Consider the following 71,732-nt stretch of genomic DNA (forward strand, 5'->3'; position numbering starts at 1 on the left):
GTGACTTGACATCATGGGGGTGCCGCCTGCCAAAGTCTTGGAACATATGGTGATCGTAGAGACTATTCTGGAAATAGTCAATCACATCTTGTTCCGAGATGTCTACAATGGTGGCCTTCTTATCGAAGAAACGATGCAGGTAGCTTCGCAGGGTCTCATCTCGCTGTTGCTTGATTTGTGCCAAGTCAATTCTGTTGTCTGGACGCTGCATTGCTCCCTCATAGTTGTTGCTAAATTCCCTCTTGAGGTCTAGCCATGAGTCAATCGAATTTGACTTCAATGACTCGATCCAATTGAGCGGCGCTGATTCCATGCATATGGGGAAATAGATGACTTTTGTGTCATCGGTCCCTCCTGCAGCTTGAACTGATAATGAGTAGCATCGGAGCCATTGAACTGGGTCCTGTTTGCCATCGTATTTGGAGATGCCTAGAGGTTTGAATTTCTCAAGTAAAATAGTCTTCCTGACTCGACTTGTAAAAGCTGGACAGCTATCGCTGTCGTCGCACCTGTAGTCAACTTCAAGTTCACGCTCACGATGTCGTCCTTCGATGATGTTACGAGCATCGCGGTTGTTGTTTATCACCTCTCGAAGATCTCCCATAGGACACGCGGGCTTAGGATCGGCTCTGTGGTTGCAGCGGCATCCCACAGAAGGTGTCCGACTACCCTCGAGCACATCCCTATTTTGTATGGCACCTTCGAGTTGTCGAGCTAAAGGAGCTGCAGAACCTTTGTAGCTACTATTATGTTGACTTCGCTAGGACGGAGTATGTGATACCAAGGCTATCGGATTGCCTGTCGTGTTGTTGTTTCGCTAGAGCTGCCAACTGTCTAGTGTATCTAGTTTGCGGCATGGCGCGAGTGATGAGATCAATGGAAGCAATGGTGGCGAGAGGCGTACAGTGTTACTGCATTTAGACTACTTCGAAGGTGTTGTCTAGATTCATGATCGGAAGCCTCTCTACCAGCCGGCGGCGATGATCCGCTCTTGCTGCGTTCCTTGCTCGTCGCCAGGTTCTCTGAGCTTCGGTCTCCTCCCTGACGACGTTGGCAGTGAGTTCATCCAGCAAAACATCATCTGGGTGACGCTCGTGTCGAGGATTCTTCTCCAGTTGCTCAGCATCCTCCGTATCTAGCCCTGTGATAAGGGCAAAGAGTTCTTTGTCTGGAGAGTGGCTTCTGGAACTTGAGGTGATGACTTCTGTAGAGCTGTTGCCTTCACGGATAGGAGACAAGGGTGCTCCCTCCTGGTATGGGAGAATGTCGAGGTAGGCGATGAAGTGTGACTTGTTGTCCTATGTGAGAGCCGGTGGCCTGATGCCAGGCCAGTAGATAAATCTACCTTGAAAAGTCGAAGTGATCACCAGGCCCTACTGCGGACCTGATAATGGCGTCTCCTCTTTGGACTCCGAGTAGTGATCTTAGTCGTGGTCCTCAATCGCACCCGAGTTGGATTGCAATCTGGACAAGGTTGCTTGATGGGTGACATCCATGTTACGGAGTCCAAACGGGAATTGGCTTAAAGTTTGACTGGATTTGCACGATGGCTGGAAAGCCGACTCGTGAGAAACAATCCGAGTAGATGTAGAGCCCGAGTAGATTGAAAAATTCGTTGAATCTCTCGACGAAATCCTCCAAAGGTTGGATATGAAGGTTGATGTTGTAGAGCTTCTCCTCCGGGGTCTCTACGATTTGGCGGTGGAAACCTCCAGCGCCGTGTGCAACATAGACCCAGGAGCCGAAAACGAACATCTCGCCTACTTCAAACGCGACTGCGGGCTTGATTATGACTCGGCCCATCGAACTTGCAAGGGGATTTTTAGCGACTTCCCCTACCTGGCGCACCAGCTGTCGGTGTTTAAACCCGGCAACCTACCAAGGAGAGTACCCAAGGTAGAGTTTTGGTTGGTAGGTTTCGCCGAAATCAAAAACTTGATGGTGTATGTAGGCACGCAATTTAGACAGGTTCGGACCGTTGGATCGTGTAATACCCTACGTCCTGTGTGTTATTTGCTTATATTCAATTGAACTTGTTTGGAGGGGGTCCTTACCCGTCCTTATACATTGGAGGAGCAGGATTACAGGCTGGTTGTTTTACCAGATTACTAGTCGGATTCGACTAGAGAGTCCTACTCTAACTGCTACGAGTAGTCTCCGAGTCCTCGACTAGTTCCTGCCCTCCATGTAGACTACGCCGTCCTACACCGTAGTCCCCATGTGTGACACGTCTCAGTGTACAACCCTACATATGGATCTATCCAAGCCTTCTGATAGGCGCATAGGTGTATGTATGACATGGTGGGGCTCCACATGTTTCGGAGATGGAAAGAGGAGAGGGAATCTGTTGCGTGACTTCTCCTAATATCCTAAAATTGTGAAAGATGATTTCCTATAGCTAAGGGAAAAAAATGGGAACTACTGGAGTTGCTTTAAAGTCTAAAAGCACCCTTCCCTCTTCTTGTTGTCACTTGTTGAGCCATCATCATTGCTTGAATTCTTCTCCTCATTTATTAGGGTCCCATCTCTTTGTGACGGGGAAGCTAGGAAGGTGGAAGAGGATGAGGTGAGGTAAGTGATTCCACTTCTACGTGTAAATGACGTCACTTAAGAAACATCTTTGCAATTTATGAGGGGACTAAATTCCACAGCATTGATAACTTAGGGGCTGAAGTTTTTCGGTTTTGCAACTTCAGAACCAGACTTGGAATTCAGAAATAGTTGGAGGAAAAAATAAAACTTTCGTAAATGTATTTCTTGGGAGAAATAAATGTTATTATATTAAGAACTTGCATATTCCAAAAACCATACAGGCCCAGAGATCTCAGGTGTCAATGTATAACTGGAGGAGGAAAAATAGCGTGTATTTGAAAGAGTAGAAGGCAGCAGCATACGTTGAGAGTTGTGGCAGGCTATCAGAGTGATCCGACAGGATTTTAAAATAAACAAGCTTACTTCATTACATAGTTCCAGCAGTGACTAAATCTGGTAACGACTAGCAAGCGAACACATCCGTGGATGGAATGATTAGTTTGATTTAAAAAGTAATAAATCAGGGTTAAAAAAGGAGTCTCCGAAATCTAGCATGAGAATCTTCCAAGCAACAAAGTGTTCGATTCGAGATCATTTCCTTTTACTAGGTATCCGGTCAACACAGGTCACCCCTACGCTGCAACGCGGCGACCGAGCTTCCTTCCGCGCGCTTCATCCGTGACATCGTCTTCCTCGTGGTTGTCGGTGGTGGCTCTCGCCGCTACTAGTAGAGAACTGATCTTCCATCCAACCTTTTTTAATCTCGGTTAATATTGGACCCGTGACTAAATTAGCTTTAGTCCTAGGTCAAAAATATGCCACCGAAGGCCGGGAAGAGTTTGAGTACCGGTTGTAAATACCAACCGGGACTAAAGTCCCCCTTTAGTCCCGGTTGTAACGGCTCCAAAAAAATCCCACCGACGCTCGCCTCTTCTGTCCCAATTAGAATTTCCAACCGGGACAAAACAACGCTCATCCCGTAGGTGCCTCCCACCTTATCCTCTCCCGCCTCTCTCCTCTCCACCCGAAGCAGAGCTGCCACCTTATCCTCTCCACTCTCCTCTCCTCTCCACCACCCGAAGCTTCTTCCTCTCCTCCTCTCTCCTCTCCATCCGAAGTAGAGCTGCCCCCCCCCCTTCTGCTGCCCCTTCCCTTCCCCCTTTGCTCACCCCTCACTGGCAGTGAGGAGCGGCAGCGGGGCGAGGGTAGGGCGAGCGGTGGGCGCGAGCAGGGCGAGTGGCGACGGGTGGAGGCGGGTGGCGGGCGGCCAGGCGTGGGCGGAGCGGAGGCGGGTGGCAGCGAGCGGACGAGCGGCGTGCGGGCGGAGGCGGAGTGGCGGCGGGTGGTGGCGGGCGGAGCCGAAGCGGTAGTGGCGAACGGCGGGCGGTGGCCGGCTGGCCGGCGCGCCCAGTGCATGGCCTAATTTTTTTATTTGTTTAACCTTTTTAGTCCCAGTTGGTTTTACCAACCGGGTCTAAAGGGGGTCTTTAGTCCCGGATGATTCACCCGGGACTAAAGAACCCCCCTTTCGTCTCGAAAATTTTATCCAGGATGGATTTCGGTAGATTTGAGCCCTACCAATCTGGACTAATGCCCCGTTTTCCACCAGTGCGCCCTGACCACGGCAGGACATCTCGCGCCGACGGCGCCACTGGTACCCTGCTTCTTCACGGCACATCCCTGTTGACGCAAAAACCCAGTGCTTCAGGTTTCAGCGTCGTGCAACACACGAGGACCTGGCAGATCTACTTCACTCTAGTGTAGGCTCCAAATCAGCTGCGTGCCAGTCAATTTGACCTTAAAATTGGTAAGGTAAACATTAAATTCCTGAGACGATCGGCTGTAAAGCCTTTCGAACTCATGGGTAGACGTTCTTGGAATAAACACCACAACAAATAGATAATGAATGTAAAATATGCAGTGTAAGAAAATAAAACAATCATGGCATGTGAGTGAAAGAGGAATGTGAGTCATGAAGCTCATCGGCAAAAGAAATTTATTCGCGTAGAACATTATGGCCACATAGGGTCGGGACAATTTGTATAAGAAAAACTATAATGCACATCTGAGCAAATTGAAGCAAGATGTGAAAATGTTAGGGCATGTTATGCAAATTTAAAATCTTGAGCAGAGATATGCGATACGTGTAAGAGGCTACTCTATGTAAACCTGACATATGAGCAAAAACATGCAAAGAGAAACCATGAGAAAGCATGTCGTGCTATGCGACAAAACACTATGATTAAAATATATTTCTAAAAATATGTTTATTTTCAAAATTCTAAAGCGTGGTGTGAGATTGAGAATATGTAATTTTTTGTTTTATTTTATCTAATTATGTCTACACAAGTTATGATTTTATAGTGTAATTATATCATCTGATATTAATCTCCACGGCTCCACCCGTAGTAATGCACGAGCATGTTTGCTAGTTAATATATAATAAGATAAAGCAAAACCAAACATACTCCTGGATTACGTATGGCATCATTTTTTACCCCCTGTTCCTGTGGTTGGTAGGGTCTTTGTTTCAATGTGTAAAATAAAGTCGATCCGTGATTCACTTGAGTCTCTCTCTGTACAACATGTGTTAGTAAATTCATTAATATCAGCTCATACGGATATCTTGTTGACCTCAGCCCCAGAAGCAATAATTGGGCCGGGGGTAGGCCTAACTCTGGCATTGTGGCACTGCCAAATACTTATAGTCAAGTATTAGCAGAGTCAGAGATGCAGGCCGCTTAAAAAAATATCAAATACTCCAACAATCCCAAATTAGTATTGGTTTTGGGTTGTTTAGATATATATAACTTTTACTATATATCTACATATAATATATATCTAAGTATCTTTTTACATAATATATATCTAGGTGCATATAAAGGGAGAGCTCAATGTCACTTTTTGCAAACAAATGGTAACATGAGAGAGAGAGACTGATAACAACACCAGCGGTAATAGTGGCGGATACTGCTCAAGGAGAATTTTCTTTCAGAAGAGAGATATTCTCTGCTTTTCGGAAGCATGAAAAGAGTTTTCACTAGTAGAGAACTGACTTTCGATCCGCCCCCTTTTATCCCGGTTTAAAAGTGCCCGGGACAAAAGGGGGTGCGCCGGGGTGTGGAAATTTGGAGGGGAGCATTAGTCCCGGTTGGTAATTGCAACCGGGACTAAAGGCCCCCCTTTAGTCCCGGTTGCAACGGCTAGCTGGGGGGCGTCGGTGGCGGGACCCTTTTATCCCGGTTGGTGCCTCCAACCGGGATAAAAGGGACACCCTTTTATCCCGGTTGGATCCTCCAACCGGGATAAACTTCCAACCGGGACAAAAGGTGTTTCCTTTTGTCTCGGTTGGAGTTTTTAACCGGGATAAAAACTCATCCCCCACTATATCCCGAGACAGAGACTTTCTTCTTCCTCCAGCCCGAGCAGTCCAGCACATTGATAGAGAGCTGAGCTTCACCTACTCTCCGGTGGTGCCCAAGCAAGGGAGGTGCTGCCCGAAGTTTTTTCCCTCATTTTCGTGGGAATTTGACTCAGCCAACAAGTGCTGCGAAGGTTTGCTACTTCATCCTTGTGTTATGCTTTGATTTATGCTTTGGAGATGGAAAGATTATTTGCTACAATGTGATGATGAAGTAGAAAAATGGAGAGGTATTTTGAGCTAGAATGTGAGGGAGATTGATGTGTCATATATAGTATGCATTATTTCAGTGGTTTAAAAATGATGCTACCTTGTCTAGACGGTTTATCTTATCAAATTCAATATGGTTTTTTAAATCCATATACTTGTTGAACTTGCATACCGTGTTCATTTCTGCGACGATGTTCTCCGCCGAGTAGCAACGTATGTCAAGAAGGAGGTTCGATTCTACGAGAAAGAGTGGATACGGACATCGTGACCGTGTCCCCTTTTCCGTAGCATCTAACCTCTTTCATGACGAAGTGCGGTGCCGCCCAGCTGAGGACATCCTCGCGAAATGAACACGGTCTTCAAGTTCAACAACTTCTGTAGTGGTAAGGAAAGAATTTTTGTACATAGATGACTTCTGCTACTTGTTGAACTTGCATACCGTGTTCATCTCTCCGAGGATTTTTTCCGCCGAGCAGCAACGTATGTCAAAAAGGAGGTTCGATTCTACGAGAAAGAGTGAATACGGACATCGTGACCGTGTCCCCTTTTCCGTAGCATCTAACCTATTTCATGACGAATACTGGTGCCGCCCAGTTGAGGACATCCTCGCGAGATGATCACGATCTTCAGGTTGAACAACTTATGCAGTGTTTGGGACTTTAATTTAAATATGTGTATTTGGATCTTCATGTTGTTGTATTGTACCATGTTGTTTGGATCTTTAATTGATTTTCACGCGTAATCCATTGTCAAGTGTAATCCATTTTCATGCGTAATACGATGCAGATGGACCGGCAATGGATGTATAATGCAGACAGGCGGAGCAAGGTGTTTATTGATGGCTTGCATTATTTTCTCGAAGTGGCAAAAGCGAACAAGCCAGAGAATGGGTTCGTATGTTGTCCATGCTTCCAATGCAATAACAGGAAGGAGTATTCAAAGGATTCCTGGGGGACTATTCACAGCCACTTGTTTAAATACGGTTTCATGCCTAACTATTTGGTTTGGACCAAGCACGGTGAACTAGGGGTTGTAATGGAAGATGGCGAGGAGGAGGAGGAAGATGACACCATTCCGGACTGGGTTGCAGGCCAAGCTTTTGCAGGTACTACAATGGGCGAGGCTGATGAAGATGAGTTTGCAGAAAATGACCCTACTGATGACCTTGGTCAGGTGATACGAGATGCATACAGAGATTGCGAAACTGAGAAGGAAGCAGCAAAGTTGCAGCGCATGATAGATGATCACCAAAAATTGTTGTACCCAGGGTGCCAGCAGGGCCATAAAAAACTAGGTACGACACTAGAATTTGTGCAATGGAAGGCAAAAAATGGTGTGTTCGATAAGTCATTTCAGGGGATGTTGAACATTGTCAAGAAGATTCTCCCCGAGAATAATGAATTACCGTCCACAACATATGAAGCTAAACAGATTATTTGCCCTCTCGGATTGGATGTTCAGAAGATACACGCATGCCCTAATGACTGTATCCTCTATCGTGGTGATGAATACGAGAAATTGGATGCTTGTCCCGTCTGCGAAGCCCTGCGGTATAAGATCAGGCGAGATGATCCTGGTGATGTCGAGGGGCAGTCTCCCAAGAAGAGAGTTCCCGCGAAGGTGATGTGGTATTTCCCTATAATACCACGCTTGAAGCGCTTGTTCAGGAACAAGGCGAATGCTAAGTTGATGCGATGGCACAAAGAAGACCGTAAGGAAGATGAGATGCTGAGACACCCCGCAGATGGGGCACAGTGGAGATCAATTGATAGAACATTCCCAGACTTTGAAAGTGAAGCAAGGAACATAAGGTTTGGTTTAAGCACTGATGGATTCAATCCATTCGGTGAATTGAGTAGTGGTCATAGTACTTGGCCTGTGACCCTTTGTATGTTCAACCTTCCTCCTTGGCTGTGCATGAAGCGGAAGTTCATTATGATGCCGGCGCTTATCCAAGGCCCAAAACAACCCGGCAACGACATTGACGTGTACCTAAGGCCGTTGGTTGATGACCTTTTACAGCTCTGGAAGGAAGAAGGTGTACGTGTGTGGGATGAGGATAGACAAGAGATCTTTAATCTACGAGCACTGTTGTTCGTAACCATCAACGATTGGCCTGCATTGAGTAACCTTTCAGGACAGACAAATAAGGGATATCGGGCATGCACCCACTATTTAGACGACACAGACAGCATGTACTTGAAGCACTGTAAGAAGGTCGTCTATATGGGTCATCGTCGATTTCTCCCTGCTCACCACCAGCTGAGAAAGAGCGGGATGCATTTCAAAGGGACGCCAGACCATCGTAAAAAACCTGCACACCGTAATGGAAAGCGTGTGTTCGAGATGATGAAGGATGTATATGTAGTCTTCGGAAAGGGACTTGGTAGCCAACCTGTTCCGAACGACGATAACGGACATGCACCCATGTGGAAGAAAAAGTCAATATTTTGGGAGCTACCTTATTGGGAAATCCTAGAGGTTCGCAACGCAATAGACGTTATGCACCTGACGAAGAATCTTTGCGTGAACGTGCTAGGCTTCATGGGTGTTTATGGAACCTCAAAAGATACATTGGAAGCACGACAGGACCTGAAAGCCATGGGGCAACGAGATGACCTACATCCGGAAAAGAGAGATAATGGACAGCACTACTTACGTCCTGCCAGTTACACTCTCAGCAAGGAGGAGAAGGATAGCATGTTTGAATGCTTGAATAGTATGAAGGTCCCGTCTGGGTACTCCTCGAATATAAAGGGAATAATAAATATGAAACAAAAGAAGTTTACAAATCTCAAGGCTCATGACTGCCACATGTTGATGACCCAGTTGCTTCCGGTTGCACTGAGGGGTATTCTACCAGAAAATGTCCGGTTGCCGCTCGTAAAGCTATGCGCGTTTCTCAATGCGATTTCGCAGAAGGCAATCGATCCATCCAAGCTATCAAAGCTATAGAACGATGTGGTGCAATGTCTTGTCAGTTTTGAGTTGTTATTTCCACCATCCTTCTTCAATATTATGACGCACTTACTGGTTCACCTAGTAAAAGAGATTGGTATTCTCGGACCTGTATACTTGCACAATATGTGGCCTTTCGAGAGGTTCATGGCAGTCCTAAAAAACTATGTTCGTAATCGTGCCCGTCCAGAAGGAAGCATCGCCAGGGGATATGGAACAGAGGAGGTGATCGAGTTTTGTGTTGATTTTATTGATTCAATTGACTCGATTGGGGTTCCAACTTCACGCCACTAGGGGAGGCTCCGAGGAATGGGCACCCTTGGAAGGAAATCAAGTTTGAGCAATGATATTGATTTGTTCGACAAGGCACACTACACTGTTCTACAACAGTCATCCTTTGTGTCTCCGTATATCGAGCAGCACAGGCAGATGGTAGCTTCCAAAAACCCGACCAAATCCGATGCTTGGCTTACCCGTCATCACATGGAAACTTTTCCCTCCTGTTTGCGCCAACAACTTATGGGTAACTCTGAGATTCACCCACAGCTTGCCTGGTTAGCCAGGGGACCTGCTACCACAATCGTCAAATTCCAAGGCTATGAGATAAATGGTTACACATTTTACACGAGAGCCCAGGACCAGAAAAGCACGAACCAGAATAGTGGTGTCCGCATAGATGCCATGGACAGAAATAATAGCAATGAGTCGTATTATGGTTTCATACAGGAGATATGGGAACTCGAATACGGACCGCTGTACATCCCTCTATTTCTTTGCAATTGGGTGAAGCTAACTGCCGTCACCAAAGATCAGTACGGAATGACAATAGTAGATCTGAGCAAGACTGGATACAGTGATGACCCATTCGTACTTGCCAATGATGTGCATCAGGTGTTCTATGTGAAGGACATGTGCAGCAAACCCAAGAGGAATCCAGAAGAGACATGGGAGCCAAAGTGCCACATAGTTCTTCCAGGTAAAAGAAAAATTGTGGGAGTCGAGGATAAAACAGACCAATCAGATGATTATGATCAGTTTGATGGCATGCCTCCATTCGCCGTTGAAGTTGATCCAAGCATCCTGCTATCCAAAGAAGAGGCTCCGTACTTACGCCGCGATCATGATCAAGGAACTTTCGTGAAGAAGAAATTTTACAACGTTGTATTGTAATGCGTTAAATGTACATGACCTTTGTGTATTAATTGATACAATTTGTAATTTACCCTATGTATGATTTCATGTGTTATTAAATTTGTTAGGTGAAGATTTTTTAGATATACATGAACATTGTTAACCACATACTAACATGGATTTTTCTGCGCATTCAAATAATTTAATTGAATAATTTCTTGATCACAGCAATGCAGTAAAATAAATATTTTACAGGCTAAATGAGTTGGTATAGAATTAATGATTACTTCATACTTATTGTCAATTTACTCGTTAATTAAATATATTTTTGCATGTACAAAATCTGTGAAGGTTTTGTTTTTCATCCTGAAATGCAGTGAAAAGGTAAAATAAAATCCATTTCCAAAAAATAGGCGGGAGAAGAAAAATAGGAAAAAAGACCTTTTGTCTCGGGTGCTAACAGCAACCGGGACAAAAGGCCCCCCTTTTATCCCGGTTGCAATGTACGTTTCGTCTCCCACCCGAACGTACCCTTTTATCTCGGTTGCAGTTGGCAACCGGGATAAAAGGCCCCCCCCCTTTTATCCCGGTCGGTGACGGGACCCGGGATAAAAGGCTCTTTTGTCCCAGGTCCCGTCACCAACCGGGATAAAGGGGGGGTTAAAAGGCACTGTACTCCCTTCTACCCCCCGCCAGTTCCACACTTAGCGAAAATTTCGCAAGTCCCGCGCTCTCCGCCGTCGCCGCCCGTCCGCCTCCCTCGCCGGCCGCCGTCGTCGTCGTCCCCCATTGCGCTGTCGACGTCCCGCATTGCGCCATCGTCGTCCCCCGGCCGGCCCTCCTCGATCCCCTCCTCGTCCGTCGACAGGCCCAGCCCCCGGCCACCTCGTCGCCGGCTGCATCCTCGTCGCCCCTCGTCACCGGCTCCATCCTCGTCGCCCCTCGTCGCCGACCCTTGTAGTCGCCGTCGTCGTCTTCGCCTCGGCCGCCGTCGTCCCGCCGTCGTCGTCTTCATCCTCGTCGCCGCCCCGGCCGCCGCTATCCCGCGCGCCGCCCGGCCGCCGCCGTCCCGCCGCCCCGGCCGCCGCCGTCCCGCCGCCCCGGCCGCCGCCCCGCGCGCGAGAGGTCTGTCGCGCCGGCCGGCAGCGCCGGGAGAGGGTTTTCTTTTAATTTTATTTTATTTTTAGATAGAATTGTAATTTTGTTAAGTTAGATTTTTAGATTTCTAAATTTGATAAGTTAGATTTTTAGATTTCTAGTTAGTTTGTTAAGTTAGATTTCTAGTTAGCTTGTTAAGTTAGAGTTGATACACAGATCGCCGAGTAGCCGTCGTGATCGCCGCCGTTCCGCCGAGTAGCCACCGTGATCGTCGCCTTGTTGCCGCCGTGATCGCCGCCGAGTAGCCGCCGTGATCGCCGTCGTCCCGCCGCCCATCACAACCTAGTAGGCAACCTAGTAGGCACCGCTCGTGGTTCCGGTGAACCGCCTCCGCCGTACCGTCGCCCTGACCGCCGCCGTCCCGCCTCCGCCGCCCTTATCGTCGCCGTAGAAATTCGTCGAAATTCGTCAAAATTCGTAGAAATTCGTAGAAATTTGTAGAAATTCATAGAAATTCGTAAAAATTTGTAGAAATTCATAGAAAATTCGTAGAAATTTGTCAAAATTCGTAGAAATTCGTCAAAATTCATAGAAATTTGTAGAAATTCGTAGAAATTCGTAGAAATTCATAGAAATTTGTAGAAATTTGTCAAAATTCATAGAAAATTGTATAAATTGTATAAATTCATAAAAATTCATAGAAATTCATAGAAATTCATAGAAATTCGTAGAAATTCATAGAAATTTGTAGAAATTTGTCAAAATTCATAGAAAATTGTATAAATTCATAGAAATTCATAGAAATTCATAGAAATTCATAGAAATTCATAGAAATTCATAGAAATTCATAGAAATTTGTAGAAATTCATAGAAATTTGTAGAAATTTGTCAAAATTCATAGAAATTTGTAGAAATTCGTCAAAATTCATAGAAATTTGTATAAATATTCCGGACTTTGTACGATTCATGTTATTTTATGATTTCATTATATACATGTATGATTCCGAACTTTGTAGGACTTTGTACAAATTTGTATTAAGACGATTCCTATGACTGTCATGTATGATTCCATGTATGTTTCCATCAATAGTTGAAATGGCAGACGATGAGACCGCAAGGTATATCATGGAGCAGATAATCGCTGGTGATGGTAGTGGTGACAACGTTCCACTATCATACACGGATGAAGAGGGCACCCAGGCGGACATGTTCCTCAACATGTCCGCCGATGGGAATGAAGAGCAACAGCCGCAGCAACAACTTGCCGTGGCGGAAGGTTCCGGCGAGGTATATACAACCATTCTTGTATTGTTTCACGCCACCGCTACTACTACGTACTAATTAACGAATCTTGAACTGTTAGCCCTCCGGATCGACACAAGGGCAGAAGACCCGAGGTCGTACAAAGGTGATGGAAGGGAGGCTTGTCATCACCGAAGTTACAGAAGAGGGCAGGCCGGTTGCTCCCGAGAAAGTAGCAAAGAAGTACGTTAGTCAAATCAGGGCAATCGTCCGGGACAACGTGCCTATCAGCATCAGAGAATGGAAGGGCAGAAGCGATAATCCGTACGCCCTTCCAGAGACAGAAAAGAATATGCTGTGGGAAGACATGAAGAGACATTTCACATTCCCCGAAGGATATAGCGAGAAGGATGTCAAAGCGTGGACGCTTAAGAAGATGGCTACTCAATTCCAGACATTCAAGAAGATGCTGGACACCCACTACATCAAGAAGGGCAAAACTCCAGACTTCAATGCGTGGCCAAAGTTGAGGGACCACTGGGATGCATTTGTTGAATACAAGAGGAGTGAAGAAGGTGTGAAAAAGATCACGACCAACGTTGGAAATGCTAGTCAGAAGGGCTACCACCATCATTTGGGGCGAGGTGGGTATGGCTCAGCAATTCCCAAGTGGAGGAAGATGGAACAAGATCTGATTGAACGGGGAATCATACCTGCAACTATTGAATGGCCCGAACGATCAAAGAACTGTTACTACGCTCATGGAGACTCCCTAAGCCAAGAGGATGGGACGCTGATTTTCAATGACACAATACGTGAGAAGGCCGAACATCTCATGAAGAACATTGAAGATTCCAAGGCTGGGAGGTTGAGGGTGGACCGAGAAAATGATGAGCTCACATTGGCCCTCGGTAATCCAGAGCACCCAGGACGTTGCCGGGGGTTCGGGGTGGTTCCGTGGAAGTTCGCTTTCCGAGATGCCAGCGCCTCTTACAGAAGCCGGAAGCGAAGAAAGGAACAGATGGAGGAGAGCTGGCGGCAGATGCTAGAACAAAGAATGATGGATGAAATCAATCGGCGGGTGGCCGACGTAGTTGCGGAGTTGGCGCAATCTGGAGCAATGCCGAATCCTCACACCGCCAGCCCTTCTCAACACCTCGGGAGCAGTTGTGCTTCTACAGGGGTCCCCGATGCGCAGACGCCCAGGTTACCCGTGGAGGAGCAACGGTTCCCCGTGGATGCCATCACGCAACGGACCTCATGTGAGCTGCATGCACCGGTCGGCAACCTCACTATTAAGGTATACTTATACATAATATTTATGCAATCTTGTCAATTGATCCAGGCCTCGAGATCGGAGTTCAACTTGTTTACTTCTGCTATATGTACAGGTAGCGTACAGGAGTGCGTTACCAACGCTGGCAGGGCAGAGCAGTCATGGCATGGACATTCCAACAGGCTACGCCAGCGTCTGCGTCGAGCAAATAGTAGATGCCCAGTATGAAGCCCTAGAGCTCGACTTCCCGGGAGGCGACGGGGAAAAGACATTGGCAGATGCGCTTCATGGGATCATTCTATGGAAGAAACGCTACATCATTTTTCCCCGCACGGAGCCATCTCCTCAGACCTCAAGACCGCTCCCCATAGATCCCGAGCAGCGACCTTCTCCTCATACCTCGAGACCGGCATCTCCTGCTCCAGGACCGTCTCTTCCATCTATATCAAGGTCTCCATCTCCACCACATCCTGGTGCTGGGAGTGACGACGACAATAACAACACCCCTCCCCGATCACCGTCGCCGGCACCAAGAGCGGCCCCCTCGAAGGAACCTGTAGCGCCACTCAAGAAGTCACGAGCACCGCCTCCCAAGCAAAGACAGCAGAGAAAGAAGAAAACAAAGGTCGACCCTGAAGTGGCTTGCAAGGAACGCTTTGAGGCAATGTCTCATGCGGAACAGTGGGCAGAAATCCAACGAGAGGCCAGTGAGTGGTTTAAGAAACAAGCCGAATTAAAAAAGGCAAGGGAGATGGAGCCACCGCCAGTAAGTCGGCGAGATTTAAACTTTTTTATCAGGATGGAGGAAGGAGCCAAGAAAAGGATACCACTCTTGTCAAACTATGAACGGGCTCTAGTAAAGGCTGATGAAAAGGATAAAAGAAAAGGAAAATCATCCTCCAGCGGTCCAGTCCCCGACCTCAGCCATTTATCAAAAAAAGATGTTCAACGGGTAAAAGCAATGCCCTTGGATCAACAAGCAAATATATTGAAGTTCATGGAAGAAACATGTCTGGGACTTGATGAATGCATAGGGCAAGTCGAGACGCCAACTGCACCGCCCCCTGAGCCGAGATGGCCTTATGAGCTAGGCAAACCTCTAGTAAAGCCTTCAATGGTACGGAAGCTATCAACAAAGATGTACGAATTCCATCAATGGTACATGATGGCATCCGCCGACTCGAGGGAGATGATCGGCATGAAGGTAAAACCGATAGATTTTCACGGTGAAGGGGAGAAAGTGCTGTGGCTAGACTTCAAGGATATATACGAAGTATACCATCATGATGCCCTGGACGTCTCTCTGATCAGCGCTTGGATTCTGTAAGTGTCCGTTTATTATCTCTACATGTAAATTTTGGCGTGCGTCACCGTACTAACTTCATTTTCCATTTCATGTAGGATGCTAATTCAGACATGCCACCGAGAGGCGTACCTACATGTAGGCTTCATGGATCCATCTGTAGTTAACCAACAACAGATACAATTAGCGCCGGAAAAAACCTTTGCGGAAATATACAATTTCCTACACAAACAAACATTCAAGGATTTCATACTACTTCCATACAACTTCAAGTAAGTGTGTGTATACCGTCTACTTTCGATGTCTTTTTCCTTATCTCTACATGTTAGTTAGCTCTAATATGCATGAACATTTTACGCACGCAGCTTCCACTGGATCCTTATTATAATTGAGCCTGAAAGAAGCCACGTCACTGTCTTTGATTCGTTAAGGAAAGATCCGGTGGACTACCAAGAATTGCAAGACATGCTAGGCTTGTAATAATTCTGAACCTTTATCTCTATGCAAAAATTTATTTCCTAAATTTTATCCCTGTTACACTATGTCATTCATTATTCTAATCCGCAGCGCATGGAAACAATTCATAAGGACACACAAAGGTCCATTCAAAGAAAATCTTACATGGAACACAGACTTCCCGGTACGTATGAAGTCTGCACATTTATTACATTGTATAACACGAATAGTTCATAACTTATTTTTTTCCGCACTGAAGTGCTTAAGACAGGAACCCGGGAATAATCTATGTGGCTACTACATCTGTGAGCACATGCACAGTTTTTTGGGACCCAAGGGACCGAAGATGACGCCGCACAACTTTAAAGTACGTAAAATAAATATATTACTAGTTAATTATTTTCTAGCTCCTTATATGTATTTGTTCATGTAACATTCACAAATTTCCAAATTATAGATGTTAAATATTCAACAAGGACTCTTGAAGGAAGAAAGAGTAGCGGCAATATGTGAAGGTCTCATTGGATTCATAATGGACGAGGTGGTAAATCCAAGAGGAGAATTTTATTACGATGGACGACAATTAGACACTCCGATCAGCAACACCACGACGGGAAGATCGTAGGAAGATACTTTGATTTATTTGTATATATAATACGCGCTAATTATGATCGATTTGTACTAAGCTAGTTGAATTGTGTATAAGGATTATGTATATATATAGTAATTGTATAATTACAAATCCCATTCGTTTAAATACTAGTTGATTTCGTTCTAAAAAAATCTCAACTACAAGGTTAACAAATTAAAAGGGCCGCGGTACTACTATACGTATACGTGATGCATGCATGAAAAATTCAGGCGTCACGGCAGTGCCATGCAAGCGCCATTTAGTCCCGGTTGGAATTGAGCCGGGACTAAAGGGCCCTTTAGTCCCGGTTGGGAAATCCAACCGGGAGACCCCCCTTTTGTCCCGGTTGGTTTATCCCGGATGGATATCCGAGAGATATGCACCCTACTAACCGGGACTAGAGGTCAATTCTCTACCAGTGTTTCTCGAGGAGGAGACTATGAACTTTCCTCCTTTTGTTTTCACCGCTTTTTCTCCTCCTCACTGAATGTGAGTGAAAGAGGACGAATTTGATTGCTGTGTCAAGTAATAATAACCGCCCTCAAAATCACGCGGCCGACGCAACGGTGTGTGCGTCATCCTGCCGGTCCCTATGGTCGCCGCGCAGCGGGTCGGTGATGGCCTGATGGGCACAGCAAGGAAGCGACGGTCACCCCTCCAATAAATTACCAGCGGCGGTATTCTTGCGCTTACGTCAGGCGACGGCGACGTCGCGCGGACGGGGACGAGACGACGAAACGGAGCAGTAGAGAACAACCTCCGCGCGTACGCAGTTGCTGCGATGGCGTCAGCGCGGTGGCGTCACGGCGCACGCGCGCGGCGGACCGGTGGCCACGCGTCCACGGGTCACCCGCCGTGCGCCCGGCCGCGGGTCGCCGTCGTCGTTGAGCCACAGGCAGCCGGCGGACCAAGTGGCCGTACGGCGGCGTCCTCCCCGGCGTGGCACGCCCGTGAGGCGACAAGGTGACCGGTGGCCGGTGGCTGGTGGTCCGCGCCGGAGCGGCCCGTTGCAGCTTTCTCTCGCGTAGCACGCTGCACTCGTGGTGTCCTGTGCATGTGTCACGGTCGCACGGGCGATACCAGGGACGGTGCGACGCGGCAAAACACTGGTGGTCCATGACTCCACGGCACCAATCCATATATGGGCCGCCATGGGGCTGGGATTCGGCTCGGTTTCCCTCCGTTTCGGCCGGTGACCTATTATTTGGCCATGTTGTGCTCAAGTCTCTCTGATGAAAATCGACCGATCGGGGTCCCCTCTTGATGGAAACGTATGTGTGAACGCGCCGGACCAAGAGCAGCAATGGTCTTTTTTCACTACCAAGAGCAGCAAAAGAATCAGGGCTAGAGCAAAGTTATGTGTGATGTAAGTTCACGTTCAATTGTCGATTCCCGCATTCCGTGAGTTCTGACGCGCTAGAACGAAGGTAATATTCAGGGGGCGGAGCTGGGATTGGTGATTGGGTTGTAGCACTGGTCCTGCCTGCTTACAATGTCCCCAGTGCTCCCGTCAAGTAACACTTCATAATCAATGGCTCAGCAAAGGACTGACACACACCATTTCCCAATATATTTTCCTTCTGCTAGGGACTTAAGGAGTAGTGTTGGTAGGAATTTTAAAACTAAAAAGATGCCATCTTTTATTACAAGTTTCTTTTCCACTAGTAGACTGGCCTGTGTATCTGGTGAAAAATGGCAAAAGCGACTTAAAAAACATCAACCCAAATTAAATTAAAGCCCATAAGTGCTTATCCGTTGGCATCGCTCCCATATGTGATATGTGTTTATCCTTTGGCATCGCTGGTTTCTGTCTCCAACCAGTTGGGCGGACCATCGACACGCTGTATCGAAGCTTGACGTAAAAAAAAACGGAACCCCCATAACAGAAGTACTGGAGCCACTAATAACCCATGGAAAGCAGAAAAGTAAGCATCCTGAACCCCAAAACCAAAAGCTCAAATGGCCGGCGGTCAACTGTTATCGGGCCAACACCCATTAACTCATGAGGCAAGTCCAAAAAAATGATGCAACTATATATTAGTCCCCGACTATGAAAAGTTGAACAAAACATATACCATGTGAGGACAGTGAGGTGTGTCATATAATCCATTAAAGGAAACCATGGTATCACAAAATTGGCTAGAGGACACAAAAGGGTCTTAGGATCATCTCCTAATGGCATCATGTAAAATAAATTCAAAAAACATGCTACCTAAGATGTCACCAAAATTATACTTTCAATTACCATGTTACTAGCTAGTAGATTTTGAAGGACATTTCCCTTCCTCCTCGCCGCCGGAGGTTGCAAAAGGAAAACGAGACACATGTAAGGTGGTAATGGATCATAGCCCTTATACCTACTTTATAATCCACCGCAAGCCTAATATTAAATAATATTAGTTCAAAAGTAAATAGTATTTTAGCACGATTTTTATTAAACCCAATCCTTAAAATTGTTAGACTAAATTATTAGCCCCTTATACCACCCCTAGACATATGAAAGGTTGTGCGGTGGAGATCATGGGATTGGCAGACGAGTTAGGTATATTTGCAATTATCATAAAAATAGTATTGCGAGTGAGCTGGCTTCAAAATCCCATGTTTTTTCTTTTGAAAATGACGACCATGTTTGCTGTTGGGGAAATACTCCTTTTCCATCTTTCTTTTTTTTATTGCGATGTTTATAATGTTTTTCTTGAGTGATGCACGAAAGAACAACGGCAGCCGCACTTACTTACTGCAGATAAACAGGACAAGGCTGCTAATGTGTCCGTACGTGACACTAAAATCTTATATATAATTATACATGGCAGAGTTTAATGACAACACATGATACATGTTCCCTAAAACACAATTAACATCATCATCATAAACACGAAATCCGTGCAGTCGGACCCCGCAGCTGGACTATCTACTGCCTGGACCGTCAACTACCAACACACCCGCGCGGCGCGCCTTGTGCTGCGGCCGGCGGCGACCTTTTGCCTCCACGACCTCGCCGTTCTCCTGCTCCTCGGCGCCGCCGTCCGTCGTCTCCCTCCGCACCGCCGGCGGCCACCCCGCACAGCAGCTGCTCTCCCTCTTCGCCACCTTCAGGTCGCAGCACGGGGCGTCGGACTGGACCTCCTCGAGCTCGAAGTCCTCCATCCTGAACGCCGGCCGCCACGGCGGCTCGGCCTCCCGCGCCCGCTTCCTCCCCGACGCCGTGGCCGTGGCGCCGGTGCCGAGCATGCCCCTCATGGCCCGGATGTTGTCCAGGAGCGCGTAGAACCTCTCCACCTGCGCGTCGTCGTCGTCGCCACCGCGGACGCCGGCGCTCGTCTTCACGGTGGCCGCCGCGTCGCTGGGCAAGGACGGTTCCACCGCCTGCTGCGCGGCCGACGGGAGCGCGTCGGCGTCGGCGGCCGGCGGGACCTTCTTGCTGCTGAGTGGCGTTGCATCCATCGCGCTTAGATATTTGGGTCGATAATTGATGCGTAAGAGAGACCGAGGGGGAGGGAAGTGGAAGGAAAGGCAGTGGAGAAGGACGCCGTAGGCAGGGTGCTCTTAAATAGAGGGCCATTCCGAGGTTGAAGTTTTTTCGTTACTAAAAGCTGATTAATTAAACGTGTCTCATACTCACAAGTCACAACTTGACCATTCAGACTTTTTTGTAGTCTTTTGTTTTTGTTGCAGATTTAAAATTGCCTACGAGTACGTTTTGAATTATTTTTATATGAAGTGTGGATATATCGGACTCTCCCACACCTGCGTCACGCTCAGAAGTCTGAAAAGACTTGGTCCAATCAAATAAGGCATATATAGTACTTTTGGTAAGATAAGCTCTTTAAAAGTATATTTCAATTCAATTATTAATTTCTGTTACAGGTATTGTTAATCTACAAATTCTTTAAAGAAATTTGAATATGCTAAACATGTATGCTAAACATGACAACAATATGACCAATGGTTGATAAAGATATAAAGCTTGAATTATCCTTAAAAAAATAGAAAGCACCTTACACTAAAAGCAAGGAGCACATTTTAGCAAAAAACTAAACAAGACGATCGAGCGAGCTATCTAAACTAAACTATGTATGCATAATATTCGTACTTTGAAGTGTAATTGTGCTTTTGAAGGCAAAATCAAAAAGTTGAGAAATGAGGGCAAAATCACTATTACACTTCAAAGCAGGAGTATAAACACAAATACTCCTATTCGTAACTAGGATGTAATACCGACAAAATATGAGCACACGCATGACATACAGCCTAGGAATTTGAATTCCAAGGGCATATGATTTTGATCCTTGGCAACCTCGCGAACCACGATCCAATGTAAATCGGTGAGTAGAAACGAGGTCAGGTTGGTCCTAATAATGTACTTCTTCACAGTACGGTTTTTAAAATCTTCTTAAGTTGACATGGGCTTAGTCAAAATATACACATTGAGCCATTGAGCGTCTACTTTAAACCAAGACTGGCACACCGGTCTTCCAAGAACAGCAGTACGCCGGCAGAGAAATGCGTTTACTTTCTCCCGTTGAGTAGGACGCCAGGGGTCGGTCGCCTTTGTTTACCAAATATCCGAGGCTGCCTGCCTGCCTGCACTGTGCGGTCTCTGCTGTCAGGTACTGAGGTCTTACCCTTTTTTAACCGGGCCTGACGAAACTGCCCTTCCGCCAGCACTGCCCACGCGACGGTCGCTCCACGGGTCGGGGGTAGAGTGGGCAGAGCACCACGAGAATCCGTCCAAGTCCCGACGTGCGCACTGGTTGCTGGCCTCCCGGGCCTCGACGGGTGGGAAAGGCGCCGGTCCTCGTCGCGGGTGACGTCGCAGCCGTGACGCCAGCCGGGGTGGTGTCACGGGGCTCACGGCACCCGGAACCGGAAGGCACACGGGTCGCCTTGCTCCTGGCCGCCGAATATTCGGGTCATTGGAGGACCGGGCGGTCGCCGTGACACGGTTATAATAGCTCGCCGTGGCACGGCGGCGCATGCGGTGCAGCTTGGCGCCGATCAGTCGGTGGGCGGACATTGTCGGTCACACGGGGCCACGGAGGCACTGGGGCAGGGCCATCTGCCCATGTCATGTCCACCCGTCGGCTTGGTCGTGCAGCCAGGCAGATCGCTCGCTCGCCCGTGCTACAATATGGCGCGTAAATGTTGGAACGAGATGAGATCACATTCGTGCGCTCACATCGGTATAGTTTTTCCGATGTTACTGGCGCTCGGACATCGGATAATTCCGTTGGTCCATCGTAATATCAAAAATAATAAATATTTGTAACATAGAAAATCACTATTTGCAACATCAAAAAACATGTTGAAAAAATTTTATTAGCTGTCTGTTGATGATGAGGAAAAAAATTCGCTGCAACATGGAACATTCAAATCTCTCGTTGAAAATGTAACATCCAAATAAAACATTACAATATGTGTGTGACATATGCAACATCGCAACATCTAAGGCCTGGTTTGGTTCCATTTGCTTATTTTTAAGCAAGTGTCATATCAATGTTTAGATACTAATTAGAAGTATTAAACGTAGACTATTTACAAAATCCATTACATAAGTGGAGGCTAAACGGCGAGACGAATCTATTAAACCTAATTAGTCCATGATTTGACAATGTGTTGCTACAGTAAACATTTGCTAATGATGAATTAATTAGGCTTAATAGATTTATCTCGCCGTTTAGCCTCCATCTGTGTAATGGGTTTTGTAAACAGTCTACGTTTAATACTCCTAACTAATATCTAAATATTGATGTGACACTTGCTTAAAAATAAGCAAAGGGAACCAAACGCCCCCTAAATCTACTTTACAACATCCACATGAAACACTAGGGGTGTTTGGTTCCCTTTGCTTATTTTTAGCACGTGTCATATTGAATGTTTAGATATTAGTTAGGAGTATTAAACGTAGACTGTTTACAAAACCCATTACACAGATGGAGGCTAAACGGCGAGATAAATCTATTAAGCCTAATTAATTCATCATTAGCAAATGTTTACTGTAGCAACACATTGTTAAATCATGGACTAATTAGGCTTAAAAGATTCGTCTCACCGTTTAGCCTCCACTTATGTAATGGATTTTTATAAATAGTCTACGTTTAATACTCCTAATTAGTATCTAAATATTTAATGTGACGGGTGTTAAAAATAAGACAGAGTAATCAAACCAGGCCTAACATTTTTCTCAAACATGAAACACTTCAAACGTACGCTACCTTCCGTCCGATCCCGCGCACTATCCTCGCTCGCCCGTCCCTCCGCCTCGCGCAACCTGCGCCGCCTCCTTCCGCGCTCCGCTCCGTCCGATTGCCTACGAACCGTCCCCTCGCGCGCCCTGCTCCTCTCCCTGCGCCGCCGCCCTGGTCGTCTCCCTGCGCCGCCGCCACCACCCGCTCTCCTCGCTCGCCCGGCGCCGCCGCCGCTCTCCTCCTCTCCTCGCACGCCCGGCGCCGCCGCCCTCCGAGCCGTCCCTCCGCCTCGCGCGCCCTGCTCCTCTCCCTGCGAAGGGGCAATGGCGGGTCGGGGAACCTCAATCCCCGGGCGAAGGGGCCATGCCCGACGCCTACGAGTAGTGGAGGGTGGAGCTTGGGAGATGAGGAAGGCGTGGATGGCAGCGATTTGAAGGGGACGGTCGGAGGTGCTTGGATTTGACCGGCGAAGTTGTCTGGGTCGAGCTCGTTTCGGTCTGTGTTCACAGGAAGAAGATGCAGGAAGAAAGAAAAGAAAGGGAGACAAAGGGAGACTGAGGCCCGGCCAGCTCTTGGCTTGGGGAGGGGCGACGCGAGGCCAGGCGTGTGGAGGCTGTAGAAGTTGCTTGGGGGTACTGGGTAATTATGCTGTGCTTATTGGCTTATTGTTACCTCTTAAGCTCTATTTCAAGTTCTCGATTAGCAAGATTGTTACCCCCGGTCGCGCAGGAGCTCGGGCGGCGTCCGTTGAGCTCGGCGGCAGGGGATGCGGCGGCCGAGCTGAGGGGCGCGCGGGAGGACGTCAAGCAGCTGCTCAAGACCACTTCCTGCCATCCCATTCTGGTACGGTATTTCTCCTCCTGCAAATTCCTAGGCTCCATATGGGTTGAGCAGACAAGAATTCCTAGGCTCCACGGTAGGGGGCATCTCCCCCTCCGGTCGCGGTTTTTTTTTGGGTTGAGCAGACAAGTGATTGTGTTCGGCTTGATGGAAATCTGCATCTGTACAAAAGTTAAGTTTTTTTTTTCTCACGTTTCGTGCAATTGATGAACCAATACTGCGTCCTTTTGTTTTGGGTAAGGAACGGACTCGTGCGATTTAGTTGGCAGATGTACTGGTCTGTTTATGCTAGATCAATTTTGATCTTTGTGCTTTGTGTGCACTATTTTTTGCATCTTCTCGATTCAGCATTAGATGATTCAGCCTTTGAGTTGCCTAGATACGAGTATGGCTTTTGTGATGTTTTATCGTTTGGTTCAGGTTCGATTGGGTTGGCATGATGCTGGTACCTATGACAAGAACATTGCTGAGTGGCCCAAGTGCGGTGGAGCTAATGGTAGCTTGAGATTTGAAATTGAGTTAAAGCACGGGGCTAATGCTGGTAGTGCTTCTCCTCCATTAATCATCTGTAGCTTCATGATGAATTGCCATTCTTATATTTAGTTCTGCGACAGGTCTTGTGAATGCTTCTAAGCTGATCCAACCGATCAAGGACAAGTTTTCAGGTGTCACATATGCAGATCTCTTTCAGCTTGCGAGTGCCACAGCCATTGAGGTCTGTTATTGTACTTCAGCTTTAAGTGAGATGATTGTTGGAAAATGCTTCTTGTTAATAATGACTGGATGTTTTGATTTCTTTCATTTCAGGAAGCTGGTGGCCCCAAAATTCCCATGATCTATGGAAGGATTGACATTACTGCCCCTGAACAATGCCCACCAGAGGGGAGGCTTCCTGGTTAGTGACTACTAACATTAAGATTTGGAACCTTACTCGCCATTTTAGTTCCTTGAGACTTGAGTGGCACCGTACAGGGAGCTTTCGGCTAAAACATAACCTTATTAAATATTACTGGATTTAAGCTCTTGTTACCAGACTTGTTTACTTGGTTAGTTGCTTATGAAAGCTTAAAGTCTCAGTGTACTGGTAGCTTTCAATATATTATTATGACGTGAGTTAATATTCATGTCACAGAAAATGAATTTAGCATTTCAACATAAATTTGCACACAAAGAATTAACTGACATATTTACTCCATTCAACGTTTACAACAACAACATCACCAACACCAACAATACTTCCCTGCCAACTTTTAATGACAGTCTTGTCCTGTGTCATCACAACTTAGCATTTTTTTTATCTTGCATTTTTGATATAAAGTCTACAAGACAGCACATATAGAATTTTGCCTGTGTTGGAGTTCTAAGTATTTGTCTGTATATGGTTCTAATATAGCTACCTTGGTTGAAAAAGAAACTCCTGGGGAAGCCATGCATTTTTTTACTACATCTTGATTGGCCTCAGATTTCTACTTACATGCTTAAGCTCATGTAATACATTGCGATGGATTTGCAGTTGAAAATAGATGGATCCGGTTGAAAGAAACAGTGCTAGAGCTCCGTTTCGAGATCTGCCAAATAACACCAATCAAGGTAGAAAATATATTGTTTGATAGCTGATCTGCTATGCTGCGTCTGTGTTTGTGGTAGGACACGAACAGTACTGTCACAGCCTCACGGGCTGCTCTGCTTTGCTCTGCTGTTTATATAGCAAGGCAGCTTTGTGTGAATTTGAGATTGATAAATTAGCATCAGGTATGTTTGTGCTGCCCCATTGAAGGTTGGGGTATGTGTATGGCGTGGCTTCGCCGCGCGCCTTAATCGCCTAGGCGTCTGGAAGGGCGTGTGTTGCCACGCCTCGCCTTACCGCCTTAATAACCATGGGTGGGACTCAATATTCCAACATCTGCGGGCACTTCTTTTCTTTGGTTATTAATGCTGTTGTTTTGGGGGTCATGAAGTAATAAGTTTAGTGCATCTACACTGCTATTAATTTGCATTGTCTAGAATCAGAGTACAATTGGATGCTGCCTTGGACCTACAGAATACATGTTCCCTTTGTGGGTACAGCCTCTAATTAAATCCACATATGACATTGGGATTGCTAGTAGGATATAGCTAATTGTTAACCAATAAAAAAAGTGTCATGATATAGGTAATTGTTAATGGGAGCGTTGCTTTTTTCTGGTTATGCTATACTGAGAAGCCGGATTAATTCCCTCAGCATTTAAGATTATATTCTGCATGGCGCTGACAATAATGCACTTATCTTGTGGATTCAGGGGAGGTCACATCCAATGCCTATCATCTAGAATATGCAGTTCAAATAGAGTGTCTCTGTCTGCAATTCTGCAGTTCCTTTAAATGGTGTTCCTTTTAATATTTGTGCTTATTTTAACATTATTATTATCTTATTGAATGCTTCATTTATTACAATATAAATGTTTTGTTACAATCTAAATAGTTCTGCCAGAAATGTAGATTGCCTGACAATTTTCCATTTTTCTCATATGGTTTTTGTGGCTGATTTTTGTTCCATTTTGTGGTTGAACCTGCAGTTGACAATTTCAATGGCAAGTAGACCAGTTGCAGTCGCAACAGAGCTGAAGAACATGGAGTTTGAATATCACTGCCACATGGTCTAGCTTCCTGCTCTTTGGTAAGATGATGCTTGATTCTTATAAAAAAATGCAGTCCACTGCTTTCTTTATTTTGTTTCTTTTTGCCATTGCGTTCTTCCTCTATTGCTTTGATATCATCAGCTAAACCTCGAATCAGGTATACAGACTTGTCAGCTTTGATTAAAAAAGAACAATTTAGCTAAAAGCCTGAAATGTTCCTGTCACATGGCTATTTGATGCTAAAGTCTTTTACTCATAAGTCAAGTGAATATGTAGTTACAGAACAAGTATGCTTGAGCAATAGAAAGCAAGTTGAATGCAGTTACTTTTGTCTTTATTGTTGATTAATTTAGTCATGAATAAGAATAAACAATAGTTTGCAGCTTATGGGAAATTCTCACATGACATTTGGAACTATAGTATACTATTGTTGCAGAAAACATATATCAGAGCTGCAGCTTAGGATGTAAGCCGGCAATGTGGAAATTGGATAGCTTAACCACATATCTATTCCTCATGGAGAAAGCTCAAACCCTGGTGAGTTCATGTTATCTCTTCTGGGAGAGGGCAGTGGATGCCGATTCCTAATGTTTCTCTCGATATTTCTAAGTACTCCAATGTCTTTGTAGGCATGTCACAAGGCTCTCTTAAAATGGTCAATGATCCACTGCCAGTACAAAAAGGATCCTGTATAACAGTAAATGATCTATAATTTTCAGATAAAGTTTTCAAGTATCTGACTTGGCCAAATATCCACAAATGCATTGATGATAACTGAAGTTTTTATTATTATAAAAACAGCTGCAGTTCTAATGGTCTTTATTTGATTATTATAAATGATACAACTCATTTCAACTCCTCTTGATTTGACTGCAGAAAGATTTGCTGACAGACTTAAGTTTTCGTGTACCAACTTCGAATGCTCAATTCACTGGGGATGGAGCATTGTAATTCAGCTCAGGTGAACTGCTAAGATAAAATTAGATGTCAAAACTCATGTTTCAATTGTTTGCAAAATTTCATATTGTTCACTGTAGGAATATACACTTTTGTTTATTTGTATACATTTTCCTCAACTTTTAGCAAGTTTGATAATTGATGAAATTTGTATATGTACACACTATGCTATCTTACAAAGTTACTTTTTTCAACAGAGCTGTGATTTGCTAAGTTAAGTATTACTGTGAATGTTGTGTTGGTAGTAAATGATAATTGAAATGTGACATTCGTAAGCTCCAGTCTTTATACAAACTACAATTTGTACTTCTATGTTAAGGCAAAATGAATGCTTTCATTAAGACATGTCAAATATTTCATACGATGAAAATGATACTTATGGAGGTAATTTGATTTTGCCTGTAGCAACGTACGGGTGCTGCCAGCTCACCACCACCCCTGCGCATGCCCTCGCGCAGTCCTCGCCGCCGCTCCGCCACCGCCTCTTGCGGCTGCACCAGCCCTCGGTGCACGGCGCCGCACACGCCTGCTCCTCCTCCCTCGCGCCCACGGCCAGGATGACGCTGCGCCTCCCGCGCGCCTGTGTTGGCGCCCGTCGTTGCGACAAGTGCCAAAGCTGCCGGTGCGGCGTGCTGCTCCTCGCACCACCACGCCGCACCTGCGCTCGGGTGGGTGCGCCGCCGCCTATGCTCCCACTGCAGACGATGAAGAAGCTGTTACTCCCACTGCAGACGATGAAGAAGCTGTTAAAAAATGATGCTTTGAAATGTTGAATTAGGTTTAGAAAAATATTGAATCGAGTTTTCCAAAATGTTGAACTAGGTTGCATGAAATGTTGAACTAGGTTGCATGAAATGTTGAACGTGATATTTTTTCAAAGTGTTGACCTTTTACTAATGTTGAATCTACTCTTTTGAGATGTTGATTTTAGTTTTAAAAAATATTGAATCTAATAAGTTAAAATGTTGAGTTAATTTCCTATTTTGGTTCTAATAAACCTTAAAGTTGCTACTCTTATCCAGCTTCCACCAGGTAGGAGTCCTGTTGGCAAAAATCTAGCAGAGTCCGTCACCGTCGTAGCATGTAGCAACAAGCCGCAAGTGCCCCACAGTTTGACAGCGTTCTTGTCGCGAAGCTCCCCATGTCAATCAGAGCCAGGCAAGTGTTCCAAAGTCCAGCGCTGTGAAGCATTACAAAATATAAAGTTAAAATTCCTTTATTTATAAGTTTAGCGCGTATCTACACCATATGCCCACACAATCAAGACTAATCTCGCCTAAATGTTTGCATATGTACGCACGCAGACACACTCACAACCCACACATATCTTATGTATGTACTACCTATACTGGTATGCCCTGCTCTGACACGCGAGAATTACGTTAGTGATCCATGTCACCCACCCAACTCATCATCATCGCATCACATGTCGACGTTGCAGGCGGGGTCGCCAAGCAGCGGCGCCTGCTGGGGCCCGCCACCGGCGCCGTTGTTCCCTGCCGCCTTGCGCACGCCGAGCAGCAGGTCGCAGCGCGCGTACATCGAGTGCCACCCCCTGTGGAACGGCCCGGACACGAACCGGACGCGGCCCAGCACCACCACGCGGAGCGCCAGCACGCCGTACGCCACGTCCGCCGCCAGCGCCGCCGCGGTGTCGGGCGACACGGGCACCGGCGGCGCCGCGACGCCGCCGCCCAGCACGGGCGCCACCTCCACGGCGGTGCCGGCGTCCTGCGCCAGCGGAGGCATCGGCGTCGCGGGCGTCAGGGGCTCCCCGCGGTACGCCGCGTAGGCGGCCAGCCGGTCGTACCGCGCCGCGGACCGCGCGCTCGGGTTGCGGAGCACCAGCGTGAACTGGAACGACGCGGCCAGCGCGGTGGCGCCACCCGCCGTGTTGGCGGTGGCGTTGTAGAGGGCGAGGACGGCGGCGGAGGTGACGGCGAGGTTGGGGTGGGACGGGCGGTACACCACGTAGAGCACCAGCCAGGTGATGCCGACCGCGAGGAGGAGCACGAGCAAGGCGAAGCAGAGGGCGCGCCCGCCACCTCCGCCGCCGCCGCCGCCGTAGCCGTAGTAGTAGCTGTAGCAGCGGCCGCGGGAGAGGTCGTCGGCGTGGACGCCCTTCCTCCCGCCTCTGTGGTGGTAGTCGGTGGGATCCGGCGGGAGGTGGTGCTCGGCCATCTTCGTTCCGCGCGCGCGTGCTCCTCCTCGAGCAAGTAGTAGGTGGAGGAAGCCAGATAGAAACTATGGAGATATGTGATGTGTTCGACGATGAGGTAGTAGGCTTTGCGGAGAGCGCCGGACGACGACACGCGCGCGAGGGTGAGGTGGTGGAAGAGGCAGGGTGACGTGCGCTAGCGTATCGCCATGCGCGCGCGTCGGGCACTGGGACTACACGCACCGCTTCGCGCGAAACCTTCGGCTCTTGGTCGGCAACCGTTGGATCCAGTGCTCCTCGAGCTGTCTCCACCTTCAATCCGTGCAAACTTCACCTTCAGCCGTAGATCGATTCGGGTTCTTTTGGTCTAGTGCATCATTCAGCCAATCCAGGGCATAAGTGCATAATCCATCCATCATCAGAGATCGAGCGGAGGTGCAAAGAAAGAAGCAGGCATCTTTGTCCCTCGTCGCTGGCAAGTGGTTTCAAGGAATTTTCGGACACCTTTGACGTCGAAGGAAGTTTAAGCACACGTATCTGCTCTCGTGTACGCCAAGTCGGCGTCGAAGGAGGACGCGCTTGTAGCGCAGTGGTCAGTAGCCGTGCGCCCATGCTGCTCGTGTTCGTCCTGACCGCCTGAGGTCCATCCCTGCGGACGTGTTTGATAGGAGATGATTGAAGTGGAACGAAGGGAATTGAGTGTAAAATACACTTAAGTTTTCCTACAATCTCACCCATTCCACTTCAATCTACTATCCAAACAAGTCTTGAGGGATGCACTCAGGTGTCTCACACGGACCTTTGTTCTAGGGGCTCCGGTCATAAACAGCTGCGAGATCTTGATGGTTTTGAAAGAACTAGGATCGTATCCATACGTTGCTACGGGCAACACAAATCATAGATAGATATATACCATTCTAATCTTAGTGGACAACTAACATAAATGCAATACATCCAACTTTATTAAACCAGCGTACATGACATCTCATGTTCCTTCGTACTACAGGTGCAACACAAATCAAACATCATGGAGAGTCATCCATTAAGTTATACTAGCAGAAATGCCCGTGCGTTGCTACGGGTCATTACTTGCTCTCACGTTATTATACGTTTGTTCATAACACTTCAACCAATGTCTTTTCCATATGCTGATCAACCAACACATCGCAGAGAGAAGAAAAGTTCATATGAAATGCAAGGCAATTTTGCTAATTGGTACGAGTCTGCAAATGCTGAAAAAATAAATATTTCAAAAGTTCACACGCAAATAGAAAAAAAAACTGCAGATCTCTTGGTGGGAGTTGTTTTCCATCAAACAGTAGGATATGTCATGTCTTTTACGAATTCTAGGTGATCAGGAGCCAAACGTGAAAATTCACCTACTACACCTCATCCAGGAAAGAGAGCACCAGAGACACAGGGGAAAAACTAATTGAAGTTTTGAACATCAGAAACAAGACGCACCCACTGCATATGGGAAGATTAGTCCACAAACTCTGCACCACGGCTCCTGCAATTCTCCCAAGCCACCAGCCATTTACTCAACATCCTGGGCATATTCACAGAAAAATGCCCAAACATCCATTCATTAGTAATCTTCCTTCTAAGAAAAAAATTATTAGTAACCAAAGGCGATAAATTATTTCATATTATTTAGTAGATATTAAATTTTCAAAAGTCAATACAAATTATAGATAAATAGTATTCTAATCTTACTGGCAATGTACACAAATATACAGTACATCTATGTTGATGACAGTGTGTTGCTGCAATAGAAAAAAAAAGAGTTCAATGTAATAAATAACATGAAAAACGTGATGTTTTGACCAATATGCATCGCAATCTACTGATCTTATAGCAACATAATATTCTTAGTGCTCGTGAGATACGCACAAGTTTTCAAAAAATATAGTAGACAAGAATTTTATATTCATATTAAATTTAGATGGAGGCACAATTACTTTCATCCCTTGAAGTTCTCATGAATAAAATAAGATGCAGCTCTGGTGCCTTCATGTCTTTTTCTGCTTTGCTTATCTTCCCTTCTAATTCGGCTCTCGAGTGTCTTCTCCTTTGCCCTTTTTTCAGCACAACACATGAAAGCACCCTCTTTTTGTACATTATTATTATATTATTTATAAGTGATAAAGATGGATGCACCTACATGGTTTGAATCAAAAAGCCAAAACTCAATCAAATGTTAACCTTAGAGTTATGCCAGGCACATGTTTTTAAGTAACTTAATAAATAAGAATTCTATATTCATATTAGATTTAGCAAAGTGCAACACACACATATATAAAAGAATTTCAAATCTTCGAGAAGTCAATTCCAATTAAATTTCCTTGATCCATACACATGAGCCATTAGCTCTACAGTCATGAAACAAAGAAATTAATGGCATCTGTCTTCACGGAGCTAGCTAGAGCATTGTGAGAGATCAGAATTCTTAATGTGAAAATTAAATTTCCTGGTCCATCAAGAAAACCCTTATATGTTGGACGATTAGTATCTTGCAGTATGGATGATTTGCAGTATCAAAGAACACAAGTTTTGACAGGGTGTCCATTATCTCAATAAAACCTACGTATGTGCAACAAAATGGTTCCATAAAAAAAGTGCAACAAAATGGCGAATAGAAATCAGACTTGAAATGAAAAGGAATGTTTCACTGAAACAAAAGCATTGGTAAGCAAACTTACCAGGACATTTTTCATCGGTCGGCAAGCCTAGCTCCTGTTGCAAAACAATTCAACAGCCTTATCAAGATTTTAATATCATCCTAGCTCCTGTGCAATAGCAAAACAATTGAACAGCCTTATCCAGATATTTTGCAGCTAAGTAAATTTAACTATAGTTGATGATTAACTCCACCAACCAAGGAGGAAATATAAGGGAAGAACGTAAATGTCCAAAACTGTGAGGCCATGTGAGGCAGATAGATACCTACTGCAGGTTGGGTCCTCACTGGAATCATCACTGATTGTCTCATTTCTGGTAACCACATTTCCTTCTATGATCTCATGAAGCCAAACCTGATGGGAAACAAATGCAGAAGAAATAGATAATGTAAGAGTAGTCTGGAAAAAAAAGCTTCAGCAGCCAGATGCATTTTTTTCAATTCCTTTTATGCATACCTCTCTAGCACAATGGTGATATGTCCATTGACCTAGGTAATAATAGTATGGTGGCAAATGTGGCACAATATCATTCTGATGGGTCACGCAGATTGTTCTAGGGACTTGAGCACCAAAGTTACATTCTAATTCTTACTTAACCAACATATGAATTGTATTCCCACTATAACAAGTACTGCTAAGTCCACAACTGAAAAATCATAGCGCCAACAGAAAGAAGTTCAACAAAAGGAAAGGAAAAGGAGAAAGTATAACATGTTCGAACGGCTGAGTCAAGGAAAAAACACATATGACACATCATACAGAAACGAAAGCATTACTGAATCTTTGTGGACCTGAAACCATTACTGGACCTAAAACTGTAGTTTCCCATTTTTAATAAAAGTAGACATGAATGTGGTCGCCAGTAGCCACTATCTTTAAAAAGGAACTGCAGACATATAAAGAGTTTTGTGCAGAGAGTAAGACTACCTTCATAGCCACCATACACTGGATCTTCCGACAGTAAATGAGGTGTGTACAGATCAACAAAACTGCATCCATATGCTTCAAGAACAATTTTAGCGGCTGATTCAACATATATAAGGTCGTGAACAAAGTAATATTTCTTTCAATTTGCTGGCTGGAGCAACCTAAGCACAATGTAAAAAAATGATTTCATACTTTCAGAACAAACGCACCTGAAACAACCAAGCCCAGCAGCTAGATGACCAGCAAAAATATAGAGCAGAGTATGATGGGATAAAAATATACCATTATGTCCGTGGTCACAGTATCTGATGCCCCTCCAAATAATCACCACAGAGGGATGTGAATGCTGTTAGCAACCGCGTCAATCAGTGCCATCTCCACTCCTGCTGTAGCCTTAATTGGAAAACAATTACAATCAAATACACATGGAATGGGAAATCTTTGTATTTGATGTGTAAACAGCAACCGAACACTTGAGTACACATATGAATATCAGAAACAAACATTAATCCATGCCTATTTTTCCATTTATTCATCAACGGTCTTTTTTTATAAATGGAACCTTTCTACATGAGCTAAACAAAATAATCGATTTGTCACATGGAAAGGACCTTTATGCTTATGTAGGTTTTTTTTTTTGGATACAAAACTGGTTGGTTTAGTGGCTTGTATTCTGAATGAACTGCTCTAAGCTTATAACTAACCAAACATTTTTTTTCAGGTTAAATGGGTTTTCAAGGACGATTTCACCAGGCCAGTTACCATCCAGAGCAAATATTAGCGGATATAACCAAGCTTGGTTTTCAGTTACGCTTCCTCTGAAGGCCATCTCACATTCATCCCTCTCACATATTTCATGCCACTCACCTCGTAAGGATGGCAACAAATTAGATCCTCCGAAAGAAACAAAATCTTTCAGTAATTCATGGCCTGAAAGGCAATTCCCATCTACATCGAAGCCTATACTTCAAAGTGCAGTCACCCCATCAACATTGGGATCACCACGTTCAACAATTTAAGATTTCCACAACATCCTAGACTTTTCAACGCGAATCGCACGTTCTTCATCTCAAGATCAAGCACCTGTCAACCTAACTGCAACAGAATGCAAATTTTACTAACCTGCGAGCCGGGCGAGGGAAGGTGCGGATTCCTCACCGATGCAAAGGCGTGTCCATGGAGGACACCGGTGACCTCGTCGAGCAGCGCGCCGAGCGACGCCGCGGGCCTCGAGCGCGGCCGGCTGGTCCTCGTCGACGACGGATGGCAGCACGGGCGCCTCCCGCACCCGACGGCGCCGCTGCGGAGCTCGACGCGCACGGCGACGTTGGAGACGGCATCGAGGCGCGAGGACGCGATGGTGAAGGGCGCGGCGAGCGGGGCCCCCTCGGTCGCCGCGACGTCCACGGAGAATGTCTGAGGGTGGGGAGGAAGGGGATCGACGGGAGGTTGGAGGCGTGGAGGGATCGATCGGAGGGCACATATGGCCGCGAGGGGGCGGGCAGGTGGCGGCGGTGCAGGGCGGGTGGCGGCGGCGCAGAGCGAGCGAGGAGAGAAGGAGTTCGGAGCGGGGCGCGGCTCGGAGGGAGGGGGCCGCCGGTCGCCCGCTCCGCCGGCCACCGTGAGGCCGCTCCGCCGCCCGGCTCCCCTGCTCCACCACCACCTCGGAGCACCTCCCCGCCGCCCGGGTCCCCCGCTCCGCCCCTCCCTGCTTTCTGCTGCCCCTCCCTGCTCTCCACCGTCATCGCCCCTCCCTGCTCTCCACCGTCGCCGCCCGCTCCTGCCGGATCCAGATCCGGCACCCCGACGACGCCTTCTCAGACGCCGATGAGCTCCAGCTGAGGCCGCGCGCAGGGGCAGCGTGGGGGAGCGTCGGGGCGTCCCGCTCCAGCCGCCGCCCGCCAGTCCACTGCCGGGCGGCGCCAGGTCCGGAGCCGGACGGCCGGACGGAGTGCGCCCAATCCCCCTCCCCTCTCTGTTTTATAAGCTTTTTCCCGTTTAACCCCCTCCCTTCCCTTCTTTTTCCACCCGAGCCATTCCTCTCTTTACAATATGGACTGCGGGTTGATTCCTTGAAAGTTGAGGGGTTTTTTTGCAAAATGACCACGACGTACGAAAATCCAGGCAGAGGCGTTACTTGCTTTAATAATAGGTAAAGATAAAAAGGACAATCAGAAGATCGATAGGAGAAAAGCTTATGTCTAGAAATGGTTTTAGAACAAACCCCGCTAAACCTAATGTCTATCACCTATTATACTGCCTAATGTCTATCACCTATTATACTGCCACCAGTAGGGATCTTGAAGGTAAGCAGCAAGAAACCTGCATAATCAGTAATTAAGAATAATCACATTCAAAAACAGAAGCTAGATAGCTATGCTATCCTATCCTCAGTTATCTCCGATGGCACAAACGCCATGAACCTTGACATAGGAGTTGGATTATAGGGGGCCAAATCCAGCAACCCCTTTTTCTCCATCATATTCCTGCATTCACCACGAATGATACAACCACGTTGTGCATTAACCTGCCATGTCAAAGAATGCATTATAACCTCAAGGTTGTATGTAGATTGATCTGATTTTTTTTCATTACAAGAAAGGTACTGTTGCTGTTACTTAGTCAAGGACATATGATTAATTCATAAGTTAGTCTAAGGCAAATCCTAATTAACAAACATATTACCCAACAATCAATATGATCTTATCAACATGCTATTTTGAGCTACATTAAGAAAATAAAACTGGTTGAAAACAAAGCATAGAAACGAAAGAGATTGTGTGCAGAGAAAGCCAGCACCTTTGCACACTTGCTAGAATCATGCGTCTAGCAACAGTTTTGCTCCACCACTAGCTGCATCATGAGAACGTGCGTTGCTACGGGAAAAATAAATTATCCCTACATGCAAAACAAATGTAGAATCGCATCACATGACATGAAATTGCCATTGGGCATACCATTAGATACCAAGCACAGAATGAAACAAAATTAAAATTCATGTGCAATTGCATGTGTAATAGACAAAAACATAACATATCAGATTGCGACAAAGATGATTACTCCAACCGACAATTTGGATGTACAACATGCTAATGACCACATCACATGATTTCACATAAACAGCAAACTCAATGAACACATAATCTTCCTCTATTTTCTTCATCAGAAATATCAATGGAGCCACCAATCACCAGCCCTACCCCATCCCCTACAATTTGGGTGTACAACATGCTAATGTACCATGAAACAAAATGTAAGAAACACAGTGCTGGCATAGTCATAAAACACTAATCATATTTGTTTTCTCTAAACAAAGCAGCAGAAACAACATGGTATTAACAAGCGAGACTCAATGACCATACCCTGATTCCAAGTCAAATCTTCCAAAAGATTTGGAGCCTGCAAGGCCAGACATATTTCAAAGTTGAAACCATCACGGATTCATGGTTTACGCAAAATGGCAGGCAGTCTTCGTCACCCTTATCATCCATTCCCATGTTCCAAGCTATGTCAGGTGTGATTATGCATACCTACATCAAAGTATTTATGCAATCATAAGTAGGAGAAGTATTGCGCATATGGCTCTCAAGGAACAACTAAAATAGGCAGAGTTGTACCTTATCTGCCAACAAGCTGCACACAAAAAAGACCTGCATCTGTTGGGGATGGAAATAATTAAATAAAGCATCCGTTTCTCTGGACACAACTCTCACTGCAGAGTTGTATAAAAGACATTGGGTTTGAGGCTTGATGCTTGATGATTGTATACTTAAACAGCACAGATATTTATGGTGAAATTTCAAATAACCAGAAAACTTATATAAAACAGGGGCATGACAGGGTAGTTAGATAAAGAAGCACAGGTTCCATTACAGTTGCTAATATATCTATAAGTTCATGTAATTTAATAACCACCACTTATTTGATCGCAACATCTCATAATCATAGTGGGAGAAGATCAGAAGAACCAAGATAGGTTAGTGAAATCAAGAATGGAGAATTCCCAAACTAAAATTAAACTTTTTTCAAGGAACAGAGGTATGTGTCCAAACTAAAATTAAACTACTCGACAAACCTCCCAAATCTCACCCCCTAATCACCAGCATCCCACATAACGTACATTAACCAGGAATATTTTTAAATATGCATGCTTATAGTAAACCAAACCTGGCAGAGAACCCAGACGATAAAGATTGTACATTTTTTTCTTCCATCCAACCTCTCTAGAACCTAGATAGACAAAGAAAATAAAAGGATGGGCCAAGTGAGTTCAACAGAGCCTTGCTTGAATGAAATTGTTTTTTATAATGAAGTTGAATAGCATTTTCTTGCTATATAATCTAGAGTTGATATGTTGCTAAATAATTTTGATAACTTGTGTAGCAACCAGTACAGTAATAAAATTCATGGCCTGATCCATCTATGGTTTGTACAACTTAAGACTTCATAAAAAATTCAGTCCAACAGTGCACACTATTTGTAAATTGTAACTCAAGCAACCTTCTTGGACAACAGAACACCTAGATATGAACAATCGTAATATTTTGCATTGAACCACCATTAACCAATAACCTAACTTTCTTGGCAGAATAGCATGGACGGGAAGGAATCAGTAACAGCAAAATAAACCACATTTGGTATTGATTGTACAAGGGAAAGAAGGAAAATGATGTGTCCTAAAATCTAGAAGGCAAATGATTGGGCATTAGTCCTCACAAATACAATGGTTAATGCAGTTCTTGATACCTAAAGCCACCCATTTACAGATTAAGAGTTGGGAGCCAAAAGTTAAATTTGAAACAAATGCCAGTGCTTTGTAGGCTTAAAACCAAAATTCATAAAATAAATAACGATTGGAGAGCCTAAAGCTGATATGAAATAAATACCACTGCATGTATCCCTGAAACCAAAATTCACAAAATAAACTGCATGTAGTCCTGATTATATGTTTGTTTGAAAATTAACTTTTCCACCTCTAACATGGAACCTGCATGTTATCTACCATGTTAGATACATTGCATGGGCACAAGTACAATAAGTGGCCTCAGTAACAAGAAGATTGGCTCAAGAATCAAGATTAATATATCATCACTGATTGGTATAGAAAGTTGACGAGCAAAAGGCCAAAGTCTCCTAACTGCAAATCTTAAAGAAATGTTATCGAGAAATTAACATGCACAAAATAAAGTAGTCCAGAATTCCCATATTCAGAATATGAGAGCATAAAAAGGTATTTCCTGTAGGTCTAACTATGGTTCAATCTGGCGAGTATGTATAAGTGTAAACTGGGATGAAGTAATGGCTCTAAGAAATTAGCCTATTTATGTTGGAAAAAAAATCTCAGTTCTATCAAATTAGGAGCAAGATTAAAGCTACTGTCATCTAAAGGCACATAAACACAGGGAGACTCAAAGCAAACGATGGATAGTTGGATACCTCATCTGCAGTACCACATCGCAGAGCAGGTCACAGTCCTCCAGGCCCTCCAAATCTTCAATATGCTAGCACTTGTGATATGTTCTGAAGAATACGCTACAAATGTTCCCGCCTCTTATAGCAAGCCAGCTCCTCTCAAATAAACACATAGTAGCATCTTTCTTCCTTCACACCTCTCTTTCTCCCTCTGCCTCCACCGAGCAAGCAATCCTCGATAGCTAGCAACCTGCCAACCAGTTTCTTTCCTTTTCTTCCTCCAAATTAGCAAGCAACAGGTCAAATATAATCAGCAACACACCTCTTCTCAGTTCTTCTGTCCACCATGATTGCAGCAGCAACCAGTAGTTCTCCCTTCTTCCTGCCGGCAAGCAGGACGAGCTGATCATGAACCCAGCTAACCTTCTCTCCCTCCAATAGCAGCATGCATCAGCAGCAGCACGCTAAATCCGTCTCTAAAATCCCCAAGCTCCAACAGCACCGCCATGACCTCATCTCTAGATCTCCATCGATTCTTGCTGCACCTCCAACCAAAGCACGACATCGATCTCCTGAGCTTCTCCTCCTACCCGAGCCACAAATCCAGCACGGGCTCCTCCCAACCCATCTCCCTCATGGGCAATTCAAGCCATGGTCTGCACCTCAGCTCCTCTCAATCGCACAGCTGATGAGTTGGGGCAGATGCTGCAGGATAAGCCAGTCGAAGGCGACACAGACGCGAATGTTGATTGGGGAGGTGGAGGTGGGGAACACAAGGATGAGCAGCACGGGGGAAGGGGAGACGGCATTTGTTTGATGGTGGTGGTGGATTTGGCGAGGAGGGGATCCCGCGCGAGGCAATGCCGCGCCGGGCGGCATGGCGCGGTGAGCACAGAGGGCGAGCGCGGTGAGGAGGAAGAGGGGCGGCGAGGAAGTGCTGCAGACCACGGGTAAAGGATGGCGGTTGGCGAGAGGCAGACCCACGTGGGCGGGTAGAACCACGGACCTGTCGATGCGGTGGACGGCGTCGGCGACGCAGGGAGGAATCGGCGGCGGCCCGGCGGCAGCGCAGGGAGGGAGACGGGGATGGCCAGCGAAGTGGTGGACGGCGAAGAGCCCGAGAGCGCAACGAGCAGCAGGAGAGGAGATGCCGTTGGAGTCCCGGGGCTCCTCCGCCACGAATCCGGCGTGGCGGCGCATGGAGACCTAGCCGAGGAGAGGAGGATGGTGAGCGGTGGCGGCGGCGCAGGGTGACCAAGTAGTGGTGGCAGTGGCAGCAGCAGCGGCGTAGCAGGGCGAGCGAGCCGAGGAGAGGCGGATTGCGGGCGGTGGCGGCGATGCAGAGCGAGCGACGATGAGTAGGCGAGCGAGCGGAAGATCGGAGGGCGGAGCGTGAAGCGCGGGGCTGGCGGAGGCGCAGCGGACGGCGCGCGCGGTGGCTTCCGAAGTGTTCCATCGGAGGGCGGAGCGTGAAGTGCGGAGGACGCAGGGTGCTAGCGGACGGGTGAACCGAGTGGAGGATAGGGGACGTACCATGTTTTTTCACCTCTTTGGTTTTTTTAAGTAGAACTAGCAAATATGCCCGTGCGTTGCAACTGGAGAAAGAAAATTATGGCACAGCGGTAACTCAATAAATATGTACAAAACTCAGATGATAAATTATATTTTATACTCCACATGAATTATTTATCTTTACCTATTATTAAAGCAAGTAACGCCTCTCCTTAAACCCCCTCTCTTTCCTCCTTTTCAATCCGACACCCAGACTATTCATAATAATGGACTGCAGGTTGATTACACAAAACATCAGGGTTTTTTTTGCAAAATAACCACGACGTACGAAAATCCGGGCAGAGAAAGATTATTTAGAATTTGCACATGTTGTTAGCATTTGCCGCTCTAAATAATCTTTCCAGGTATCCAGATTTCTACATTCTCCAATTCCAAGCACTTAATGGTCACATCGCTTACAAAAGGGCGATTGACCACTATAGGTTCATCCTATAACAGTACAGTGAGACGATTTCCAAAGTATTCTATATAAAAACTTGAAAAAGCCTTTTCAGATTCTGTAAGTCAAATCTAGCAAACCATAAGTGCAGGGGAGTGACATGACAGACATCAAGGGTAAATATAACTACAAGCAACAAATCTGATTGCATTTCGCAATCCTGCACTTGAGTCCTGACCAATCCAACATATATCATTTGAGCGTACTTCCTCCGGTTGGAAGAACCTAACAAGCAACAAGCTTGTAATTGTTCAGTTCACTGGGTCGCAAAATTTTGGCTAATGTCAAGCTAGATTCAACCTCGATGAAATGCAATGACATTCATATGCACAGATGCAGTTGAAACGGGAAAACTGAAACGAATATAGCCAAAGATGTAATTAACATTAAACAGAAACATAGCAGCAGCAACATGACAAATAGGCATAAGTTAGCACCTAAGCACATAAAGCATAACCTTTTTGGGTGGATAACAAGTAGCGTTCATAACTCCTTGATCTAGGTTTAGTTGGGATCAAGGACATCATATCCTTCGCCACAAAAGTAGAACAACGAACCATATATCCATAACATTAGACCAAGACTATTCTAGGCAACTGGAAGACTTAGGTCCCCTTTTTGAGCAACATACTCACCGAACCACAGATTCCAGAATCCAGCAGTTCGTCAAATTCAACCTAATCAGTATGAACCCTCCAGTGCATCAAGCACCATCCGCATTGTCTCCTTCATCAGGTCCATCCGATGCAGCTGCTGCCTTATCTCTGACATTCTGAACTTCCGCAGCTTCTCCTCCATAGCTTGTAGCTTGTGCCTTTGACTTCTCAAGTACACCAAATGCCTTTCTGAATATTGGTCCGCTCGGGTGCTCCTTCGATAGCTCCGCAACAGCCTCCCACAGGTAAGGGTACATTTGTTTTCCCTTCTCAGCATCATCTCTCCCACTACCATTGCCATGGCTAGCCCTACCCACAGCCGCAAGTGCATTGCCATTGCCATTTTCAAATCTAAATGCCTTTGGTTTCTTGCTCGGCCGTTCATGGTGCTCCCACCCATTCTCCATAGCATCATCACTCTCTTCAATCTCCTGCTCCTCATTGCTCTCCGCATCTCCAGTATCCTCATATGCATGAGATCCTCCTAAGATATCACCACTCTTAAATCCCCATACTTTCTTGCTAAGTTCATAGACATCATGCTCATGCTGCGTTGGCAAGTCAGGATCCCGTCCATTCCTTGCACGGGTGAACAGCAACTTGTACTTATGCTTCAGGCGCCTAACCTTATCACTAAGCTGGGTAGTGGACGCATTAGCAGTGAGCTGACCACTAATCTGGCTGTGTACCTTGCCTGTGTCCTGAATCGACGCCGGGAGCTGGCCTTTCTTGGCACGGTACTCAACGAGGGCACTCAGTATGGTGATCTCGTCTTCAGGGCTCCAAACCCGGGAAGGGCGCTTCTGATGCTCCGGGGAGGCCCGCCGGGAGCTGTGGCGGCGCTTGGAGCGGCGCTGGGAGGACCCGGCGGGGGTGCGGCGGGGCGCCTCCATCGGGCGCGTGCTGACGGGCTTGATGTTGGAGGTCTCGATGCGGGAGGAACGACGCGCGCGGGGCAACGACGAGGCGTCGCCCGCGCCGGCGCCGTCGTCCTCGGAGCCGGCGGCCGCCGCGGAGTTGTCGGAGTCGGAGTCGGAGTGGAGGCGGGGGGTGCGCTCGCGGTTGCGCCTCGGGGACGGCACGCGGCCGCCGGCGTCGGCGTCCGAGTCGAAGTGGAAGCTGGGGGAGCGCTTGCGGCGGCGCCTCGGGGATGGGGCGCGGCCGCCGGCGCTAGCGTCGGCGTCCGCATCGGAGTCGAGGCGGTCGCGGGGGGCACCCTTGCGGTCCCTGCGCCTAGGGGACGAGACGCGGCCGCGGCCGCCGCCTGCATCGGCATCGGAGTCGGATGCGGCCGCAAAGTCGGCCCCCGCGGAGGTGGGGGTGGAGGAGAGCGCGGCGGCGTTGGGGCGGAGGTTGGGGGGAGGGGTCTTGGAGCGGGATCGGGATCGGGACCGGGACGGCGAGCGGGAGGGGATCGGGGACGGGGAGTTGCGGCGGCGGCGGCGGCGGCTGTAGCGGACGTCGCCCGCCCCGCCGTCGGAGGCGTCGGAGTGCGTGGACAGCCGGCAGCCCCTCCTCTTCCTGCCTTCAATGGACTGCGGGTTGATTACACAAAACATCAGGGTTTTTTTTGCAAAATGACCACGACGTACGAAAATCCGGGCAGAGGCGTTACTTGCTTTAATAATAGGTAAAGATAGAAGATAGATAGAAAGAGAGACAAGATTGGTTTTTTTAAGTAGAGAGATAAAGAGAAGAGAAGAGAGATTAGGAGAACGTGAGAGAAGAGAGATTAGGAGAATGTGACTCCTATCTTAGCTCGCTACGATTGCATGTGTATGTATAGGCTAAAATAGTCGGATAGTACAAGGTACAATACTTTAGTTTGAATTCCCAAGTCGTTGTGTATATATCTACTAGTAGAAATGCTTGTGTATTGTTCCGGGTCTTTACACGTTCTCAGGTTATTTTTCTCTTGTTTCATGTATGGTCGCTTAGCATCTATTGATGTTGTCGCTTCCATGCTACCACCCGTGCTTTAGCCAAAGTCTACGCGGATAGCGGTCTGTATGATGGTGAAGAGCCGCATGAGAGGGTGGAATTTCAAACCCCTGTGTGTGTTGCAGTCGCATTGGATTTCTACGCATCTTATTTGACTACGATCTGATGGCCTGTGGAAAACTCATTAGTGCCGAACTAAGCAATGATTTTTTGGTTGCAGCAAGAGTTTGTGTAAACCGAGATAGAGGTGTGTATGAAAATACATGAACTCATCAAGAGCCCACGTGTAGATCTGTGATCGATTTTCAAATCTGAGATTTTGCAGGTTGCTTCAAAGAGTGCCAGAACACATCAATTACCTTGATTTTGCAGGCTTAGGGAGAGTGTGCGTTCCACATTCCATAGCTGATGTGTATGAGTACATGATAAATGGTAATTGTATGGAACATGTCATTGATGAGTATGAAAATGTCTACAGTTGTGGAGTAGACCTTTATTAGGTCCGTAGTGTTAAGATGGCGAGTATGAAATAAGGAAGGAATTTTTTTATTTTTTCTAAGGGCTGCTTTGCATATTATTTTAACGATTTATATCCCCACATTAAATAATCATACATGCACACCAAGATAATTTACATACGGTGAGTTCATCAATTCATGATATGGTAATTTACATACACCAAGGAAAATATGGATATAGTATCTGATAACATTGCATGCAAGGAATTGAAAAAGACATGATGCGCATATTATGCATCTTATTTTTCATCATCAGATCTGTCGAGGTTGATTGGAGACTCAGCGGTGTCTCCAGGCTTGTTGCGTGGTTTCTCTCTTGCACCGAACACACGATCGCATCCGAAGAAGCCAGCAGGAGTGTCGGGGATGCTGTCATTGTTGGTTGATGCGTCGACGGTGTCCCAAGCAGATGCACTCGAGCAAGTCTTGATTCTTTTGCGTGGTCGGTGCTTGTAGTCCTCGATGTCATCAGCTTCATATCCCTCGCCTTACCCTTCATCTATATCTATCTAACCTTCTTCGTCTAGTGTGATGGAGGGGTCCATCTCCATCAGGGCAAGAGCCGCACTGATGTCACTATTGGTCTCCAATGGGGGCTTTTCCTCCCATTCATCAGCCGTCCATAGAGGTGACGATGGTGGAATAGAGTCACTTCGGTTGTCATCGGTGCTGACCTATTCGCTGGGAAGCAAATGTTCTTCCTCCTCGGAAGATGGTTCTGATGGCTAGCAGAGGTTGTTCCGCATGGCGGCTGTGGTGTTGTGTGTCAATTCTGTGGGCAAACAAAGGTTGCAAGATTCAGATCCTAGCTAATGGAGAGCGCAAAAAAGGGATGAAGTGCATTGTGAAGTTGCTGAGTTACCTTGATCGAAGGCGTCCTTGCCAGACAGCGCTGCTTGTGCGTATCCTCCGTAGATCCGCGCTACAATGTGGAAAGGGGAATCAACAACGGCTTCTAGGAGGTGAATGGTCGGTCTCCTCCTATACTGGGGTTATCTTGATTGTTGAACAATCTAGGACATATAACGGGCCAGGCCATCGACATGGGCCATAATAATATTTTACCTTTTAAGTTTGTAATGGTTATAATGGGCTGCCATTTATGTGTCTAAGTCTGTGGGTTAAACGATGGCCCATGGTTCATTGTAAGGTAGTTATTATATACATGGAATGGATCGCGGTGTGTGTGGTGAAATGAATCGACATCCATTCATCTTCTTGCACAGCGCCCCCACTGAATGTGTTCACACCTTCCTTTTTCCTTTCATACTATCCTTAGTTTTGTATTTACAACCCAATACCCCAATCACACAGATAACCAGCCTAATTTGTGGAGATGCGTTTGGAAACATACAATAAATATAGTAGGGAGGGTAAATGGTTGATTCATTATTTAGATAAGATCACACAGCCAGCATTGCAGTGGCAGTTTTATTTATTATATCGATTAAGATCTAATTGATTATGGATGTAAATTGTGTTTTAAATTAACGTGTAGACCAGTATTATTATATATAGCGGATGAATCAATCATTCAAAATCACTTGTGAACTTAAATTATCCTTTAAATCAATCATCAAGCATTACAATGGAGTGAAGAACGAGCAAAGTAACAAGAAAATCTATACTATAAATATAAACTAATTGTTTCCTCGCATGAGTAGAAGGACCGAACCACATTGGGGTGCGAATGGTCCATCCTTGGAGCAAACATGCCTTCTCATCAACTAGAAAACCTTGATTAGTAATGGAGACTTGCCCTTCTGTATCCAAACTGCATATGCCAACAGCAAAGTTCCTCACATAGGCCACATAGATGCTATTACCCTTCAAGTCAGTTGAAGTGACAAAAAAGGGGTAGTTTAGCCCAAGGAATAATGATCGGTCCTTCCTAATGGATGAAATCCTTCTCCATGTCACATCTGCATCATCAAATTCAAACATGGAAATGCTATCGGCCAGTTGCTCAAACCTGTCATGTTCATTCCACACCATTCTGCTCGCTTTGTTATTGTGTCCAAAATCATGACCAGACAGGCATGCCAGGATTAGCTGATTAGAAGGGGAGATGGCAAGGTATAACACACGTTCAAGTTCCTCCTCACTTGGAGTAGTTTTCGGCATTGGCAGCTGCACTGGTGTCAAGTCCATACCACTCATGTCTGATGCAAATATGTCACCATCCTCTTCAACAGCAATCACCAATCCATGGTTAACTATGACATCCAAGAAAACCTCTAGATAATAATTGTAGGTGTTGTCATTGTGGTCAGTTGGATTCTTCAACACCCTCCAAACATGTTAACCTTGTGCTGTGTGTGTCAATAATCCATTGGAGAAAAGTGTGATGGCCTCATAGCCATCCGCATGGGATGGCATCTGGGAAAGGACGACGCGCCGGACATCATGTGAAAATGGAGAAAATATTACAGTAAGTTCCCTGTATGATGGTAGTTCTATACCGGACAGATTATTACCAAAGGATGGTAGTGGAACCTTAGTTCTGGTTATTGTGTTTAGGAGCTCCAAGTCGAGGCTTGTATTTGTAGTAACTAGCCAATCACCCTTGCCACCTAACCAGATCCTATGTTGCAACACCTCATTCACACAGCAAAAGGACAATGCATTGGAGACATCATGTAAACCAAACTTGCCTGTTTTTAAATCGTCCTCAATCCCCCAGCCATCTTGATTTGGTTGAGATGTGCCCATTATGCACTCCCTGACTTCAGAACAGTAGCTCTGAGGGTCTTGCAAACCAACTGCAATGACTTGCAGGTCGAAGAGAAGCTCATGACGTCCAACACGTCAATGCGACTGATGATCCCACCACATATCTTGGTAGGCAGCTCGCACCATTGGACAATTGGCATTGCAAGCACGATGGAGGACGGCATGATAGAGTTCTTGAAGGTGGTGCCAAGGCAGAGATGGCAGAGAAGTACTTTCTTTGGGCTAGGAGAACTAGGAGAATACACAAGTAGATAGCGCTGGCAAGTACTCAAATAAATGTGTGTACGCACCTTGAAAAAAAAAAGGAAACATGGCGCTGATTTGTCGGGTGGGAGATTCAATCATCCTTTCCTAATTCGAGGTGCGCATCCTTGATATATGGCAAAGAATGTGGCAGCCAGTCCTGATGTATGGCAAAGTTTCAGTGATAGGTATCGGCGATTATTCTCTTCTACCCCCACAATTTTTTCCCCTGATTATGATTATCAAGTTTCTGTACTTCACATTTCCTAGTATAGTCTTTAATTCATCCTTGGTAATTTATCTCCGTTATAATTGCTCCGCTTGACCTCCGGTATATCCAATTTTGTTATTCCTTTCCTTCTATAAAGCAGACACAACTTGCCTATATATTCCCAGACGTGTACGTGCAGTTTGCTCTTTGACGTCTCCTATTAGCGCATCTCACAAATGGAGGTTCATGTTCCTTTACTCTCCAAATGCCGCAAAATTTTATCACTTTAAGTTGATGATGAAAACTTCTAGTGATTGTGATTTTGTTTATGTTATAGGATTTCCTGATTTTCACTATTATAATATAATGCAGGGATACGTTGCTACATCAGATGATAACGATGTTCCTTCCGAGCAGGACACGGGGTTAGGTGAAGGAGTCTTGGCAATGGGGATTTAGAAGAAACCACCATCGACGTGTTCAAGTCAGATGGGTCTACTATCACCCAATGCCTGGTACATATATACTCCATCCATATCTATACTTATATGCTGTTGTGATTACTCGGTAGGTTTTATACGTATTTCATCTCGATTTCTGCTCCCATGGATGCAGGTAGAGACGGTGACATCACATGCTAGCACTGTTTCTTGCCTACAGGGCAGTGACTCAAGTGTTGGCATTGTTCCCGATGAAGAAAAGCAAGAAAACACTCTCAACCTTGTTGCACCAGATTGTAATTACATTGTTGCCGATGAAGAAAAACATGAAACTATACTCGACGTGGTCCCATCAGATGGATCCACTATCATCCAAAGCCAGGTACAATGCCATTTCAGTTTTAGTCTTTAATGTGATAATGTGATTGTTCAGTGGTTGCTATACTTTATGATGGATGTGATTTTGTTTGCCATGTTGTTGGGAGAGATTGAGACATTAGATGATGATGTGGTGCCCTGCGGAGATGACACGGTTGATGCAAAGGACATTGTTAGCCGCGGGAATCTAGAGATCACCATATGCGTGGATGCATCAGATGCCATCACTAGCAACGAAGAGATCAAAGCTGAAGATGACGTGCTGGAGTCTGAAGATGCTAATAACCTTCTGGACCTCATTAATAGAGTTAATACGTTGGAGAATGCTGTTGACCTGGAATTGGAAGATCCCAAAGTATCCCATCATAACAAACCAAAGAAGGTCCACGTGAAGGAAGTGCAACCCCAAGATACTTGTTATGTGACTATTTTAAATAAAAATTTCTTTTGTATTTCATCTCACTGTTGCGTGTTTCCTTTTCCATCTAATACAGATTATACATGTGACGAGGAAGATGAATCCATTATTAAATTAATTGGTGTCTGCCGAGAAGAGCATGTTGTAGTGAGGGTGGATGACATTTTTGTTAATTTCAAAACCTTCAAATGCCGTCTAAGACGTAATGCTTATGTGAATGGAGACGTGAGTACTTTATACATGTATAATTTCTTTGATGCACACTTTCATCTACTATATAATATACAATACTTATAAACAATAGATGTATTTATATTGCAGGTTATAAACGCCTACATAAACCTAATCAGGGCTGAAAAACATCTGCTGTGCAGGGCATAATCAACGATTTACCTAGAGAATACTTTGATTGTTGGTCTTCTCCAACGTGATGGTAAGAACAAGGAAAAATATCAAGCCAAATATTAAAGAGGACTCCATCGTTGAAAGGGTGATGAAATACGTGGCAGATGACTTGGTAATTTTTTACTGTACATTTTTCGAAATATGTGGCACATGACTTGGTAAGTTTTTACTGTACATTTTTTCAAAGGTGTGTTTGGTGCTCGTATACTTTTTACATGTGACATGTCATGCGAGCTATTTGATTGCATCAGGTGTTTCTTCCAATTAATATCGAAGAAATGCATTGGTACCTTGCCGTGGTTAACCGCAAAAGACGTGAAATACAAGTCCTTGACTCGTTGGGACCATTGAACTGTGATGACCTAGGTCATGTTGTAAGTATTAAATTCTACTGGCACTTTAATAAAGTGCATTTATAAGATATCTTATCGTTTCTTTGAAATCACAGTTGGACAGCCTGCAGTTACAAATTATAAGATATATACTACTGCGCAGAGCGACATCACAAACTTTAGATTGAAGCTCGCTGCCATTCTTTGTGATTCAACACTTAACACTACAAAGGAATTACCGGATGACGGCATCACAGATGACTACACATTTGACACCACTGAATTTGTCACTGAAAATCAAAAACAGCTGTCCCAACTAATGTGATTTAGGTACAAAGATACAGCTGTAGCAATTTGCGACTATGTCCTGTCCATCAAAGATGCAGATGCTTTAGTGCAAGTCTCACATATATAAATGACTTCGTCATTAATTTGTACAAGTGTCAATTAATTATAGCTGTTTCTACAAGTCATGCAAACATTGTCCTATCATGCAAACATTGTCTTTTAACATGAAAGAATGGGTTCGGAGTTCAGACCCTTATCCTATAAGCTTAAGTTTGAAAAACCTCCAAGACATACTTGATGTCAATAGATCTATGCACGTTGATGTGTTCAACCCAGCTGTGCACATGCTTGCATGTGATATGGCAACAGTGCTGAGAGAACCAAAGACTCACTTTTTGGACTTGACGTTTTCCGTAAGTTATCTTCTAATAAAAATATTGATTTGCATGCTCATATTATTTGTTTGATATTGTTTTGTTTATAATTCTGCCTCTCTGCAGTACATTGTGGTTACAGACACCATCCTCATCATCGTGTCAAGCATGATCCTATGTCGCTTGCAAAGTTCTTTGATGATTGGCCTCAAAGTGGAGTTTCGTTTTCCGAATGTCGGCTAGTAAGTTGAACTCAACCTGTGTATCAGCTAACATTGAATGGAACACATTTTAACACCTACCAATGTAGGTTGTGGTGCCTTACTATGCATGCGGAAATTTCGACATGTTTGTATTGGACAAATATGCTAGAATGATAGCTATAATTGACCCTTCTCCAGTTTATCATAATCCTATGTATAATCATCCATCCTACTACTATCTTCCTAGAATACAGAAGATTGCTAGAATGTATGATCGTGCCATGAAATATATCCATCTTGGAATGATGACATTTACGATTGGAACCATATATATCTGTGCCTTGTTCCCGTGATATTTGATAGGTAACAATGCAACTTTACCTCATAAGATGAATAAATTATTTTTTAAAGAAGTTTAAATTTAAATGTTTCTCTTAACTTGCCTAGCTGCTCAGCCAATTGCCCGCTGCCACGTTGGGAGCATAGTTCACTTTCAGCGCCACGCAAATGTTTGCACGATGGTGGTAAGACATGCCTCTTGCGCAACATAGTCTTTGGTTCGATTCCTAGTAGCCCAACTTTTTCCCGCCACATTTTTTTTATTTTTCCACCAGGGCACTTATGCTATATCAAGAGAATAAAGCACTACAAGTCCACAAACATACTATAGTGTCCTATTTTAAAGGTAGTATATAGGTTCATACCCCAGGTCTCAGATTCGATTCCGCTTGTGCCACCTTTCCATGCCACATTTTTTTAATTCCACGAGAGCATTTTTACTAAATAATAAATCTCACAACGCTTAAGCAATTAGTAACATCAAAGTGTCTCAATGGTAGCGCACGCACACTAGAATGGTGTTAGTCCCAGGTTTGATTCTTTGTGCCGTCCGGCAAGCTTCCCTTTTTTATTTTTTTCCAGATAATTAATATATTGTGTTCCATTTTTTATATTTACTTTATTTTTTTCAGATAATTAATATATTGTGGCTCCAATTTTTTTATATTTTATCAATAATTTATATATTGTGGACCACCGCAGGTCCAGGTTGCTACACGTGGCAGCCACCGGTTCTATGACCAATTGTTGGCATCACAAATAAGAGATGCTGGTAGCACACCGTTTTGTGATGATATGAGATGTTGTTTTATGATGCTTGTTTTACTTTTATCATAGATCCGTAGCGGCTGAGGCCTGGCGTCATTGAACTATGACGAACTTGGAATTTTCATCATAGATGTGGTCTGTTCAATGATGAAGTTTTAAAACGTCACGCTCAAACGTCATGTAAGCAACTATTTCTAGTAGTGGGGGTAGGACGCGGCTAAGAGAGGAACGTGCTAGAGTGTTAGGGATAGAAATGACATAGCTGTTTGATGTTCCATGCGTTGGTGAGGACGTTGCCCTCTGCGTCGTGCAGGACTTGGGTGATGGCGTACGGCCCATCCCAGGTGGCGTTAGCTTGTGCTTGCCTTTGGTGGTTTGCACTCTCCGTAGGACCAAATCGCCTACCATGAACGGCCGTTCGCGAACGCACCATTCATGGTAGCGATGAAGGGTTTGCTGGTACTTGGCTGACCGGAGGCGGCATCGTGTGCCTCATTGAGCTGATCGACTGCGTCCTGCATCGCCTCCTCGGTTCGAGCCTCATCGAAGGCTCTAACTCGGGGCGCGCCGTAGTCAAGGTTGGTGGGGAGCACAACTTCCATGCCATACACCATGAAGAAGGGGTTGAAGCCCGTTGATCAGTTGGGGTGGTCCTTAAGCTCCAGAGCATCACTGGGACTTCGCCAGCATAGCGCCCCGCGAACTTGTTGAGCCGATCAAAAATTCGCGGCTTCAGGCCCTCTAGGACCATACCTGTTGGCCCACTTGACCTGCCCGTTGGCGCGTGGGTGTGCGACCGATGCCCAGTCCACATGGATGTGGTAGTCATCACAGAAGCGGGTGAACTTCTTCCTTGTGAACTGGGTGCCGTTGTCTGTGATGATCGAGTTTGGCACCCCAAACCTGTATACAATGTTGAGAAAGAACTCGAACGCCTGCGCAGATGTCACTTTGATGATGGGTTTCACCTCAATCCATTTTGTGAACTTGTTGATAGTGAAAAGCAGATGCGTGTAGCCACCCGGCACCCTTTTGAAGGGTCCGACCAGATCTAATACCCAGACCGCAAACGGCCAAGTGATGGGGATCATCTGGAGCTCTTGGGTGGGCAGGTGAGTCTACCGAGCATAAAATTGGCACCCCTCACAGGTACACACTATATGCTCTGCGTTGCCGACCACAGTGGGCTAGTAAAAACCATGTCGGAAGGCCTTTCCTACAAGACGACATGATGTCCACAGATTCCCGAGTGGATTTTCTGCAAAAGCTGCTTCCCCTATTCGTGGGGGATGCATTTCTGCAAGACTCCTGTAGGGCTTCGTTTGTAGATCTCATCCCCTATGACTATGAAGGACTTGGATCAGTGGGTGATGCGCAGTGCCTCTGCCTGATCATCGGGGAGCTTGCCATGGAGTAGACAATCCATGATCGGGGTAGTCTAGTTGATGAGGACATCAACACCAATGATACATCTACGCCTACACAAATACTAATTATTTCTAGTCCTATTACTCATGCTCATGCTCATCAACTTAATCAACAGGTGAGTTCATTCTTGAGTTCATGTTCATCATGTTTAGATTCGGACTGTAGAACAACACAACCTTATGACGGTCACCATGGTCGCATATAGATTTGGATTGGGGCGTTCAAGTACTTCGTGGAAAGATTATGAATTCCTCTTTCCAACAAATACAGCCTCAAGTCTATATCTGCTCGGAGTTGTCCACAATTGTTCATTTATTGCAGATACCTGTTCTTCTCATGGTGTTGCGTCACCTTATTTTGGCCCAACAGGCCGTGTATCAAGTTGGGTCCATTAGGGACGTGTCCTAGGGTTGGAGTATGACCCCAGCACCCCTGTGGTCGACCTCCAACCATCTTATACCCCTTAGCCGACACCAGGAACACTTGGGTTTTGTTTATATCAAGTTTAGCTCTCGCTACTTGCTTGTAAGCGTGCGTGCTGGATTAGCCGCCTGTCTTCCTATCTTCGAAACCCCTCCATAATTGAGATTGAATTTGAAACCTTCATTTATATCTAGTAATTCAGTACTTGTTCTACTTATTCTTGCTAGTTCTTCGATTGCTTGTAGGACAAGTGCTCTAGTGGCTCGGTGTCGCGCTCCACAAGATCATGACAGCCATTGGAGGTGGTGTATCGGTTGCTAAGGCGCAGTGCCTTTGGAAGGCTATAGTCGGACTGTGAATGTCGTCTCTATCCACCAATCGAGTTATCCCACGCCATCTCATCAAAAGATCGGGAATCAACCCAACAGGTTCACATTAGTTGGTAATCAGAGCACGGTTTATTGATGAGAGACTTACAATCCTTCGCTATTTTATTTTTTTTTCCTATAGTCCAGAAAAGCTAAAAAAATAGTAGATTAGTTTACCCGCAATCCTATAACCCTTTGAGCCTTTACTAATACTTCTTTAGTTGGGCTTGTTGAGTTTTCAGTTGTTGGAGGTATGCCCTAGAGGCAATCATAGAGATGATGATATCCCATTTGTATCCATGATTTATATTGTGTTCCTTGAATATATATTAAAGGCTACTTGAATTGATTTGCAATTATGTGAATTGTATGTGAAACTCTTTACTTGTATGGTTATTCTAAAGTTGTCCCTAGTCGGAGTTCATGTGAGGACACACATGAATATTAGACTAGCACATGTATTAGTTGATGACTATGTTTCACAAGTCATTGACATGGAGATGTCAAACTAATAATGTAGGCACATGTAGAGACATGTGCTAGGACTGACCCAACATGAGAAGTAGTTCTCTCTTTACACAATGTGTAGGCTTTGTCCTTAGACTTGAGATTGTCGCATGTACTCAAGATGTGGATCGACTTACTTAGGGGCTATCAAACGCTACACCGTAACAGGGTAGTTAAAAAGGTAGTTTTCGGGTTTGTCAAGAAGCATGCTGTGAGGCATGGTGAATCAAGATGGGATTTGCCCCTCTCTGATTGAGAGTGATATCTCTGGGCCCCTCGAGTGATCGGATCCGGAAATGCATGGCCATGCTACGTACGGTTAAGAGTTAACCTACAAAGGGATTCCGAATCACAGGATCAAGAAAGAGCAGTCAGCTTGAAGCTAGATCAAATATCGTGAGGCAAAGGGAATAGCATGTACGTGATGTTGTGATGGTTCGTCTGATTTGATCTTCGTGTGCGTATAGGAGTTGGCACATCTTGCTAGAGGCCGCTACCGACTATTGGGCTAAGTAGGAGTATTTGGGCTATGTCTATATGTATCCGAACCTATAGGGTCACACACTTAAGGGGCTAGAAGCTCAATTCGGATGTGATCCGAATTGGATCAGGTTTAGAAGTACTAATGGGCCTTGGACCCATAGGCCCGTCAGGAACCTCTATAAATAGATGGATGGGGGCGCCCTAGGGTTTACACCTTTTGTAAAAAGCATATCCATCGTGCCTCCCACGCCCTCGCCCTGTTGCAACTCGCGGACCTAGCAGTCTGGCTTGCGACGCTTCCTCCCTGCACGTGTGGATACCTTGGAGGTGTTGCACTTGCAGCACTTGGACGAGCCGCCGACGAGCCACGACGAGCCAACGACGAGCCGCGGCACGAGGACGATCTTGCTGCACGTGGACGAGCTGCTGAGGAGCTGCTCGACGTCGATGTGATCGACTACGTGTTCGACTATGTTGATCAACTTTGCTGCCCCGACGTGATTCTACATCTTCCGCACCAGTGCATCGAGTGGTAATCCCGTGATCCATATACGACAGTTTTCCTAGTTTACGTGGTAGAGAAATTTTGTTTTGCGCTAGCGTAACCTATCTCGTATCCCAACAGTGGTATTAGAGCCATAGCTATTTTGTTATGGATTCGGGATGTTTGCATATGGAGATATGCGAGTTTTCAGTTTGATCTATGATCTGGTTTCGTGTTCTTGCTACAATGGTAGTGTAACGACATACTCCTATCGGTCGGATTTCCTCCATCGGAGTTAAGTGATACACGTAATGCCAATTGCAGCAAGCGAAGATCAATGTGATTGATCGAATCAAAACCCAAGTTCATACACTAGGCGCATGAGATGCACAATAGTAGATTGGATCTACTACCGGGTCGGAATTTTTGCCGTGTGCGTGTGCATCGGTAAAACAGCCGTAACTTTTCGGTACGATCTCGGATTGAGGCGAATTTTATATGAAAATTGATCTAAAGAAAAAGTTACACATAAAATCCAATGGCTTTGCCATTTTTGGAAAAATTATATTTCCCAAATTTGGCTTGGAAGATGGAGTTACGGGCCTCTGATGTTTGGAATGTCAGAACGCCTAACTCTGTTTTGCAGGATGCTATGATTTTGGGATTAGTATGGCTCCTTTGTGTATGTGATGCATGTGTGTAACTCATTCGTGACCTATGTATCGCGTGTACAGCAACACGGCTGGAGCCATATGTGTTGTCACCTTAATGTATTTAATGGTCTGCGTACCAATTTGTAATGATCCAAGCAACTATGTAATCTACATTACTAGCTATTAGGTGTAATAGCATGTTCTAGTTCTTGGAGGGCTCATCACCAGGAGAATGGCACACATAGAACATGGAGACGAAGATCACCATGGTGAATATGTTCTATAGAGATGGAGATCACCATAAGAAAACGGGCCATATCGTGTCACAACTGTGTGAATGCTATTATTTATGTTTTATTTCCCGCATAATGTGATGTTAGAAGTAGAAAAATCCCTCACAAAGTTTAAGTTTGTATGCCCTCCCAACTAAAACTTGCACCGTCCCATATCTTGTACAATTGGTGGTGGGTCTATGAAATTAGGGTGCCACTAGTTTTCCTTGACTAGACGGGTTTGTGTCGGACACTTACACACATAAGGGTTGGTTTACTTAACAAGGTTATCTTAACGGTTAAGGACCTTGGGGCATAAAGGTTGGGCACTGAGACATGGAGATGTCACCAACAATAGGAATTATATGTGATATGATTAGCAAGGAGTTGCTTGCCGATCTACCTTGTTTGGTAGCGGTGATGCTAAAGCTCACTAGTAGACTTGTTAGTTGTGGATCCTGAATCACTAAGTATCAATAGAGGAATATTGATTTTAGTGGGAATAGATTCTATTAAATAGTTTAATATGATTTACTCTGTTATGGATATGTTTGTCTTAGTGTATTTTGCATTACTTTTGTTGTAGATTAAATGGCACCTAGCAAAACCACACCATTTGCTTTGCGTTCAGTCCTTGAGAAGGACAAGTTGAATGGAACAAACTACTCGGATCGGATCCATAACCTGAGAATTGTGCTCAGGGCTGAGAAAAAGGAAGATGTTCTAGACAACCCATTACCAGAAGAACCTGCTGATGATGCACTTGTTGCTGTTAAGAATGCTTACAAGAAAGCATGTGATGCTAACCTCGAAGTAAGTTGCCTTATGCTTGCTTGCATGGAACCCGAGCTGCAGATGCAGTTCGAAACAAACCATGAGGCGCACGATATGATCGTGGTGCTTAGAGACATGTCCCAAACACAGGCCAGGACTGAAAGGTTCAATGTGTCTAAAGCCTTTGTGGAGAGCAAGCTGGCAGAAGGCGCAGCAGTAGGACCACACGTAATCAAGATGGTTGGTTACACTCAACGATTGGAGAAGCTGGGCTTCCCACTGGGCCAAGAGTTGGCCACTGATTTCATTCTTTCATCTCTTCCGTCTAGCTATGGGAACTTCATCTCGAACTACCATATGCATGGGACGGAGAAGGGTCTGAATGAACTGGCATGCTTAAAATAGTAGAGGCTGACATTAAGAAAAGTGCTAGTAGCAGCCATGTGATGGCTATACAGAACAAGCCTAACTTTAAGAAAAAGGGCAATTCTTGGAAGAAGAAGGGCAAGGCTGCCAAGCCAAACCTAGTGCCCAAGGTTAAAGCTGGACCTGGACCTGCTCCAGACAAAGACTGCTTTTATTGTCACGAACTTGGTCACTGGAAGAGAAATTGCAAGTAGTACCTAGCTTCGTTGAAGAATGACGGAATTAAGAGTACTTCTACCTCAGGTACGCTTGTTGTTAATGTTATAGATAACATATTTCTCGCTGATACAATTATTAATTCTTAGGTATTTGATACCAGATCAGTTGCTCATATTTGCAATTCGATGCAGGGAATGATAAGAAGTAGAAGCGTTGAAAGGGGAGAAGTTGATTTCCGCGTGGAAAATAATGCAAGAGTTGTTGCGTTGACCCTCGGGACGATGCAACTCCACCTCCCGTCAGGATTTGTTATGGAATTGAATAATTATTATTTTGTTCCTAGTTTAAGTCGAAACATTATGTCTCCTTCATACTTGATGAAGGATGATTATTCATTTGTGAGTGAAAACAATGGTTGTGTGATCTCTAAGAATGATATGTTTATGGCTTTTGCACCCATTGTGAATGGATTGTTTGTTTTAAATCTTGATGGTTCACCTATCTATAACATAAATGCTAAAAGACCTCGACCTAATGATTTGAGTACTACCTACATGTGGCATTGTCGTTTGGATCATATAAGTGAGAAACACATGAAGAAGCTCCATACTGATGAACTTTTAACTTCGTTTGATTTTGAATCATACGAGACATGTAAGGCTTGTTTACTAGGCAAGATGACCAAGACACCTTTCACAGGTTTTCCTAAGAGAACATTAGACTTGTTGGAACTCGTACATACCGATGTATGCGGACCAATGAGCACGACAGCCAGATGAGGGTACCAATACTTCATAACTTTTACTGATGATTTTAGTAGATATGGATATGTCTACTTAATGAGGCACAAGTCTGAAACCTTTGAAAAGTTCAAGTAATTTTAGAATGAAGTTGAAAATCAGCGTGGCAAGAAAATTAAGGCCTTGCGATTTGATCATGGAGGCGAGTATTTGAGCCACAAATTTAGCAATCATCTCAAGAGTTGCAGAATTGTTCCACAGCTTACGCTGCCTGGAACACCTCAGAGGAACGGTGTATCCGAGCGACGTAATCGAACTTTGTTGGACATGGTTCGATCAATGATGAGCCAGTCGGACCTACCGTTATCATTTTGGGGATACGCTACAGAAACAGCAGCTTTCACACTTAATAGGGTACCATCTAAATCCGTAGTTGAGACATCATATGAGATGTGGACTGGAAAGACTCCTAGTTTGTCTTTTCTTAAGATTTGGGGATGTGAAGTATTTGTCAAGCAACTTCAGTCAGACAAGATTACACCCAAGTCAGATAAGTGTATTTCCGTGGGATATCCAAAGGAAACTTTAGGATATTATTTCTACAATCGGTCAGAAGGCAAAGTGTTTGTCGCTCGGAACGGGATTTTCCTAGAGAAAGAGTTTCTCAAAGGAGAAAAGAGTGGAAAGACAGTGCATCTTGAAGAAGTTCGAGATGAGCCGATCGGGCAAGAATCAACGAGTGATGCTAACGTAGCAGAACAAGTTGAGATACCCATGGCAAGAGAAACACCGCCACAACCACGAAGGTCGGCAAAGCTCCGCGAAATGCGGGAAATATTATTGTTGGACAATGATGAGCCTGTGACATATGCAGAAGCAATGATGGACCCAGACTCCGAAAAATGGCAGAGTGCCATGCAATCCGAAATAGAGTCTATGGGAGACAATCAAGTTTGGAACTTGGTTGACCCTCCTGATGGTGTTAAAGCCATAGAATGCAAGTGGATCTATAAGAAGAAAAATGACATGGATGGAAATGTTCACATCTATAAAACACGACTTGTTGCAAAAGGTTTTTGACAAGTTCAAGAAGTTGACTACGATGAGACCTTCTCGCCTGTAGTGATGCTTAAGTCCATTCGGATTATTCTAGCTATAGCTGCATATTTTAATTATGAGATATGGCAGATGAATGTCAAGACAGCTTTTCTGAATGGAAACTTAACTGAGGATGTGTATATGATACAGCCCGAGGGTTTTGTCGATCCAAAAAATGCTGGAAAGGTATGCAAGCTTTAGAGATCCATTTATGGATTGAAGCAAGCATCTAGGAGTTGGAACATTTATTTTGATAAAGTGGTCAAAGGGTTTAGCTTCACCAAGAACGAAGAAGAGTCTTGTGTTTACAAGAAGGAAAGTGGGAGCTCTGTAGTATTTCTAATTTTATTTGTGGATGACATATTGCTGATTGGAAATAACATTCCTATGCTTGAGTCCGCAAAGACTTCACTGAAAAATAGTTTTTCGATGAAGGACTTAGGGGAAGCGGCATATATTCTGGGCATTAAGATCTATAGAGATAGATCGAGAAGGCTTATAGGTTTGAGCCAAGATACTTATATTGACAAAGTGTTGAAGCGGTTCAGCATGGAAGAGGCAAAGAAAGGGTTCTTGCCTATGTCACATGGCATACATCTCAGCAAGACTCAGTGTCCTTCGACTGCTGATGAGCGGGATCGCATGAGTAGAGTGCCATATGCCTCGGCTATTGGATCTATCATGTATGCAATGATAAGTACTCGCCCAGATGTTTCATATGCGCTAAGTATGACAAGTAGACACCAATCTGATCCAGGTGAGAGTCACTGGACAGCGGTGAAAAACATTCTTAAGTACTTGAGAAGGACTAAAGATATGTTCCTCGTCTATGGAGGTGAGGAGGAGCTCGTTGTAACAGGTTACACCGGTGCTAGTTTCCAAACCCACAGAGATGATTCAAATTCACAATCAGAATTTATGTTTACGCTAAACGGTGGTGCTGTTAGTTGGAAGAGTTCCAAGCAGGAGACGGTGTCCGATTCTACGACAGAAGCTGAGTACATCGCGACTTCGGAAGCCGCGAAGGAGGGTGTTAGGATAAGGAATTTCCTTATTAAGCCTGGTGTGTTCCTGGATGTGTCCAGCCCATTGAATCTCTACTGTGATAACAATGGGGCAATTGCGCAAGCAAAGGAGCCAAGGAACCACCAGAAGAACAAACACGTAATGTGGCGATTTCATCTCATTCGAGACTTTGTTAACCGGGGTGAGGTCAAGATATGCAAAATACACATGGATCTGAATATTTCCGATCCTTTGACAAAGCCTCTCCCACAGGCTAAACATGATGCGCATGTAAGAGCTATGGGTATTAGATACCTTCTAGATTGACTCTAGTGCAAGTGGGAGACTGTTGGAGGTATGCCCTAGAGGCAATCATAGAGATGATGATATCCCGTTTGTATCCATGATTTATATTGTACTCCTTGAATATCCATTAAAGGCTACTTGAATTGATTTGCAATTATGTGAATTGTATGTGAAACTCTTTACTTGTATGGTTATTCTAAAGTTGTCCCTAGTCGGAGTTCATGTGAGGACACACATGGATATTAGACTAGCACATGTATTAGTTGATGACTATGTTTCACAAGTCATCAACATGGAGATGTCAAACTAATAATATAGGCACATGTAGAGACATGTGCTAGGACTGACCCAACACAAGAAGTAGTTCTCTTTTTACACAACGTGTAGGCTTTGTCCTTAGACCTGAGATTGTCGCATGTACTCAAGATGTGGATCAACTTACTTAGGGGCTATCAAACGCTACATCGTAACAGGGTAGTTAAAAAGGTAGTTTTCGGGTTTGTCAAGAAGCATGCTGTGAGGCATGGTGAATCAAGATGGGATTTGCCCCTCTCTGATTGAGAGTGATATCTCTGGGCCCCTCGAGTGATCGGATCCGGAAATGCATGGCCATGCTACGTACGGTTAAGAGTTAACCTACAAAGGGATTCCGAATCACAGGATCAAGAAAGAGCGGTCAGCTTGAAGCTAGACCAAATATCGTGAGGCAAAGGGAATTGCGTGTACGTGATGTTGTGACGGTTCATCTGATATGATCTTCATGTGCGTGTAGGAGTTGGCACGTCTTGCTAGAGGCCGCTACCGACTATTGGGCTAAGTAGGAGTACTCGGGCTATGTCTATACGTATCCAAACCTATAGGGTCACACACTTAAGGGGCTAGAAGCCTTATTCGGATGTGATCCGAATTGGATCAGGTTTAGAAGTACTAATGGGCCTCGGACCCACAGGCCCGTTAGGAACCTCTATAAATAGAGGGATGGGGGCGCCCTAGGGTTTACACCTTTTGTAAAAAGGATATCCATCGCTCCACCCATGTGCTCGCCCTGTTAGAACTCGCGGACGTAGCAGTCCGGCTTGCGACGCTTCCTCCCTGTACGTGTGGATACCTTGGAGGTATTGCACCTGCAGCTCTTGGACGAGCCGCCGATGAGCCACGATGAGCCGCCAACAAACCGCGGCACGAGGATGATCTTGCTACATGTGGACGAGCTACTGAGGAACTGCTCGACGTCGACGTGATCGACTACATGTTCGACTATGCTGATCGACTTCGCTGTCCCAACGCGATTCTACATCTTCCGCACCAGTGCGTCAAGTAGTAATCCCGTGATCCATATACGACAGTTTTCCTGGTTTACGTGGTAGAAAAATTTTGTTTTGCACTAGCGTAGCTACTTCGTATCCCAACATCAGTTGCATCGATTGTGTGGAGTTGCTGGTCTTAATTTTAGTACTTTAGAGTTTCGAGATCTTGTCACATTCTAGTCAGAGCTGTGCACTACCGTATAAAACCTCTGTTGGCTGAATCTGAGTTTATCTTTGTGTTCAAATCTGACTAGGAATCTGAGTACAGCCTTGGGCTAGGGTGCGGTCGAGACCGTTTCCGATGACATGTTGCAGTTTGAGTTGGAGTCGATTTTGAGTTCTAATTGTTTGTTGCACCGTGTTGTCAAATTTTGTTGCTGTTGTGCTTGTACTAAATATTTTGAGGTGTTCCAGAACAACAACAGTATTTCAAATCTATACTCGACTCCTCACATTATGCATATCCATATCTTTTTTTTACCGTAATACCCTTGTACTTTCAGAAAAGTGTGTGGGGTGAATTGCTCTCTGGGAGTCCCTTTGTTCATATTTTCAGTTTTGAGGATCCCCTGAAAAAACGAGAAAAAAGAAAAAGATAGAAAAAAAAGAAGAAGAGAAAAAGAAACAAGAAAAAGGAAGAAAATGGGTTGTTCTTTGTGTTTCACTTGGTTCAGGTGGTGCGTTGTGACGTCCTTGGTGTCCAGGCTCGCGCCTCTAGCACGGTCTAGGCTAGGCCAGCACAGTACCGTCTTTGAATGATTATTCAGCTTGCTTTTGTAACTAACGTGGTGCTAGTTCTTCCTTGCTTCAGCACACCTATAGCTCCACATATTTGACTATAGCTTGACAGGTCTTGTTGCTGCAGCACCGATACACTTCGTTCCACAGTTGCTGACTTGTTGGTTGTCATCCCCTCTTGTTGAGCAAGGTAAGAATTTGTAAGAGCTTGCGAAACAGGTTGAGAGTGAGCGCCTTATAGTAGCTACATCCTAATAGCTATACGGCTTTTATTTCTTCACCTGTTTTCTTGTTTCCACTGTGTTGTTAACCATGACAGGTTCAGAGGATGGGGACAGTATGCAGCATTCACCTCGCACCAAGGGCATCATACAACATTTTGAAAGGCAAATGAAGCTGCATATAGAAGGACTTGATAATGACTTGCAGGTGACGAATGACAAGATTGGGCAGTTGGAGGCCACTCATATTGCCACCAACACCAAGCTTACAAGGTTCGAGACATTGGTAGCTCGTATTGACAAGAGCCTTGCTGCTCTTTTGAGGTGTTTTGATGACATGCATGCTAAAACTACTGATGGGTGTGATAAAGATAACAAGAAGAATGATCGTGTTGACGATAATTGGGATGACTATGTTGCTGATACAAAACAAGATGACCCAGATGCTCCTGATCGCCGATGACAACGTACTAATTGTAGAGGTATGGGTGGTTACCGCCGACGTGAGGTACATAATAATGATGGTGATGCTTTTAGTAAGATTAAATTTAAGATACCTGCTTTTGATGGTAAATATGATCCTGATGCATACATTACTTGGGAGATTGCTGTTGATCAAAAGTTTGCATGTCATGAATTTTCTGAGAATACACGTGTTAGGGCTGCTACTAGTGAGTTCGTTGATTTTGCTACTGTTTGGTGGATAGAAAATGACAAGAAAAATCCTAATAACATGCTACAAACTTGGGCTGCTTTAAAACGTGTCATGCAGGCTAGATTTGTTCCTTCTTACTATGCACGTGATCTGTTAAATAAGTTATAATAATTGAGATAGGGTGCTAAAAGTGTAGAGGAGTATTACCAGGAATTGCAAAGGGTATGTTACGTTGTAATTTAGAGGAGGGTGAGGAACCTGCTATGGCTAGATTTTTAGGTGGTTTAAACTGAAAAATTCAGGACATCCTTGCTTATAAAGATTATACTAATGTAACTCGTTTGTTTCATCTTGCTTGTAAAGCTAAAAGGGAAGTGTAGGGATGACATGCTAGCACCAGTCTAATATTTCTGTAGGAAAATCTACATCATGGCAGCCACGCATGACTATTTCACCGACCGGACGTGCACCTACACCAACTCACACCGAGTCAACTAGCACTAACTCCTCCATCCAGCGACAAACCACGTGGTTCTCCCACAAATTCAGCAACCAAATATGTCTAGAAACCAGCCGGTAGTACCTCTTCAGTTGCTTCCACAGGTAGAACAAGAGATGTTCATTGTCATCGTTGCAAGGGCTTTGGACATATGCAGCGTGATTGTCCTAGCAAGCATGTTTTGGTGGTCAAAGAAGATGGTGGGTATTCCTCTACTAGTGATTTTGATGAAGATAGACTTGCTTTGCTTGCGGTTGACAATGCAGGAAGTGAGGAACGACCAGAAGAACAGATTGGTGTTGAGAATGCAGAGCATTATGAGAGCCTCATCGTGCAGCGTGTGCTTCATGAACAAATGGAGAGCAGAATCAGCGGCATACATTGTTTCAAACAAAGTGTGTCATAAAGAGCGTTCTTGTCGCTTGATCATTGTTGGAGGTTGCTGCAACAACTTGGCTAGCAGCGATATGGTGGAGAAACTTGCACTTACAACCAAACCGCACCCACACCCATATCACATTTGATGGCTGAACAACAATGGTAAGGTAAAGGTAACCAAGATGGTACAAGTTAATTTTGCTATTGGTTCGTATCGTGATTTTGTTGAATGTGATGTTGTGCCTATGGAAGCTTGTAATATTCTACTAGGTAGACCATGACAATTTGATACGGATTGTATGCATCATGGTAGATCAAATTAGTATTCTATCATACACCATGATAAGAAAATTATTTTGCTTCCTATGTCTGTTGAAGCTATTATGCGTGATGATGTTGCTAAAGCTACAAAAGCTAAAACTGAAAACGGTAAAAATACCAAATCTATTGGTAATAAGAAAGATGAGATAAGATTGAAAGGTCATTGGTTACTTGCTACTAAATCTGATATTAATGAATTGGTTGTTTCAACTTTTGTTTCCTATGCTTTGGTATGCAAGGATGCTTTAATCTACAATCACGATATGCAGCAATCTTTGCCCGTGCTGTTGCTAACATTTTGCAGGAGTATTTTGATATTTTTCCAAGTAAGATACCAGCAGGACTGCCACCAATACGAGGGATTGAGCACCAAATTGATCTTATTCCTGGTGCATCTTTGCCGAACCATGTGCCATATAAAACAAATCCGGAAGAAACAAAAGAAATTCAGTGACAAGTGCAAGAACTACTTGACAAAGGTTACGCACATGAGTCTCTTAGTTCTTGTGTTGTTTCGGTTATTTTAGTACCTAAGAAAGATGGAACATGGCGTATTTGTGTTAATTGTAGAGCTATTAATAATATTACCATTCGATATCAACACCCTATTCCACGTTTAAATGATATGCTTGATGAATTGAGTGGTGCTGTTGTGTTTTCCAAGGTTGATTTGTGTAGTGGGTACCACTAGATTTGAATGAAATTGGGAGATGAATGGAAAACTGCTTTCAAAACTAAGTTCGGTTTATATGAGTGGTTAGTCATGCCTTTTGGGTTAACTAGTGCACCTAGTACATTCATGCGATTAATGAACGAGGTTTTACATGCATTCATTAGGAAATTTGTTGTTGTTTACTTTGATGATATAATAATCTACAACAAATCCATGGATGAACATCTTGATCATTACATGTTGTTTTTAATGCTTTAGGAGATGCACGTTTATTTGGTAACCTTGAGAAATGCACCTTTTGCACCGATTGAGTGTCTTTTCTTGACTATGTTGTGACTCCATAGGGAATTGTGGTTGATAAAGCCAAGGTTGAAGCTATACAGGGATGTCCTGTACCAAAGGCAATCACACAAGTGCGGAGTTTTCTAGGACTTGCTGGTTTCTATCGCCACTTTGTGAAGGATTTTAGCACCATCGCTGCACCTTTGAATGAGCTTACAAAGAAGGGAGTCCCTTTTAACTAGGGCAATGTGCAAGACAAAGCCTTCAACATGCTTAAAGATAAGTTAACACATGCACCTCTCTTCCAACTTCCTGATTTTAATCAGACTTTTGAGCCTGAATGTGATGCTAGTGGAATTGGATTGGGTGGTGTTTTGTTACAATAAGGCAAACCTGTTGCATATTTTAGTGAAAAATTGAGTGGGCCTGTTCTGAATTATTCTACTTATGATAAGGAATTGTATTCTCTTGGCCGCACTTTAGAAACATGGCAGCATTATTTATTGCCCAAAGAGTTTATTATTCATTCTGATCATGAATCTTTGAATCATATTCATAGTCAAGGAAAATTGAACTGTAGACATGCTAAGTGGGTTGAATTTATTGAATCTTTTCCTATGTTATTAAGCACAAGAAAGGGAAAGATAATATCATTGCCGATGCTTTGTCTAGGAGATATACTTTGCTGAATCAACTTGATTACAAAAATCTTTGGATTAGAAACAATTAAAGATCAATATGTTCATGATGCTGATTTTAAAGATGTGTTGCTGCATTGTAAAGATGGGAAAGGATGGAACAAATTCAACGTTAGTGATGGGTTTGTGTTTAGAGCTAACAAGCTATGCATTCCAGCTAGCTCCGTTCATTTGTTGTTGCTGCAGGAAGTGCATGGAGGTGGCTTGATGGGGCATTTTGGAGCAAAGAAAATGGTGGACATACTTGTTGGTCATTTCTTTTGGCCAAAAATGAGAAGAGATGTGGAGAGATTTGTTGCTCATTGCACGACATGTCAAAAGGCTAAGTCACGGTTAAATCCACATGGTTTGTATTTGCCTCTACCTGTTCCTAGTGCTCCTTGGGAAGATATTTCTATGGATTTTGTGTTGGGTTTGCCCAGGACTAGGAAGGGATGTGATACTATGTTTGTGGTTGTTGATAGATTTTTTAAGATGGCACATTTCATACCATGTCATAAAACTGATGATGCTACTCATATTGTTGATTTGTCCTTATGAGAATTTGTTGGTTTGCATGGTGTGCCCAACACAATTTTTTATGATCGTGATGCTAAATTTCTCAGTCGTCATTTTTGGAAGGCTTTATGGGCAAAATTGGGGACTAAGATTTTGTTTTCTAGTACAAGTCATCCCCAAACTGATGGTCACACTGAAGTTGAGAATAGGACTTTGTCTACTATGTTAAGGGCTGTTTTAAAGAAGAACATTAAGATATAGGAAGATTGTTTGCCTCATATTGAATTTGCTTATAACTGCTCGCTGCATTCTACTCCAAAGATGTGCCCGTTTCAGATTGTTTATGGTTTATTGCCTCGTGCTCCTATTGATTAATGCCTTTGCCATCTTCTGAAAAACTAAATTTTGATGCTACTAAGCATGCTGAATTGATGTTAAAACTGCATGAAACAACTAAAGTAAACATAGAGTGCATGAATGCTTATTATAAGTTTTCTGGTGATAAAGGTAGAAAGGAACTAAAGTTTGAACTTGGAGATTTAGTTTAGTTGCATTTGAGAAAGGAAAGGTTTCCTAAACTGCGAAAATCTAAATTGCTGCCTCAGGCTGATGGACTGTTTAAAGTGCTAGAGAAAATTAATGATAATAAATATAAGCTAGATCTGCCTGCAGACTTTGGGGTTAGTCCCACTTTCAACATTGTAGATTTAAAGCCATATTTGGGAGAGGAAGCTAAGCTGGATTCGAGGATGACTCCAATGCAAGAAGGGAAGGATGACGAGGGCATCAACACCAATGATACATCACACCTACACAAGCACCAATTATTTCTGGTCCTATTACTCGTGCCCGTGTTCATCAACTTAATGATCAGGTGAGTTCATTCTTGAGTTCATGTTCATCATGTTTAGACCGTGGAGACACGTGCACTCTTGTTTTGCTTAGGAACCAAGGAGAAGATCGAAAGGGAAATGAATTCGCGTAGGTTGGATTCGGACTGCAGAACAACACCAACTTGTGAAGGTCACCATGGTCGCATACGAACTCGGATTGGAGCATTCAAGTACTTTGTGGAAAGTGCCCTTGTGCTAAAAATGAACGGGGCTCTCGAGAAGAGAGGAGCAGCAAAGCCCCCGCCCCCTCCTGGACCGCTGAAGTCCTCTTTTCAATGGATCTAGCCTCAAGTTTATATCTGCTTAGAGTGGTCCACAATCGTTGATTTATTGCAGACACCTTTTCTTCCACGGTGCTGCATCACCTTATTTTGGTCCAACGGGCCGTGTATCAAGTTGGGTCCATTAGGGACGCATCCTAGGGTTGGAGCACAACCCCAGCACCCCTATGGTCAACCTCTCGCCGTCTTATACCCCTTAGCTGCCACTAGGAACACTTGGGTTTTGTTTAGATCAAGTTTAGCTCTCGCTACTTACTTATAAGCATGCATGCTGGATTAGCCACCCATATTCCTATCTTCAGAACCCCGTCATAATTGAGATTGAGTTTGAAACCTTCATTTACATCTAGTAATTCAGTACTTGTTCTACTTGTTCTTGCTAGTTCTTCGATTGCTTGCAGGACAAGTGCTCTAGTGGCTGGGCGTCGCGCTCCACAAGATCATGATAGCCATTGGAGGTGGTGTATCAGTTGCTAAGGCGCAGTGCCCTTGGAAGGCTGTAATCGGACCATGAATGTCGTCTCCATCTACCAATCGAGTTATCCCATGTCCTCTCATCGAAAGGTTGAGAATCAACCCAAATGGTTCACATTACCAGTCGGCGTGGACTCCCATGGCCTCTTCTAGTGCGGGTGGTGGCGGCGTGTCCTCCTGGGGGTATCGCTTGCTGCATCAGGCTTTGGATCTTGCCGGATGGATAGGTCCTGTGCGTCATTGACGAAGATGCCTGGAGGCATTGTGCCTCGGTCGGATGCCAGCTTTGCTAGGAACTCTGCCGCCTCATTGTCACACTAGAGGATGTGCTGCAGCTCGAGCCTGTCAAACTTCTCCTCCAGCTTCCAAACCTCCCGGCAGTAGGCTACCATCTTCACATTTGAACATGAGGACTCCTTCATCACTTGGTCGACCATCAACTCTAAGTTGCCCTGGACGTACAAACGATGAACACCCAGGTAGGACGTGATCCTTAGGTTGTTGACAAGCACCTCGTATTCGGCTACGTTGTTTGACACTTGAAAATGGAGCTGGATTGCATAACGAAAGCAGTCCCCTTGTGGGGAGATGAGCACGACCCCAGCCCCCATGCCCTTTCCCTTGAGGGACCCGTCAAAGTACATCGTCTAGTACTCAGTGATGGTTAGAGGTGGGGGAGATTAAGTTTCAGTCCACTCAGCAAGGAAGTCAGCAAGGACTTGCGACTTGATCGTGGTCCTCGGGAGGTAGGATATCTGGTGCCCCATGAGCTCCAGGGACCACTTGGCAATGCACTCTGATGCTTTGCGACTCTGGACGATTACCCCAGTGGCATCGCCATTACCACTGAAATGGGGTGACTCTCAAAGTAGTGGAGGAGCTTGTGCTTGGCGATGAGGATGGTGTAAATCAGCTTCTGGACCTACGGGTATCTCATCTTGGTGTCCGAGAGGACCTCGCTAACAAAATACAGCGGTCACTGGACCTTAAGCGCGTGCCCTTCCTCCTCTTGCTCCACCACCAGCGCGGCGCTGACAACCTAGGTAGTTGCGGCCACGTAGAGTAGGAGGGGTTTGTCCGGGTTGATGCAAATAGAGTGGGGGGCGAGGCAAGAAACTCCTTCAGATGATCGAGCGCCTGCTGGGCCTCTTCTATCCATTGGAACTGATCCGATTTCTTCAGGAGCTTATAGAGTGACATCCCATGTTCTCCCAGTCGGGAGATGAACCAGCTGAGCGAGGCTAGGCACCCCATCAGTTTTTGCGCGCCCTTGAGTGCGGTGATAGGGCCCAAATTTTGTATGGCTGCTATCTTCTTGGGGTTCGCTTCTATTTCCTATTCGGACACGATGAATCCCAAAATCTTTCCCTTGGGAACCCCAAAGATGCACTTCTCAGGGTTCAACTTGATGTTATAGAGGCGGAGGCTCATGAACATGCGCTCGAGGTTGCTGACCAGCTAGTTGGCCTTTCTCAACTTGCCTATGATGTCATTGATGTAAACCTCAACGATCTCTCCAATGAGCACGTCCAAGCACCTGTTCATGCACCACTGGTAAGTGGACACAGCGTTCTTGAGCCCGAACGGCATTGTCATGTAACAATACGTCTTGAACAGGGTGATGAACGAGGTCGGAACTGGTCGGACTCCCTCATCGCTATCTGATGGTAACCAGAGTACGTGTTGAGGAACGACAGGACTTCGCACCCTGTGGTGGAATCGACCACCTGATCGATGCGAGGAAGGGGTAGGGCACCGTGGGACACGCTTTATTCAGGCTTGTGTAATCGACACATATATCCCATTTCCCGCTCTTTTTTTGGACAAGAACCAGGTTAGCTATCCACTCTGGGTGGAACACCTCTTTTATAAACCCGGCACCTAGGAGTTGGGCGACCTCCTCCCTAATTGCCCTATGCTTCTCGTCGTCGAACCAGCGCAAATGCTGCTTGGCCGGTCTTGCTTCCGGTCGGATGTCGAGTTTGTGCTCGGCAACTTCTCTCGGGATTCTAGGCATGTCAGAGGGCTTCCATGCAAATATATCCCAGTTCGCGCGGAGAAAGTCGACGAGCGTGGATTCCTACTCAGAAGGGGTCCAATTTCTGGATTTGCCGGATTGTCGCTCGGTACGTCACCAGCAATCTGATCCACTAGATCGGCAGCATGATCTTGTTGAGCAGGAGGATTCAGAGCATCAGCGCCAGCTATTTCTTCTGTGCTCATCAGTCTAGCAGTACTTCTAATTTGAGCCACTATATCTATTAGAACCAGGCACGCATAAGAAAATGCCCAAAATAAATGGAAAATTGCATCAACTTAAGGAATGAACATCACCTTTGCATATTCGGCAAAAGATGAGGCAAAAGTGAAGCACGAATCTCAAAGCATGAGAATTAGGGCAACGGAGGTCCCTTCCAAAGCAACGACACGGAAAAGTTACCAAATCCCCCCTCTGTTTATAGGCACGAAAAGGTGTCATTTCGATAACCTCGCCCAACGGTAAAAAAGCAAGGTCAAAAAAGTGAATTATCTACCTTCATTGCGAGACCCAATTTAGTGAGTGAGGAGATGTTTTTTGCCCTTGATCGAGATCTCCCGATGTTTTGAGGGTTCGGCCCGTTGGAATTGGACCTCACCCCCGAGGGGCTATTGTTGGGGATCTTGATCAAGGTCTTAAAACATCACCTTCGCATACTAAATAAAGGGGTTGATCAACCATTTCGGCAATCGAACCAGTCATCACCTTCGCTGGAAGTCAACACCTATGCGCCTTCAATTACTTTCACACATCAATTAGTGGCATTCGTTCGCTGACCACCTTTGCCACGGAGTGGGCGAAGGTGGAGACTATTTGTTTCCATTTTGGTTGCAGGTGCACGGATTCATTTCGACTGAGAAAGAACGCCGTCTGAATCAGGAAAGAGCAAGCGGAAATCCATGGTGCCCTCACTTCCTGAAGTCTAAGGAGCACGGATTCGCTCGGACGAAGGTGTTGGGGAAAGCAGAGATATTTCAAATGTGACCCCGATGGCGTGGAAGGCGTGACCCTGTTGGAGTGTACAAATCGGTTTAGGACTCCTGCGTCATTTTGATGACCTCGCCCAATGATAAAATAGTGAGGTCAAAAAAGTAAATTAACTACTTGGTTGCGAGACTCAATTCAGCGAGTGAGGGAGACATTTTTTTGCCCTTGATCAAGATCTCTCAATGTTTCGAGGGTTCGACCTGCTGGAATTGGACCTCGTCCCCGAGGGGCTACTGTTGGGGATCTAGATCAAGGTTTTAAAACATCACCTTCGCACGCTGAATAAAGGGATTGATCAACCATTTCGACAATCGAACCCGTCATCACCTTCACTGGCAGTCAACACCTCCGCGCCTTCAATTACTTTCACACATCAATTAGTGGCATTCGTTGGCTGACCACCTTTGCCATGGAGTGAGCGAAGGTGGAGACTATTTATTTCCATTAGATTGCAGGTGCGCGGATTCATTTCGACAGAGAAAGAACGCCGACTGAATTAAGAAAGACCAAGCAAAAATCCATGGTGCCCTCGCTTCCCGGAGTCTAAGGAGCACGAATTAGCTCGGACGAATGTGTTAGTGAAAGCAATCACATTTCAAATGTGACCCCAACGGCATGGATGGTGTGACCTCGTTGGAGTGTACAAATCGGTTTAGAACTCTTTTTTTATCATTATGTACAGCATATTCCTAGAATGTAGTGATTGAGTGAGGCTAGGTTCGGTATGTAAAAGTCAGCATCCCTATCAAAGGGGAGGCACCCCTGCTGTACAAGGGTTCGTATTTTTTTTAGAAATACAAGCTCTGAGAGCATTTAGTTTTCCACTTGTGTGTTCCTAATCATAGTGTTTGGGAAAGAGCTTGCTCTGCACCTAACACCCGGCACACCCTGCCACCCAGAGAGGGGACAAGAGGAGGCGCGGGTTCTAAGCGAGCGGATGGGGACGGTATTTATAGGGAGGGGCGAGGGCCTTGGCGCGGTGGATAAGGAGAGCCGGCCGGGGTGGAGGCTTACCGGGATGGCCATGGCAGTTTTGGCGAGGTGGTTTCTGCTGCGGAGCTTCACTTGGCCAAGGGGAAAGCACGGCGGCAGCAGGGATAAGGTGGCCGGGGTGGCTCTGGCAGTGGGTGGCAGGCGGCTGTCGGGTTGGGGTGGTTTTGCAGGGGAGTGGGTGGTTTTGGGGAGGGCAGAAAGGGCAGTGGCGATGGGGGAATGGACCTGGCGTGTGGCACGGCGGAGCGGGGCTGGGGCGGTGGTGCGACGCGGCGGCGCTGGGGGAGCTGCACCGGAGCGGCGACGCAGGCAGGTGGCGGGGGTGCGAGTGAGGGCAGGCCGGGCCGCGTGCTGGCGGGCTGAGTGGCTGGGC

General features: G+C 45.2%; 4 protein-coding genes and 1 pseudogene across 4 annotated transcripts; 1 reads left to right on the plus strand and 4 right to left on the minus strand.

Annotated features, from left to right (window-relative positions):
* Nucleotides 1–19,013: 19,013 nt before the first annotated feature.
* Nucleotides 19,014–19,792, minus strand: LOC101760935 (NRR repressor homolog 1). Its single transcript, XM_004962241.3, has one exon. It carries the CDS (start codon nucleotides 19,700–19,702, stop codon nucleotides 19,166–19,168), a length of 537 nt encoding a protein of 178 aa, XP_004962298.1. The 5' UTR covers nucleotides 19,703–19,792; the 3' UTR covers nucleotides 19,014–19,165.
* A 2,977-nt stretch (nucleotides 19,793–22,769) lies between these two features.
* On the plus strand, nucleotides 22,770–27,778 carry LOC101761338 (probable L-ascorbate peroxidase 6, chloroplastic/mitochondrial). Its single transcript, XM_022825259.1, has 10 exons — nucleotides 22,770–22,776; nucleotides 23,006–23,085; nucleotides 23,176–23,289; nucleotides 23,707–23,827; nucleotides 23,901–24,001; nucleotides 24,094–24,181; nucleotides 24,800–24,876; nucleotides 25,842–26,441; nucleotides 26,534–26,865; nucleotides 27,267–27,778. The coding sequence occupies exons 1-8, from the start codon at nucleotides 22,770–22,772 to the stop codon at nucleotides 25,926–25,928; spliced, it is 675 nt and encodes a 224-aa protein (XP_022680994.1). The 3' UTR covers nucleotides 25,929–26,441; nucleotides 26,534–26,865; nucleotides 27,267–27,778.
* A 505-nt stretch (nucleotides 27,779–28,283) lies between these two features.
* On the minus strand, nucleotides 28,284–29,042 carry LOC101761725 (NDR1/HIN1-like protein 1). The gene has a single exon (XM_004962243.3). It carries the CDS (start codon nucleotides 29,040–29,042, stop codon nucleotides 28,284–28,286), a length of 759 nt encoding a protein of 252 aa, XP_004962300.1.
* A 1,197-nt stretch (nucleotides 29,043–30,239) lies between these two features.
* Nucleotides 30,240–38,547, minus strand: LOC105914141. Its single transcript, XM_022825260.1, has 10 exons — nucleotides 38,463–38,547; nucleotides 35,990–36,026; nucleotides 35,051–35,113; nucleotides 34,902–34,949; nucleotides 33,750–34,602; nucleotides 32,910–33,020; nucleotides 32,628–32,788; nucleotides 31,966–32,054; nucleotides 31,722–31,808; nucleotides 30,240–30,568 (listed from the first exon to the last, which is right to left on the minus strand). The coding sequence occupies exons 1-6, from the start codon at nucleotides 38,545–38,547 to the stop codon at nucleotides 32,952–32,954; spliced, it is 1,155 nt and encodes a 384-aa protein (XP_022680995.1). The 3' UTR covers nucleotides 30,240–30,568; nucleotides 31,722–31,808; nucleotides 31,966–32,054; nucleotides 32,628–32,788; nucleotides 32,910–32,951.
* A 1,866-nt stretch (nucleotides 38,548–40,413) lies between these two features.
* Nucleotides 40,414–42,247, minus strand: LOC101762417 (annotated as a pseudogene).
* Between the last annotated feature and the right edge of the window lie 29,485 nt (nucleotides 42,248–71,732).

The sequence above is a fragment of the Setaria italica genome, chromosome III (genome assembly GCF_000263155.2).
Source record: "Setaria italica strain Yugu1 chromosome III, Setaria_italica_v2.0, whole genome shotgun sequence".
Classification (NCBI taxonomy): Eukaryota; Viridiplantae; Streptophyta; class Magnoliopsida; order Poales; family Poaceae; genus Setaria; species Setaria italica.

Bases quoted from the DNA above. Each gene is read 5' to 3' on its own strand.
- LOC101760935 (XM_004962241.3), bottom strand. From the start codon at position 19,702: ATGGATGCAACGCCACTCAGCAGCAAGAAGGTCCCGCCGGCCGCCGAC.
- LOC101761338 (XM_022825259.1), top strand. The intron at 23,828-23,900 runs GTAGTGCTTCTC...GTTCTGCGACAG, and splicing joins AAAGCACGGGGCTAATGCTG to GTCTTGTGAATGCTTCTAAG. The intron at 24,182-24,799 runs GTTAGTGACTAC...ATGGATTTGCAG, and splicing joins ACCAGAGGGGAGGCTTCCTG to TTGAAAATAGATGGATCCGG.
- LOC101761725 (XM_004962243.3), bottom strand. From the start codon at position 29,042: ATGGCCGAGCACCACCTCCCGCCGGATCCCACCGACTACCACCACAGA.
- LOC105914141 (XM_022825260.1), bottom strand. From the start codon at position 38,547: ATGGCGGTGCTGTTGGAGCTTGGGGATTTTAGAGACGGATTTAGCGTG. The intron at 35,114-35,989 runs GTATGGTCATTG...TGGTGAATGCAG, and splicing joins AGATTTGACTTGGAATCAGG to GAATATGATGGAGAAAAAGG. The intron at 34,950-35,050 runs GTTCATGGCGTT...CTGATTATGCAG, and splicing joins AATCCAACTCCTATGTCAAG to GTTTCTTGCTGCTTACCTTC.